Source organism: Triturus cristatus, chromosome 3_2 (genome assembly GCF_964204655.1).
Source record: "Triturus cristatus chromosome 3_2, aTriCri1.1, whole genome shotgun sequence".
In the NCBI taxonomy this organism is placed as follows: Eukaryota; Metazoa; Chordata; class Amphibia; order Caudata; family Salamandridae; genus Triturus; species Triturus cristatus.
In genome coordinates this window covers 572,321,562-572,393,650 of record NC_140584.1, presented here as the reverse complement: position 1 = coordinate 572,393,650, position 72,089 = coordinate 572,321,562, and the positions used below count along the sequence as shown (strand labels likewise).

The following is a 72,089-nucleotide window of genomic DNA, read 5'->3' as shown; positions in this document are numbered from 1 at the left end:
CGGGGATCCGGAGTGGACGGTGTTCATGATCTTGATGGTGTCGTCGTCGTTGATGTTGGTCCAGGAGATCAGGCGGTTGGTGCGGGTGGTGGTCGTGGGAGCGGGGGTCTCAGTCGTTGCCGGGGTGGTGGCGGCGTTGAAGCTGTCGTGGATGTCTGTGATCTTGCGATGGAAGAAGGTGGCCAGCGAGTCGCACAGGTCTTGTGAAGGTGGGATGTCATTGGTGTTGGAGCTGGGGTTGGAGAGTTCCTTCACGATGTTAAAGAGCTCTTTGATGTTGTGTGCGTTGTTATCTAGGCGGTCTTTGAAGGAGATCCTTTTGGCGGATCTGATGAGGTGGTTGTGTCTGCTGGTGGCGTTCTTGTGGGCGGTGTAGCTTTCCGGTGTTCGTTCACAGATCCAGGTTTTTTCGAGTTTTCGGCAGGTTCGTTTGGAAGGATGTAGAGCTCGAGTAAACCTTCGATCATTGCCTAAAACCATCCGTGGGTTATTGGTACAGATACCAGACCACTCAACATTTAGAATATTGTAGTTTGGGGCACCTGATATCACAAAGGAATTTAGTGTACTGGATAGTGTTTAATGATGGACCAAATAATTAATCATTGGGCTGAAACATTTCAGTAATAACTAACAACTGTTTTCACTGTTTGTGCCTTTCTGAAAGCAGCACTTAGAGCTAGTTACACCATGATGGGCTAGTCTGTTAGAATTTTATGTGCACTGTGGCTCAGTATATGGAGTTGACAGAAATGTTTAGTTTACTTTTGAGGGATAGTAGGAGTGCGTAGCGGACCCTATTTGAGGTTTTTGTTCTCTCTCTATTCCCTCCTCATGCTTTTTTTAACTACAGCTCCTGCCTACAACATTGTAATGGAGCTCTGAAACCTGACTTCGTCTTTTCTGCTAATTTAAAGCACAGTTATTTGATGTGCTGATCAACCCTAAAGTCTTTTATGCACTTATTTTAAAAAAATAGTTTTTAATGTATGCTCATTTAAAAACTTTTATGAGTGACTATAGCTATGTGCAATATTTCTATGTACTTTTATGGCCTATTTTTACTTAGACCGAATAAAGTTATATTGATTGATTGATGGAACTAACAACTCAACTATTTGCGTTCTGGTTTTCTAGTGGATAGGAAGATGAGCAGAGAGTGTATCACCTTCAAATGAAACTGCAAATGGACCATATCAATAGAACTCCTAGCCATCCAATAAGGCTAGAAAAAATATATATTGTATCATTGCGGTTTCCTGCAGAGTAAACAGTAACACAGCAAAATTGGCTCACTTAAGAGGTGGCACTGCAGCCTTTGTCTAATTTTTACATTCCAGATTGAATGACTTACTAGGCTTTGCATTGGTGTATAATTAGTATTGGTGAATAGAAATAATACGTTCCAATAAGTGACAGCTCTGGTCTTGTTACCTGGGGAGGAGTCAAAGTGGCTCAGTGGTTGTACAGTTTCACAACTCCGTCAAACTGCCAACATTTTGCTTGTCCAACCAAATTAGCAAACATAAGTTTACTTTTGATGTGAAATGTGCATCGACGGGCAGCTTCATCTCAATGGTCTGCTTCCAAGCCCAAGCACATACCAAGACAGGAAAATTAAATAAAGTCACTCGCTGGATAAAGCATGCCTCCATTTATATGACCGAGACTGCCTGGGTTCCAGCTGTGGTGAATACCTGTGTAGCACTGCCCCTCTTGAAATGTTACAGAAAGAGGCCACCATTCATAAGAGTGTGGGAAATTGCATAATTTTTCAATAAAATGTTGTGCAATGCCATAAAAATTCACGAAATTGTGCTGTAGAAGAAAATTTGGATGCGAGTATCTTGCGAGTGTCCACTTTGCATAAAATAGTCTCATGAGGTACCAATAGGAGTCTGTGTTTTGGCCAAAATGTCTCTTGGTTTGAGAGTGCTTTCTACATAACCGTCCCACTCATGTGCAAAAATGTACGTAAAATTGTGCAATCTGAAATGTAAAGAAATTTCATGAATGTTCTGAGGTTCAAAAGTAAAATATTTTGTGGATTCCACCATCATAATTACAATTTCACCTGAACCTAGTTTGCAATAATCGAGCTGGTTAGTGACCATGCCCCACTGACTCCGGTGAAAGGCCACTCCTTCCTCTTGTGCACCACTCGTGGGTATAGGATCCCATATGCGGATTGGGGGATTGACAGTACAGGTTAGGTGACTTCAGTGTGGCTGATGGTGGTGCAAACCACAGCAGCCATCTGTGAATCTCAATCTTCCTAAGTGCAAACATGAGCCAGGCAACTTCAGATGCTGGAAAAGCATAGAAAGAACTTGGTAGCGGTACCAACGTCACACAGTACCACGGAGGAGAGCTTCGCTAAAAGGGCACAAGAGCCCATGTAACATTAAGGGGCAGAAGAGATTGGTGAAATAGACCCACTAGCAGCATCTCTGTGAGACTGGGAAAAGAATATCAGAAAAGAAGATGGAGTGACACAGCAAAGAGGCCAATAGAAGAACTACACAAAGCAGTAACAAGACATGATAAGAAACTGGTTGATTCGGTGGAAACAGTGTGGAGAAACAACATGCACTCCATGGAGATATTCAAGAAAGCTTTCATTCCTACGCTGTTTCAGTAACAAGGGCTACTCAAAGATATACAGTTAACAGGGCGCACAGAACTCTGGCTGAAGGTACCCCATGATGAACAATGTTAGGATGCTGTATGACAGATAGACTTTATCAATGAAAAATGTATCCAACTAAGAGGGAAGGGGAGGTTAGTCTTTAACACAGTTATGCATACCACAGGTTGTTGGCAGTGTAGCCGTGATTTGGTTAGATATCTTCCTTTTCTGCTCCTTGCAATGCTCTTTCCATACAGAGTAAAAATATTCTTTTAATGGACAAGGCCTGTGCTCTTGACCACATGAGCTGAGTTCCAGCTTCACACATATTTCTGATTCTCATTTGCTTTTCAATTCCAACACATAGGTTTGCTGTTTATATCTGTAGTTTTGCTGTATTAGATCTAGTTCTTCTTTTGCTTCAGTTTGTTCGCTACCTTGCCTCCAACCCTCAGGTCAAGGGTAGGATTTCTGTGTCCATGGTGGTATCTCATGGTGTGACTACAATTGGACTCACTTGTATATTTAGGTTATGTTCATAATTGGTTGGAGGAGTCTAAACTCCAACACTCTTGGCAGAAATGTCTTAAACTTCACTGCACACGTGTATAATGAGAAAGTTCAATTGAGTCGGTGCTTAAACCCCAGAGGCAAACTGCTTTGCAAACACCTTGTTCTCATATAAAAAATCTCACAGAGTGGTAGCACTCCAAAGTTCAGTTCAAATAGACACAATTCCAAATGTCCATGATGCTGAAGCGATGTAGACAATCAAGTATTATCCAAAAAGGAGACTTGGATGTAGATGGTTAAGAAAATATAATCAATCTGTATTCCTCATTTCTTCTTTTAAAACAGACAATGACAGCCCAGCCTGAAGGCTGGTTAGAGGAGTCTGTTGGGCTTCTTGTACCCGCAAATTCAAAGAAGGGTATATTGTGTGAAAGGGGAATATTCTTTTGTTTCATTTGAATGAAACAGAGACTTTTCTAGGCTGTTTCACAATACATTGATTTATATCAACATCCTCAGGGGAAATGTAAGATGTGATGAAAAGACAGTGTATCTGGCCATATCTATGACGGTGGTGGGTTAAGACAGCAATTATTCAAGGAATACACTTGACTCCGGCTAAGTATGTGAAAGTGTACCACAAAGGCAGTGGCGGCTCCTCCGCTAAGGCGGGGAAGCGTTGCCCCACTGACTTCAATAGGAAAAATTAAATGATGCAGGAGTGCTGCTCTCAGCTTGCTCCCCGGAGTCCGATGTGGCAGGCACAACTTTCCTGAAAAAGGTTGTGGTTGGCTTACCAGTGATGGACATCTGCTTCTTCTTTGCCAGTTTCTTGGCAGCACTTTTCTTTGGGGCCATCTTGAAGCTGTCAGTTGGCAGTGGCACTGAGCTTCACAACAAGCTGAAGAGATGACCGTGTTGCATAGTCAGTCACACATCAAGTCGTGCACAGGCCTTCTGTCTGGCAGTACTTTGGGTGATGTCTCTTCTCTTGTGAACCTAATGAACAGTGCGAGCCTTGTGAGCGCGCCCGTAGGGCCCGGTCCCCCAGGCCCCAAGCCACACCAACCTCTCTTGGCCGGAGGAAGTACTTCCGGGTCAGGCAGTGACGTATGTCCGGTAGGGGCCTGGCCCGGAAGGGGTGGAGCCGGGGTGGGGGCTATTTAGGCCCCGAGCTCACCTTTGAGCCCTCTCTTGCACCTGCAACCTGTGGACCACGGACGTTATTATTATATGTGTTAGTTATTAAACATGGCCAATTTTTCTACCCACACTCATGGTCTGGCAATTTTGATTGTGGGAGTATGGGGGTTGGGGCGGGGGGCTACTTGGGGGGTCTGGGCTCTAAAGCAAACAAGCAAGAAAAACATCAGTGAAATGCGGCATTTTTGCAGTTCAAGTAGTAGTACAAAAAACAATATCATTTAGTGTGGTTACTTAAGTTATTATAAATAATTAACAGTGTTCATTCATAAAACGGAAAACAACACCAACATAAACTTTCATGGTGACTGTGCACTCAGTAAGGATTAGAAAAAGCAACAACCAACAAAACAATACAGCTGTAACTGTTTGCTTTATGTGCAATACATCACGTGGGATGTGGCACTCAAGGAGGTGCAGCTGACAAATGACAATCAAATAATCCTTACACAATGATTACTGTTGTGCACCTGTAGCAGACATGGGGTTGATCCATTGATGTCAGATGTTATGAAAATGGTAAAAATAAAATTCTAAAAATAAAATAAATAAATATATATATTTTTTGAATTACCACTAAAATTGAAAAAAATTAAAAATATATATATAAATAAGTGACATTATCCTCAAGCATATCATTTATTTCAATTTATTAAACTGCCATCTCATTGCTCAACCATCCATGCAAGCATATGGCAAAGGGCCACACTGGCTGGACACACATAATGGCTGCCTGCCATTGCCACATTGCCATCACAGAGAAAATAGGCATTGGGAATGGGAACAAAGAGAAGAAGACATCCAGGCCTATGGCAAAAGCACACTGGCTAACTACACAAAATAGCCACCGACTAACCACATGGAGAACCAGCGAGCAAGGAGGCATGACCGCAACATAATGATAGAAAGACAACACATGCAAGCCTATGGCAAAAGCACACTGGATGCCTACGTAAAATGGCCACCAGCCACATGGTCAAACAACAAGCAAGGAGGCATGGGGAACAAAGAGAAGTTATGCCGGCCTATGGGGAAAGCACACTGGCTGCCTATACAAAATGGCTTCCAGCCACATGGTCAGAACAACAACAACCAGCAAGGAGGCATGGCCACAAACAGAGAAGACATGCAGGCCTATGGGGAAAGCACACTGGCTGGCTATACAAAATCTCCACCAGCCACAAGATCAGAACAACAACAACCAGCAAGGAGTCATGGCCATACACAGAGAAGACATGCAAGCCTATTGCAAAATCACACTGGCTGCCTACACAAAGAGGCCGTCACCCACATAGTCAAACTTCAGACCAACAACAACCAGCAAAAAGGCATGGCCACAAACAGATACAACATGCAGGTCTATAGGGAAAGCATACTGGCTAGCTACATAACATTTCCGCCAGCCACATGGTCAGACAACAACAACCAGGAAGGAGGCATGGCCACAAACAGAGAAGACATGTAGGCCTATGGCAAAAGCACACGGGCTGGCTACACAAAATGGCCGCCAGCCACGTGGTCAGAACAACCAGCAAGGAGGCATAACCACAAACAAAGAAGAAATGTATGCCTATGGGGAAAGCATACTGGCTGGCTACACAAAATGGCTGCCAGCCACATGGTTAGAAGAAGAACAAGCAAGAGGCCTGGAAAACACAGGTCTAGGGTGGACCTGACTATACAAAATGGCCCCTGGCCACACGGCATAATGAACAAAAAAGGCAACTGGCGGCCTATGCCAAACACACATACACACGCACAGTGGCCAGACAAAAGAGGCATTGTAACACAGAAAACATAGCATTAATTCAGCAATGCCAAAAACAAAAATTAGCAAGTATAAAAATGTTCACAACAACACACATCCTCTAAAGGCATTAACCTACCTAAAGACTGTTTGCAGGGGGGGGAAATGTAAAAAACCACAAAAAACACTTTTTGTATCTTAATCCAATGCCACCCATGGCCTAAAGGAAGTTACAATTCTACTTACACCACAGAAACAGTTGTTTCATGCACCCATGAATAGTACTGGCAGGAAGGCCCTTTGACAGACTAGGACACACAGTGAATCAAATCAATCAATACTGCAAACTTATTAAAATATATTGGAGAAGAAAATGTACTGAACTGTGCAAAATTTTCCTTTACAAAAAAAGATACATTTCATGCACAAAAAAACTAGGCCCCTACTAAAACTACTGGCCACCCATCTCAATACATTTTAAAAATCAAATAAAAGTACAAATAAATTCAGGTTAATGCCCCCAGTCAAACAAACAACACCCTTAGACACCAGTTTTTCTACTTACTTGTGAGATCTCAAAAAACAAAATCATTAAATCCAATGGTATATATGCAGCAGAAAAGGAGAGTGAGCCTACCAGCTCCAAATCCCAATGAAAAGTGACGGACAAAGCACTGGGAGGAGCCTGGTGGACAGGAATGGGAAGTTGGAGTCTCTGCGGCACTTCCTTCTGGTTTGAAAAAAAAAGGTTTTCTTAAAAATGGCTTCTCGCATAAAAAATCCAATTGTCAGTTTGAGAGGAACATCAACACCAAATGCCTCTGCAGCTGCATTTTCAAGCAGAAAAATTGCTCTATCGCTCCATTTGCAATCAGGATCTGCTCTAAGAATGCTTGATTGGTGCTGTTGCACCAGAAGCCAGTGCGAGTGAGCGCGAAGTCTCACGGGAACTTGCTAGTGATGTGAGAAGACTCACGGGTGCTCGTTCAGCACCAAAAGAAAACTTGAGCATGTAAACGGAAAAAAAATTATTCTTCATTTCCCGAATGGCAGAATTCAGGATTTCCACATTCCTCCGTGGTGCGTGGAGTGAGCAAATTCCGCAAGCGGAGCAGAGTTTACCGCCCGGGCTTAGTCAAGCTCAAAACTTGTCGGACTGGAAACTGCCGTATGGTGTTTTAGAACCAAGGCCGTTTCTTTTTGGCAATAAAAGGCTTGGAGAGTGCACTTCTACTGAGGAACCCTTTTTGATTTAATTAATACGTTGTGAAGTTGCACCACCGTGGGAAAGCAGAGGGTCCATGTTTTTTTTATGTGGACAATGATATACTGAACCAGGTTAGCAGTAGATGGTGAAACTGACTTTGGCACTAAGGACACTGGCAGCAAAAATGTTTATTTTGGACATATGTTTCACTGCAACCCACTTGGGTCATATTAGGACTCCCTATCCCATAATGCATTTGTACCAGCATGCACTTCACACAAGATTGATGCATATCTTGGGGATGATTATGGAGGATAGAGGCAGTGTTACATGTATTGCCTTTGAAAAAGGACATCAAGTCCGAAACGTGCCAGTATGGAGACTGCCCTATGGTGTTTTAGAACTGAATGTGTGATTAACAATAAACTAGAGGAGCTAGTTGAATAAAACAGCGTGGGAAAATAAAAATATTTTATAAAAGAACCCTCACTCACCAACCTGGTTGGTGACGTGCTTCATCATCGGGTTCCCACCAAAGAGGCCGAGTGCCTCCCTGGTGTGCTACGACGCCTGAGTTACAGCGGAGCAGGTTTCTTGAGGGAGTGGTAGTGGAAAGTGTGAAAGAAATATTAAAAGGTGGCTGGTTTTAACCAATAATGATTTATTCTAGGTAAACCAACGACCATTAAAAGCCAAATGGGACGGACAAAAACTGGCTGGTAAGGGTAACCAGAGTGGTCCAGTTTTAAAATAAGTGAAAGGATATGGTCAACATGTTTCTGCTTGTATTGCAAGTTAGCTAAGCATTCTTCAGGACCAGTTGAAATTCCCCGGCGGTATGCGCACGCTAAGGCGCACCCTAACCTGTGGAATTGTGCTTGTGGTAAAACTTACGGTTCTACCGATTGGCCTCCTGGTATTTTCCTGAGCCACTAAATTCTGCAGAAAAACAGACAAAACACACATAAAAACATATACATGTGTGCCATTGACTGCTTACTGTATTCGCAATGATTAGGTGCATAATAAATTTGGTAATCCCGTGCTGTGGAGAGGGAGTGGGTATATTAACAATTGAGCCACTGATGCCCCTGGAACGGGCATTCGCGTATTGAGTTTTACGTCCACTCTCGATCTATGGTCGAGGGAACTGATTGCAGGTCACTGCCTGTATGGAGTTACAACATTTTATAATTGAAAATGACAAGCAATAATGTGGTTAAGTAGTGGCTGATGGCCGATATAATGCTCTTGATAGCAGACTCGTGATGGTGTTGAGCATACAACCGAAGCGCCAGCGATATCTATCAAGCGCTAAGGCATGGGTGCATGCGTAACAATGATAAAAATAAGAATAAAATAAAACAGTAGCATAGAAATAATGGTCCGCTTACTCGTAACCAGTGTGCGTTATATGTCATGGGTCCGAGAGGGGGGTAGTGAGCTATAGTATCTAAAAAAAGGGGGGATAACAAGCAAATGGATGCGTCAGATGATGAAGCACGTCACCAACCAGGTTGGTGAGTGAGGGTTCTTTTATAAAATATTTTTGTTTCCCACGCTGTTTTATTCAACTAGCTCCTCTAGTTTATTGTTAATCACTCTTTCATTGTTTATACAAGTATTTTAGGGGGAACAAGAGTGATTCTCTCCCTCTCCCTCTCTTTGTTGTTTTGGTTTTGTTGTTGTTTTAGAACTGAAGCCATTTCTTTTTAGCCATAAAAGACCCGGAGAGTGCACTTCGCCTGAGGACACCTGTTTGATTTCATTAATACGGCTGGCCAGGCCGTGAAGTTGCACCACCGTGGGAAAGCAGCAGGTCTGTGGTGTTTATGTGGACAACGATATACTGAACCAGGCTGGTAGTAGATGGTGAAACTGACTTTGGCACTATGGACACTGGTAGTGAAAAAGTTTATTTTGGACATATGTTTCACTGCAACCCACTTGGATCGTATTGGGACTCCCTAGCCCACAATGCATTTGTACAAGCAGGCACTTCACAAGAGATTGATGTATATCTCAGGGATGAATAGGGAGGAGTGAAGCAGTGTTATGTGTGTTGCCTTTGAAGAAGTACGTCAAGTCCGAAACACTTGGATGGAGACTCCCTTATGGTGTTTTAAAACCAAAAACGTTTATTTTGTGCAATAAAAGACCGCAAGAGTGCACTTCACCTGTGGGCACTTGTTTGATTTCATATATATATGTGTGTGTATATGTATAAATTATAAACAGTTAAGGACTCAAGTCGGTTCCTGCCCTAGGGGCAACTGAGCTTGAGATATATATATATATATATATATATATATATATATATATATATATATATATATATATATATATATATATATTCCATCAAATTCTTCATGCATTTATAGAAGATAACGAAGCCTTGTGCGATTCCTTAATTCTTTTATTCAGCCACTATTTGTCAAACGCGTTTCGAGTGCAACGCACCCTTGTTCACTGACAAAGCAAGTTGTAACGCGCGGCCATTTTACAATGTTTCCCTCATGGTTTCTAAAACTACAAATTGAGTGCGTGTGAGGAAAGACTTGTAGTTTTTCATTAAATCATAATTTTACGCATGTAACACGAGACAATGAGCAAATATTTCAGTTCATATTCGTATTGTATATAACGTACATTATACTGTATTAAATATACATTTAAAGAATTTGAATATCTCTATATAGGTCATCATTAAACCCTTGTAGATATTTTCATTTTTTTCTTTTTTTTCTTTTCCCTCGCTTGTTATTATTCGACAATCTGGCCCAAGTGGGCTTTCAACCGAACACAGACTTTTTTTGTTGCTCAAACCTCTTGCCCCAGTGGGCATGACACACTTATTAATGTAATTTATTTCATTATACAAGTCTAATATCTTCATAATTCCCCATTTGTTTAAAAACAGAAAAAATATATAATAACGTATCACCATATTCAAACTAGATGAGTATACAGAACTTCTTCTATGTTCAGACCATCTGGTTGTCTACAATTTAACTCGACTATATACCGTGATTCCAATTTCCTCAATCTTTTTTCTCGATTCCCACCTCTTAGATCTTTTTCAATGGCGTCAATCACAAAGTAGGTTAACCCTTTGACATCTTTGTTGTGAAATTTCTCAAAATGCCTGGCTACCGGGTATGCTCGATCGCCATTTTTTATAGCCCTAAGATGTTGAAGAATTCACTTCAACATCTAAATTGCATATGGGCTGGTGGGAGGAGCAGGTGGTCCGGTCGCTATACCACAAAGAATGGGAAGAAAATATCATGCACTGGAGCAGGTTCATAGATGACCTGTTCCTAATATGGAAGGGCACAGAAGATCAGGTAAAATCTTTTATTGACAAACTCTAAAAGAACAACCTCAATTTAAACTTTGCCAGTGAAATTAGTTGTACTAGTGTTAACTTTTTGGATGTAACAGTATTTATAGAAAATGGAAGAGTTGAAACCAAACTATACAGGAAACCCACCTCCAGTAATACACTACTACATGCAGAAAGTTTTCACCCAGTAAATTTAAAGAGAAGTATCCCCTTCGGGGAATGTTTGAGAACTAAACGCAATTGTAGTAGTGAGAATGAAATAGATAAAGAAATGAAGGTCTTGGAACAAAGGTTCAAAAACAGAGGTTATCCTGACAGTTGGGTCAAAGATGCTATGCGCAAAACCAAAGAAAGAAAAAGAGAAGACATTCTATTCAGTGGAAATACTACCAAAAAGGTAAAAGAGAATAACAATGATGGTAGATTCATAACATCTTATAGCATCCAACATGAGAAATGTAGAAATATCTCCAACAAACACTGGCATCTAATAAAGAATGATCCAATTCTAGGCAAAGCGATTCCCCGTAGACCTCAAATCACTTTTCGCAGGGTAAAATCCCTTAAACAATTCCTAGTGAGGAACACGTTGAGAAAGCCACAGCAGAAAACCACTTGGCTTACAAGGCGACAGGGGTTTGTGAAATGTCCTAAACGTAAGGCATGTATGCATGGCGTCAATACAGAAAGGTACAAGCCAGGCTTCAGTAAAAACTTGAAGAAAATCAGGGGTAAATTCACCTGCAAAACAGATTTTGCTGTCTACGTGCTCCAGTGTCCTTGCGGCCTGCAATACGTAGGCAGCACTATCTTGGAGGTGCATAAGTGAATTCTTCAACATCTTAGGGCTATAAAAAATGGCGATCGAGCATACCCGGTAGCCAGGCATTTTGAGAAATTTCACAACAAAGATGTCAAAGGGTTAACCTACTTTGTGATTGACGCCATTGAAAAAGATCTAAGAGGTGGGAATCGAGAAAAAAGATTGAGGAAATTGGAATCACGGTATATAGTCGAGTTAAATTGTAAACAACCAGGTGGTCTGAACATAGAAGATCTGTATACTTATCTAGTTTGAATAGGGTGATAGTTTATTATATATTTTTTCTGTTTTTAAACAAATGGGGAATTATGAAGATATTAGACTTGTATAATGAAATAAATTACATTAATAAGTGTGTCATGCCCACTGGGGCAAGAGGTTTGAGCAACAAAAAAAGTCTGTGTTCGGTTGAAAGCCTACTTGGGCCAGATTGTCGAATAATAACAAGTGAGGGAAAAGAAAAGAAAGAAAAAAATGTAAATATCTACAAGGGTTTAATAATGACCTATATAGAGATATTCAAAATCTTTAAATGTATATTTAATACAGTATAATGTACGTTATATACAATACGAATATGAACTGAAATGTTTGCTCATTGTCTCGTGTTACATGCGTAAAATTATGATTTAATGAAAAACTACAAGTCTTTCCTCACACGCACTCAATTTGTAGTTTTAGAAACCATGAGGGAAACATTGTAAAATGGCCGCGCGTTACAACTTGCTTTGTCAGTGAACAAGGGTGCGTTGCACTCGAAACGCGTTTGACGAATAGTAGCTGAAAAAAAGAATTAAGGAACCGCACAAGGCCTCGTTTTCTTCTATAAATGCATGAAGAATTTGATGGAATTTAACGGGACCCGCTTCTGTGGGGTCCTCTTGTAACGAAGCGACTTCCAATCTGGTGGAGTTAGTTTTGACACAGAAGACGCCTTTTGCATATATATATATATATATATATATATATATATATATTCACTGAAAAAACCATAGGTTTCACACATGTTATAGTTAGCGGAAATTTTACTGATAAAAAACCAGTGAAATTCCCCCGTTATAGTTAGTGCAGGCAACTATAACTCACGCGACCGCAATCCTCTGCTGATGCTAATACTGTATTTAGACACTTATTTGCCCATGTCTTCTTCCATACATTTTTAGCTATACATATATTACAAATATTTTTTTTTCATTAAGACACATATGTCATCAGCAGAAGATTGTGGTCGCGTGAGTTATAGTTGCCTGCACTAACTATAACGGGGGAATTTCACTGGTTTTTTATCAGTAAAATTTCCGCTAACTATAACATGTGTGAAACCTATGGTTTTTTCAGTGAATTTGCAAGGTTTTTTAAATGCTAATTCCTAACTATAACGTGTGTGAAACCTATGGTTTTTTCAGTGAATTTGTACGGTTTTTTAAATGCTAAGTTACTTTACGCCATTCGTGGCGTGCGCGCCCACTTAACGCAGTTCGTTCCGTGCGCGCACGGTGCGCTTCGCGCACCGTGCGCGCACAGTAAGCACGCGGTGCGCTTCGCGCACCGCGCGCCCACTTTACGCAGTTAGTGCCGTGCACGCACGGTGGGCACGCGGTGCGCTACGCGCACCGCGTGCCCACGTTACGCTAGATGGGCCATGTACGCACGATGCGCTTCGCGCACCGTGCGCACATGGAGGACATATGATGCACTTCGTTTTGAAAGGTAATATTTTAATTTTTCGTAATTTTTATAAGCCATGCACAAATGGTGCCCTTCGGGCACCATTTGCACACGGGGTGGAGAGAGTGTGGATAATTTTTTCTTTTATTATTTTTGTTTAAAATATTGTGGTTTTTCACACCTCTAATAAGCCATGCACATTCGGTGGCCTGCAGCCACCAAAAGCACAGGGGGTGGGGAGTGTGTGGATAGTGTTTTTTTATTACATTTTTTACCGTACGCGTACGGTAAGCGTAATCGGCAAAATTAGCGAAAAAAAAAAATTCAATTTTTTTGCCTTGGGGGGTCTTTGGGGACTCCCTCAACATGGCTATGTGTGTGGGAGCTGTCTAAACAGCCCCTTTACATGTTTATTGGTTTTATTTAACAACCTAACTCTCAGTGCGAGAGAGAAAATGGCGGCCGCCGCTTCCTGGTTTCGGCCGATTCGAATGTTTACTAAGATCTAAGAGCCAATCAGAATCGCGCTCGCGCACGCCACCGTACGCGTACGGTAAGCTTACGGTAAGCGTACCGTAAGCTGGCTCAGATATATATATTGATTTAAAGGCTATTTTCTCAAAATCTACTGAACAGATTTACACCAAACCTACAAAAGGCACTTCCTTGACCTGAGGACTACCTCTCTGCCAAATTTCTAGTAATTCTGTTCAGCCGTTCGGGCTGTAGCCCTGTCTAAAGGTCCTATGGAAAAATGCATGGGAAAAACGCGTTTTGGGACCCCCCTTTTATCTCAGCCCCCGCTTGACGAATCCCCCCGAGACTTTCAGGGTAGGAGCGGAGCGTAGCGCCCCACCTATTTTGAGAAATTCGCGAGGATTCGTCGACCGGCGCCAAAGTTATTCCAAATAGAATGTTGCGGTTTTCCTATGGAAAAGGGGTCCTAACTATAACTACCTACTGGCAACCGCCAGTAGGTAATATATATATATATATATATATATATATATATATATATATATATATATATATATATATATATATATATATATACATATATGTATATATATATATATATATTTATTTTTTTCCCTGAAAAAAACATAAGTTTCAGGGACATTCTAGTTAGAAATTATCATTTAAAAAACCTTTGAAATTCACTGAAAAAACATAGGTTTCAGGGACATTATAGTTAAAAATTAGCATTTAAAAATCAGTGATGTCATCAGTAATGTCACTGACCATGTCATGAGTGATGTAATATTTGATGTCATCAGCAGTGCATTGCGGGGGCGCAAGTTATACTTAGCTCAACTAACTATAATGGCCGAATTTCTCTGGTTTTGTATGAGTGAAATGTCCAACTAACTATAACGTCCCTGAAACCTCAGTTTTTTTCGTTAATTTCTATGGTTTTTAAATGCTAATTTCTAACTATAATGTCCCTGAAACCTATGTTTTTTTCAGTGAATTTCAAAGGTTTTTTAAATGATAATTTCTAACTCTAACGTCCCTGAAACCTTTTTGTTTTTTTAGTGTATCTTTAAGGTTTTTTAAAAGCTAATTTCTAGCTATAACGACCCTGAAACCTATTTTTTTTCAGTGAGTTTCAAAGGTATTTTAAATGCTAATTTCTAACTATAACGTCCCTGAAACCTATGGTTCTTTCAGTTAAATTCAAAGGTTTTTTAAATGCTAATTTCTAACTATAACATCCCTGAAACCTGTGGTTTTTTCATGGATTTTCAAAAGATTTTTTAAATGCTAATTTCAAACTATGCCTACAGAGGTAGGACATGTGCAGAAGGAGGAAGAAAGGCGCAGAAAGAGGCAACAGAAGACCAGAAAGGTGAAGAAAAGTGCTGAAAGAAGCAAGAGATATGCAGAAAGAACCAACAGAGGTGCAGAAAGAGGCCTTGTTGCAAAGTCATTCTGTGCCCCAAATGTTTTGCTGGCTGGTACTGGTGGTAGTTGCCTCTGACTAACCATGCCCAGAGTTACTGCTATGCTGAAAGACACTTAGAACACAGTGAAAACACCTATATACACTAGGGTACGCTATGGATTGGGGTACCCTGTGATTGGCATAACCTCCCCTGTAAGGCCCTAGTACATAATAGGGCAGGGGGATTTAATCTACCTCTAAATCAGAGGTGCAGAAAGAGACAACAGAAGTGCAGAAAGAAGCAACAGAGGTGACAAAAAAGGCAAGAGAGGTGCAGAAAGAAGGAAGACAGGTGCAGAAAGAGGCAAGAGATGTACAGAAAGAGGCAGGAGGGGTGCAGAAAGAAGGAAGAGAAGCGCAGAAAGATTCAAGAGAATTGCTGAAAGAAGCAACAGAGCTGTAGAAAGAAGCAAGAGAAGTGCAGACGGGGGCAAAAAGCTAGAGCAGCGCAGGAAGAACCAACAGAGGTGCAAAAAGAGGGGTACAGAAAAAGGTAGGAGAGGTGCACAAAGAGGCATGAGAGGTACAGAAAGAGGCAGGAGGGGTGCAGAAAGAAGGAAGAGAAGTGCAGAAAGAAGCAACAGAGGTGCTGAGAGAGGCACACACGGTGAAGAAAGAGCAAGAGAAGTGCAGAAAAAAGCAACAGTGGTACAGAAAGAGGCAAGAGAGATGCAGAAACAGGCAGGAAAGGTGCAGAAAGAGGGAGCAGGGGTGCAGAAAGAGGCAAGAGGGGTACAGAAAGAAGCAACAGAAGTGCAAAAAGAGGCAAGAGAACTGCAGAATGAATCACCAGAGGTGCAAAAAGAGACAAGAGAGGTACAGAAAGAGACAGGAGGGATGCAGAAAGAAGGAAGAGAAGTGCAGAAAGAAGCAACAGAGGTGCTGAAAGAGGCACGAACGGTGCAGAAAGAACAAGAGAAGTGCAGAAAAAAGCAACAGTGGTACATAAAGAGGCAAGAGAGGTGCCTAAACAGGCAGGAAAGGTGCAGAAAGAGGGAGCAGGGTTGCAGAAAGAGGCAAGAGGGTACAGAAAGAAGCAACAGAAGTGCAAAAAGTGGCAAGAGAACTGCAGAAAGAAACAACAGAAGTGCAAAAAGAGGCAAGAGAACTGCAGAATGAATCAACAGAGGTGCAAAAAGAGGCAAGAGGGGTGCAGAAAGAGGTAGGAGAGGTGCACAAAGAGGCAAGAGAGGTATAGAAAGAGGCAAGAGGGGTACAGAAAGAGGCAAGAGGATTGATGAAAGAAGCAACAGCGGTGTAGAAAGAAGCAAGAGAAGTACAGAACGAGGCAAGTGATGTGCAGAAAGAAGCAAGAGCAGTGCAGAAAGAACCAACAGAGGTGCTGAAAGAGGCGCAAAGGGTGCAGAAAGATTAAGAGAAGTGCAGAAAGAGGCAACAGATAAGAGAGATACACAAACGGGCAGAAAAGGTGCAGAAACCGGGAACAGGGGTGCAGAAAGAGGCAAGAGAGGTGTAAAAAGAGAAAAGAAGGGTTCAGAAAGAGGCAAAAGATCTGCAGAAAAAAGCAACAGAGGTGCTGAAAGAGGCAAGTGAGGTGCAGAAAGAGGCAAGAGATCTGCAGAAAAAAGCAACAGAGGTGCTGAAAGAGGCAAGAGGGGTGCAGAAAGAGGAGAGATAAGTGCAGAAAGAAGCAAAAGAGGTTCTCAAAGAGGCAAGAGGGATGCATAAAGATGCAAGAGCAGTACAGAAAGAACCAAGAGAAGTGCAGAAAGAAGCAACAAAGGTGCAGAAGGGGGCACAAGGGGTGCAGAAAGAAGGAAGAGAAGTGTAGAAAGAAGCAACAGAGGTGCTGAAAGAGGTACAAAGAGCGCAGAGAGAGGCAAGAGAAGTGCAGAAAGAAGCAACAGAGGTACAGAAAGAGGCAAGAGTGGTGATGAAAGAGGGAAGAGAGGTGTAGAAAGAGGCAAGAGAGTTGCACAAAGAGGGAATTGGGGTGCAGAAAGAGGTAGGAGGGGTGCAGAAAGAAGCAACAGAGGTGCCGAAAGAGGCAAGAGAGGTACAGAAAAAAGCAAGTGAAGTACAGAAAGAGGCAACAGAGGTTAAGAAAAACGCAAGAGAGGTACAGAAATAAGCAAGAGAAGTGCAAATAGAGGCAAGAGAATTGCTGAAAGAAGCAACAGAGGTGTAGAAAGAAGCAAGAGAAGTGCAGAAAGAGGCAAGTAAGGTGCAGAAAGAAGCAAGAGCAGTGCAGAAAGAACCAACAGAGGTACAAAAAGAGGCAAGAGCGGTGCAGAAAAGTATAGGAGGGGTGCACAAAGAGGCAAGAGAGGTACAGAAAGAGGCAGGAGGGATACAGAAAGAAGGAAGAGAAGTGCAGAAAGAAGTAACGAACGTGCTGAAAGAGGTGTGAAGGGTGCAGAAAGAGCAAGAGAAGTGCAGAAAGAGGCAACAGAGGTACAGAAAGAGGCAAGCGAGGTGCAGAAACAGGCAGGAAAGGTGCATCAAGAGGGAACAGGGTGCAGATAGGGGCAAGCAAGGTGCAGAAAGAGAAAAGAGGGGTGCAGAAAAAGGAAAGAGATCTGCAGAAAAAAGCAACAGAGTTGCTGAAAGAGGCAAGTGAGGTGCAGAAAGGGGCAAGTGATCTGCAGAAAAAGCAACAGAGGTGCTGAAAAAGGTAAATGAGGTGCAGAAAGAAGCAAGAGAGGTGCAGAAAGAGGCAAAATAGAAATTCAGAAAGAAGCAACAGAGGTGCAGAAAAAGGCAGAAGGGGTGGAGAAAGAGGCAAGAAAAGTGCAGAAAGAGGCAACAGAGGTACAGAAAGAGACAAGAGAGGTACAGAAACAGGCAGGAAAGGTGCAGAAAGCGGAAACAGGTGCAGAAATAGGCAAGAGAGGTGCAAAAAGAGAAGAGAGGGGTGCAGAAAGAGGGAAGAGGGGTGCAGAAAGAGGCAGGAGAGGTGCAGAAAAAGAAGAGAGGGGTGTAGAAAAAGGCAAGAGATCTGCAGAAAAAAGCAACAGAGGTGCTGAAAGAGGCAAGTGGGGTGCAGAAAGGGGCAAGTGATCTGCAGAAAAAGCAACAGAGGTGCTGAAAAAGGTAAATGAGGTGCAGAAAGAAGCAAGAGAGGTGCAGAAAGAGGCAAAATAGAAATTCAGAAAGAAGCAACAGAGGTGCAGAAAAAGGCAGAAGGGGTGGAGAAAGAGGCAAGAAAAGTGCAGAAAGAGGCAACAGAGGTACAGAAAGAGACAAGAGAGGTACAGAAACAGGCAGGAAAGGTGCAGAAAGCGGAAACAGGTGCAGAAAGAGGCAAGAGAGGTGCAAAAAGAGAAGAGAGGGGTGCAGAAAGAGGGAAGAGGGGTGCAGAAAGAGGCAGGAGAGGTGCAGAAAAAGAAGAGAGGGGTGTAGAAAAAGGCAAGAGATCTGCAGAAAAAAGCAACAGAGGTGCTGAAAGAGGCAAGTGAGGTGCAGAAAGGGACAAGTGATCTGCAAAAAAAAGCAACAGAGGTGCTGAAAGAGGCAAATGAGGTGAAGAAAGAAGCAAGAGAGGTGGAGAAAGAGGCAAAATAGAAATGCAGAAAGAAGCAACAGAGGTGCAAAAAAAAGGCAGAAGGGGTGGAGAAAGAGGCAAGAAAAGTGCAGAAAGAGGCAACAGAGGTACAGAAAGAGGCAAGACAGGTGCAAAACGAGAAGAGAGAGTTGTAGAAAGAAGGAAGAGAAGCGCAGAAAGATTCAAGAGAATTGCTCAAAGAAGCAACAGAGCTGTAGAAAGAAGCAGGAGAAGTGCAGACGGGGGCAAGAAGCTAGAGCAGCGCAGGAAGAACCAACAGAGGTGCAAAAAGAGGGGTACAGAAAAAGGTAGGAGAGGTGCACAAAGAGGCATGAGAGGTACAGAAAGAGGCAGGAGGGGTGCAGAAGGAAGGAAGAGAAGTGCAGAAAGAAGCAACAGAGGTGCTGAAAGAGGCACAAACGGTGAAGAAAGCGCGAGAGAAGTGCAGAAAAAAGCAACAGTGGTACAGAAAGAGGCAAGAGAGATGCAGAAACAGGCAGGAAAGGTACAGAAAGAGGGAGCAGGGTTGCAGAAAGAGGCAAGAGGGGTACAGAAAAAAGCAACAGAAGTGCAAAACGTGGCAAGAGAACTGCAGAAAGAAACAACAGAAGTGCAAAAAGAGGCAAGAAAACTGCTGAATGAATCAACAGAGGTGCAAAAAGAGGCAAGAGGGGTGCAGAAAGAGGTAGGAGAGGTGCACAAAGAGGCAAGAGAGGTATAGAAAGAGGCAAGAGTGGTACAGAAAGAGGCAAGAGAATTGATGAAAGAAGCAACAGCGGTGTAGAAAGAAGCAAGAGAAGTGCAGAACGAGGCAAGTGATGTGCAGAAAGAAGCAAGAGCAGTGCAGAAAGAACCAACAGAGGTGCTGAAAGAGGTACAAAGGGTGCAGAAAGATTAAGAGAAGTGCAGAAAGAGGCAACAGAGATAAGAGAGATACACAAACGGGCAGAAAAGGTGCAGAAACTGGGAACAGGGGTGCAGAAAGAGGTGTAAAAAGAGAAAAGAAGGGTTCAGAAAGAGGCAAAAGATCTGCAGAAAAAAGCAACAGAGGTGCTGAAAGAGGCAAGTGAGGTGCAGAAAGAGGCAAGAGATCTGCAGAAAAAAGCAACAGAGGTGCTGAAAGAGGCAAGAGGGGTGCAGAAAGAGGAGAGATAAGTGCAGAAAGAAGCAAAAGAGGTTCTCAAAGAGGCAAGATGGATGCATAAAGATGCAAGAGCAGTACAGAAAGAACCAAGAGAAGTGCAGAAAGAAGCAACAAAGGTGCAGAAGGAGGCACAAGGGGTGCAGAAAGAAGGAAGAGAAGTGTAGAAAGAAGCAACAGAGGTGCTGAAAGAGGTACGAAGAGCGCAGAGAGAGGCAATAGAAGTGCAGAAAGAAGCAACAGAGGTACAGAAAGAGGCAGGAGTGGTGATCAAAGAGGGAGGAGAGGTGTAGAAAGAGGCAAGAGAGTTGCACAAAGAGGGAATTGGGGTGCAGAAAGAGGTAGGAGAGGTGCAGAAAGAAGCAACAGAGGTGCCGAAAGAGGCAAGAGAGGTACAGAAAAAAGCAAGTGAAGTACAGAAAGAGGCAACAGAGGTTAAGAAAAACGCAAGAGAGGTAGAGAAATAAGCAAGAGAAGTGCAAATAGAGGCAAGAGAATTGCTTAAAGAAGCAACAGAGGTGTAGAAAGAAGCAAGAGAAGTGCAGAAAGAGGTCATTAAGGTGCAGAAAGAAGCAAGAGCAGTGCAGAAAGAACCAACAGAGGTACAAAAAGAGGCAAGAGCAGTGCAGAAATGTATAGGAGGGTGTAGTAATTGAGTCCAGACGTTTGGAGGATCTTAGGATGTTTATTGGTAGTTAGTTCCAGGTAATCCAGATCAATCCATAAATGATGACAAGACCAGTACATAGAACAATAGTAGGCCCATGGTAAACCCCACCAGGAGCAGCTTGTCTCTTGCTCAGCCCTTCCCAACTGACTCGCTGGCTCCCAACATTCTGTGATACCTCATAAACTGAACATTCCACTGGCTGAGTGGGAGATCACATGCATAAATACAAAGCCAGGATATAACATATCCCCTTTTCTTCCATATAAAACAAATATATTGCTTCAGGTGAAAAGATAAAGTAAAGAAGAAAAACAAAGAGTAAGTCGGAAATACTGTACACCAATGAAAAAAACAGAAAAACCACAAGAAGATGCAAAAGATAAATGAAAATGACAAAAGTGAGAAGACCATCCTCCCTTCTAGCACAATAACAGAAACAATAAGAGAAAACATCAATGACTACCCCAAGATATACCTGCTGGCCAGGCTTGTATAAAAAGAGACAATCGATATCAGACGCTAACAGATAGAAGGAGAAGAAAACTTCCAGTGAACGAAAGAATAAACACCAATAAAGAAAAACAGAGAAGAACACAGAACGAAAGAATCCAGAATCCACAAATGACATCAGTAAAAGAAATCAGAAGGAAAACTGGGGTATAACAGGAAATAGTGAGAAGATAAACAAATGAATCACTCACACTCCCCATTAAATAACAATTTCAAAAACAAGAATGTTGATGTTGAATACCAATTGAAAATTTGTAAACAAAGCACATTAAATTTGAGAAAAACAACAGATGGTATTCAGACCAGATACCCTGTGAAGGTAACATAACAAAATAGACAAGTGGTGAACAGGTGCAGACTGTGCACTATACAGATGAGCATAAAACCCAATAAACACACCACATAAAAATAATTGTGCACTGTTGAAGAGAAACAAAATTCTAATGCAACCCCCAATATCGGGTAAAACAATTAATGTAGTGCACTATTGAGAAAAACGACATACCTCATGTAGGGGTTAAATGTCGTAGACTGCAGTGATGGGACTGTAACCCAAACTACTCACCTCGAGTGGAGGTCAATTGTTGTGCACTAAACAGGAATGTAACCCATTTAAAAACACACCTCATGTAGAGGCAGACACGTTGTGCACCGTACAGATAGGACTGAGACTTATGCATAAAACTTACGAAAAAAACAGCAAACTACACATGAGAATTATGCAAACCGTGAGCAGATGGGACTTAAACCCATTGCTGGCAAATGGGACTAAAACCCATTGCGAAACTAGTGTTGGCAGACAAAAAGCATGCAAAGAGTGAATTATAGACCGATTATGGACTACCTATGGTCCATGAACAAAATTGAGACAAATGCCACCATGCAATAACATCTGAAACAAAACGTAACCATAGAGCAGCACAAGTACAGATATGGTAAACGATATAAACATAAAGGCATGAAGAAACTTGACATTGTGCACATGAAAACAAACAGGCAGTCTTAAACAAGGTGTGCCTGTCATCGGAGTGAAGAGAAACACAGGTTTGCAAAGAAACCATGAAACGACGATCATGTGCCAGACGACTCATAACTCGTGGACTTGTGGAACATCCTCCAACCTTCAACCTTTCCACCACGGAATAGTTTCTTGGAACAGTCACTTTCGACCGCATAGTACCAACACTACCTCAAGACTCGTTGAAAGTACTTACGGTTGCAGACCTCGAGACAGAATGACAATTAAAAGCTTTTCCAACGTAAGGTATTAGTCTTAGCTGAAAAAAAATAAAAGTGTCCCCAACCTTAATGCGAGAGTTCTCTGACCACGAGGGGATGACTCCAGACTACAAAACATAAGCCGGTGTCAAATGTGTGGTGAATTGAACGGGAGGACTGATAAATCGGAGGACGTCTTTCAAAGTTGACAGGAAGTACGAGATGGTTGTCTGTGAGCCAGCGTTCAACTCTAGTGACATGTACAATAAAGTTCATAAATAAAAAAAAAAAACGTGGTTGGCAATGTCCCACAAAGAAATGAAGAAACGAGATGCATTGAAAGTGGATCGAATGTTCACGCCAATTCAAAGATGGCGGCACGATTTTTCACGCAATCCCGGGTGGCTCAGGGCACGCTGGCGCACTTAGACGTGAATCAGCAGCAGAACTCCGACAAGCGTCACAGAGAGCAGAGGAAATGAAGACTCACTGCCAGCACGCGACACTCGTAGGTAAGGAACGCGCGCATATATTTTAAATTTGAAGGATGCGCTCGCGTTAAACTGTAGAGTAGCGAAGATCCACCTCAGGGCTTAAAAATATATAAAAAAAAAAATACGGACTCACAAAAACAAATAGTTTTTGCCCTGACATATGCGAATAAGCTTAATCAAAGATGTACCAGTACTCACGTTAAGAATAGCATGGCCAGATCCTCAGTGTGAAACTGCCCTTCGACAAACGCCGTCGATAAATGAAAGTGCAATGTCCCCTTGAAATCCAAAACACACAGAGACAAATAGCCGGGTGATCAGGCCGACTACGTCTAGGTGCTGTAATCGAGGCTCTAAGAAAAGATAAGGATGCACACTTGAATAACAACTGTAGGCAAATTGAATGAAAAATTGTTTTGAAACGCTGTAGATAGAGCTTGCAGGCTAGCTTGAAAAACGCATACAGTTCACGCATACAGTTCGCTTGTTTGTAGGAAGTGTTGGGCAGCAGTTGAACAGAGCAACTTCTGTGCTGGATGCTTTAAAAGAACAGAGCTTTTCACACGCACGCTGTTACTTGTAGAGACGTTGTTGGGCTGCAGTTGAAAGAGACAGACCATTTGAGATGCAGCTTGCGTTGGAAGACAGACCTTTTAACAGTAGAGGTAGGAACTTGAGATGCTACAAGTAGAGGCAGGAGCTTGAGATGCTTCAAGTAAAGGCAGTAACTGTTAACTGATTTGAACCGGCACAATGCGTTGAGGGCGACCGAATGGGGGTCACTGGTGGGGTTACGAATGTGAGTTGAGATAGGTGCCAGTTAGATGCTGTTGAATTTTGTTGAAGTGGTTACTTGAAGCTTGACAAGGTTGAAGATGTAGGTTCTTTAAGAAAATCGTCGCCAAAAATTGTAGTAATTGAGTCCAGACGTTTGGAGGATCTTAGGATGTTTATTGGTAGTTAGTTCCAGGTAATCTAGATCAATCCATAAATGATGACAAGACCAGCACATAGAACAATAGTAGGCCCATAGTAAACCCCACCAGGAGCAGCTTGTCTCTTGCTCAGCCCTTCCCAACTGACTCGCTGGCTCCCAACATTCTGTGATACCTCATAAACTGAACATTCCACTGGCTGAGTGGGAGATCACATGCATAAATACAAAGCCAGGATATAACATAGGGGTGCACAAAAGAGACAACAGAGGTACAGAAAGAGGCAGGAGGGATACAGAAAGAAGGAAGAGAAGTGCAGAAAGTAGTAATGAACGTGCTGAAAGAGGTGCGAAGGGTGCAGAAAGAGCAAGAGAAGTGCAGAAAGAGGCAACAGAGGTACAGAAAGAGGCAGGAGAGGTGCAGAAAAAGAAGAGAGGGGTGTAGAAAAAGGCAAGAGATCTGCAGAAAAAAGCAACAGAGGTGCTGAAAGAGGCAAGTGAGGTGCAGAAAGGGACAAGTGATCTGCAGAAAAAAGCAACAGAGGTGCTGAAAGAGGCAAATGAGGTGCAGAAAGAAGCACGAGAGGTGGAGAAAGAGGCAAAATAGAAATACAGAAAGAAGCAACAGAGGTGCAGAAAAAGGCAGAAGGGGTGGAGAAAGAGGCAAGAAAAGTGCAGAAAGAGGCAGGAAAGGTGCAGAAAGAGGAATCAGGTGCAGAAAGAGGCAAGAGAGGTGCAAAAAGAGAAGAGAGGGGTGCAGAAAGAGGGAAGAGAGGTGCAGAAAGAGGCAAGAGAGGTACAGAAAAAGAAGAGAGGGGTGTACAAAGAGGGAAGAGGGGTGCAGAAAGAGGCAGGAGAGGTGCAGAAAAAGAAGAGAGGGGTGTAGAAAAAGGCAAGAGATCTGCAGAAAAAGCAACAGAGGTGCTGAAAGAGGCAAGTGAGGTGCAGAAAGAAGCAAGAGAGGTGGAGAAAGAGGCACAATAGAAATGCAGAAAGAAGCAACAGAGGTGCAAAAAAAGGCAGAAGGGGTGGAGAAAGAGGCAAGAAAAGTGCAGAAAGAGGCAACAGAGGTACAGAAAGAGGCAAGAGAGGTGCAGAAACAGGCAGGAAAGGTTCAGAAAGAGGAAACGGGTGCAGAAAGAGGCAAGAGAGGTGCAAAACGAGGGATGCATAAAGATGCAAGAGCAGTACAGAAAGAACCAAGAGAAGTGCAGAAAGAAGCAACAAAGGTGCAGAAGGAGGCACGAGGGGTGCAGAAAGAAGGAAGAGAAGTGTAGAAAGAAGCAACAGAGGTGCTGAAAGAGGTACAAAGAGCGCAGAGAGAGGCAAGAGAAGTGCAGAAAGAAGCAACAGAGGTACAGAAAGAGGCAAGAGTGGTGATGAAAGAGGGAAGAGAGGTGTAGAAAGAGGCAAGAGAGTTGCACAAAGAGTGAATTGGGGTGCAGAAAGAGGTAGGAGAGGTGCAGAAAGAAGCAACAGAGGTGCCGAAAGAGGCAAGAGAGGTACAGAAAAAAGCAAGTGAAGTACAGAAAGAGGCAACAGAGGTGAAGAAAAACGCAAGAGAGGTAGAGAAAAAGCAAGAGAAGTGCAAATAGAGGCAAGAGAATTGCTGAAAGAAGCAACAGAGGTGTAGAAAGAAGCAAGAGAAGTGCAGAAAGAGGCAATTAAGGTGCAGAAAGAAGCAAGAGCAGTGCAGAAAGAACCAACAGAGGTACAAAAAGAGGCAAGAGCAGTGCAGAAAAGTATAGGAGGGGTCCACAAAGAGACAACAGAGGTAGAGAAATAGGCAGAAGGGATACAGAAAGAAGGAAGAGAAGTGCAGAAAGTAGTAACGAACGTGCTGAAAGAGGTGCGAAGGGTGCAGAAAGAGCAAGAGAAGTGCAGAAAGAGGCAACAGACGTACAGAAAGAGGCAAGAGAGGTGCAGAAACAGGCAGGAAAGGAGCATAAAGAGGGAACAGGGTGCAGATAGGGGCAAGCGAGGTGCAGAAAGAGAAAAGAGGAGTGCAGAAAAAGGAAAGAGATCTGCAGAAAAAAGCAACAGAGTTGCTGAAAGAGGCAAGTGAGGTGCAGAAAGGGGCAAGTGATTTGCAGAAAAAAGCAACAGAGGTGCTGAAAGAGGCAAATGAGGTGCAGAAAGAAGCACGAGAGGTGGAGAAAGAGGCAAAATAGAAATGCAGAAAGAAGCAACAGAGGTGCAGAAAAAGGCAGAAGGGGTGGAGAAAGAGGCAAGAAAAGTGCAGAAAGAGGCAGGAAAGGTGCAGAAAGAGGAATCAGGTGCAGAAAGAGGCAAGAGAGGTGCCCAAAGACGCAAGAGAGGTACAGAAACAAGCAAGAGAAGTACAGAAAGAGGCAAGAGAATGGCTGAAAGAAGCAAGAGATGTGTAAAAAGAAGCAAGAGAAGTGCAGAAAGAGGCAAGAGCAGTGCAGAAAGAAGCAAGAGCAGTGCAGAAAGAACCAACAGAGGTGCAAAAAGAGGCAAGAGGGGTGCAGAAAGAGGCAGGAGAGGTGCAGAAAAAGAAGAGAGGGGTGTAGAAAAAGGCAAGAGATCTGCAGAAAAAAGCAACAGAGGTGCTGAAAGAGGCAAGTGAGGTGCAGAAAGGGACAAGTGATCTGCAGAAAAAAGCAACAGAGGTGCTGAAAGAGGCAAATGAGGTGCAGAAAGAAGCACGAGAGGTGGAGAAAGAGGCAAAATAGAAATGCAGAAAGAAGCAACAGAGGTGCAGAAAAAGGCAGGAGGGGTGGAGAAAGAGGCAAGAAAAGTGCAGAAAGAGGCAGGAAAGGTGCAGAAAGGGGAATCAGGTGCAGAAAGAGGCAAGAGAGGTGCAAAAAGAGAAGAGAGGGGTGCAGAAAGAGGGAAGAGAGGTGCAGAAAGAGGCAAGAGAGGTGCAGAAAAAGAAGAGAGGGGTGTACAAAGAGGGAAGAGGGGTGCAGAAAGAGGCAGGAGAGGTGCAGAAAAAGAAGAGAGGGGTGTAGAAAAAGGCAAGAGATCTGCAGAAAAAGCAACAAAGGTGCTGAAAGAGGCAAGTGAGGTGCAGAAAGGGACAAGTGATCTGCAGAAAAAAGCAACAGAGGTGCTGAAAGAGGCAAATGAGGTGCAGAAAGAAGCACGAGAGGTGGAGAAAGAGGCAAAATAGAAATACAGAAAGAAGCAACAGAGGTGCAGAAAAAGGCAGAAGGGGTGGAGAAAGAGGCAAGAAAAGTGCAGAAAGAGGCAGGAAAGGTGCAGAAAGAGGAATCAGGTGCAGAAAGAGGCAAGAGAGGTGCAAAAAGAGAAGAGAGGGGTGCAGAAAGAGGGAAGAGAGGTGCAGAAAGAGGCAAGAGAGGTGCAGAAAAAGAAGCGAGGGGTGTACAAAGAGGGAAGAGGTGTGCAGAAAGAGGCAGGAGAGGTGCAGAAAAAGAAGAGAGGGGTGTAGAAAAAGGCAAGAGATCTGCAGAAAAAGCAACAGAGGTGCTGAAAGAGGCAAGTGAGGTGCAGAAAGGGACAAGTGATCTGCAGAAAAAAGCAACAGAGGTGCTGAAAGAGGCAAATGAGGTGCAGAAAGAAGCAAGAGAGGTGGAGAAAGAGGCACAATAGAAATGCAGAAAGAAGCAACAGAGGTGCAAAAAAAGGCAGAAGGGGTGGAGAAAGAGGCAAGAAAAGCACAGAAAGAGGCAACAGAGGTACAGAAAGAGGCAAGAGAGGTGCAGAAACAGGCAGGAAAGGTTCAGAAAGAGGAAACAGGTGCAGAAAGAGGCAAGAGAGGTGCAAAACGAGAAGAGAGAGTTGTAGAAAATGGGAAGAGAGGTGCAGAAAGAGGCAAGAGATGTACAGAAAAATAAGAGAGGGGTGCACAAAGAGGGAAGAGGGGGCAGAAAGAGGCAGGAGGGGTGTAGGAAGAATCAACAGAGGTGCTAAAAGAGGCACGAGAGGTGCAGAAAGAAGCAAGTGAAGTGCAGAAAGAGTCAACAGAGGTGCCCAAAGACGCAAGAGAGGTACAGAAACAAGCCAGAGAAGTGCAGAAAGAGGCAAGAGAATGGCTGAAAGAAGCAAGAGATGTGTAGAAAGAAGCAAGAGAAGTGCAGAAAGAGGCAAGAGCAGTGCAGAAAGAAGCAAGAGCAGTGCAGAAAGAACCAACAGAGGTGCAAAAAGAGGCAAGAGGGGTGCAGAAAGAGGCAGGAGAGGTGCAGAAAAAGAAGAGAGGGGTGTAGAAAAAGGCAAGAGATCTGCAGAAAAAAGCAACAGAGGTGCTGAAAGAGGCAAGTGAGGTGCAGAAAGGGACAAGTGATCTGCAGAAAAAAGCAACAGAGGTGCTGAAAGAGGCAAATGAGGTGCAGAAAGAAGCACGAGAGGTGGAGAAAGAGGCAAAATAGAAATGCAGAAAGAAGCAACAGAGGTGCAGAAAAAGGCAGAAGGGGTGGAGAAAGAGGCAAGAAAAGTGCAGAAAGAGGCAGGAAAGGTGCAGAAAGAGGAATCAGGTGCAGAAAGAGGCAAGAGAGGTGCAAAAAGAGAAGAGAGGGGTGCAGAAAGAGGGAAGAGAGGTGCAGAAAGAGGCAAGAGAGGTGCAGAAAAAGAAGAGAGGGGTGTACAAAGAGGGAAGAGGGGTGCAGAAAGAGGCAGGAGAGGTGCAGAAAAAGAAGAGAGGGGTGTAGAAAAAGGCAAGAGATCTGCAGAAAAAGCGACAGAGGTGCTGAAAGAGGCAAGTGAGGTGCAGAAAGGGACAAGTGATCTGCAGAAAAACGCGACAGAGGTGCTGAAAGAGGCAAATGAGGTGCAGAAAGAAGCAAGAGAGGTGGAGAAAGAGGCACAATAGAAATGCAGAAAGAAGCAACAGAGGTGCAAAAAAGGCAGAAGGGGTGGAGAAAGAGGCAAGAAAAGTGCAGAAAGAGGCAACAGAGGTACAGAAAGAGGCAAGAGAGGTGCAAAAACAGGCAGGAGAGGTTCAGAAAGAGGAAACGGGTGCAGAAAGAGGCAAGAGAGGTGCAAAACGAGAAGAGAGAGTTGTAGAAAATGGGAAGAGAGGTGCAGAAAGAAGCAAGAGATGTACAGAAAAAGAAGAGAGGGGTGCACAAAGAGGGAAGAGGGGGCAGAAAGAGGCAGGAGGGGTGTAGGAAGAATCAACAGAGGTGCTAAAAGAGGCTCGAGAGGTGCAGAAAGAAGCAAGTGAAGTGCAGAAAGAGTCAACAGAGGTGCCCAAAGATGCAAGAGAGGTACAGAAACAAGCAAGAGAAGTGCAGAAAGAGGCAAGAGAATGGCTGAAAGAAGCAAGAGATGTGTAGAAAGAAGCAAGAGAAGTGCATAAAGAGGCAAGAGCAGTGCAGAAAGAAGCAAGAGCAGTGCAGAAAGAACCAACAGAGGTGCAAAAAGAGGCAAGAGGGGAGCAGAAAAAGCTAGGAGAGGTGCTGATTGAGGCAAGAGTGGTGCAGGAAAAGGGCAGATGTAGAAAGAGTCAAGAGAGTTACACAAAGAGGGAAGAAGGGTGCCGAAAAAGGCAGGTTGGGTGCAGAAAGAAGCAACAGAAGTGCCAAAAGAGGCAGGAGGGGGGCAGAAAAAGGAAGAGAAGTGCAGAAAGAGGCAAGAGAATTGCTGAAAGAGGCAACAGAGGTAGAGAAGCACGAGAAGTGCAGAAAGAGGCAAGTAAGGTGCAGAAAGAAGCAGGAGGAGTGCAGAAAGAACCAACAGAGGTGCAAAAAGAGTCAAGAGGGGTGCAATAAAAGATAGGGGGTGCAGAAAGAGGCAAGAGAGGTACAGAAAGAGGCAAGAGGGGTGCAGAAAGAAGGAAGAGAAGTGCAGAAAGAAGTAACAGAGGTGCTGAAAGAGGCACAAAAGGTACAGAAAGAGCAAGAGAAGTGCAGAAAGAGGCAAGAGAGCTGCAAAAACAGGCAGAAAAGGTGCTAAAAGAGGGAACAGGGGTGCAGATAGAGGCAAGAGATCGGCACAAAAAGCAACAGAGGTTTTGAAAGAGACAAGTGAGGTGTAGAAAGGGAAAAGAGATCAGCAGAAATAGGCAACAGGGGTGCTGAAAGAGACAAGTGAGGTGCAGAGAGAATCAAGAGAGGTGCAGAAAAAGGCAATAGAAGTATTGTAAGAAGCTACAGAGGTGCAGAAAGAGGCAAGAGGGGTGCGTAAAGATGCAAGAGCAGTACAGAAATAACCAAGAGAAGTGTAGAAAGAAGCAACAGATGTGCAGAAGAAGGTACAAGGGGTGCAGAAAGAAGCAACAGAGGTACTGAAAGAGGAACAAAGGGTGCAGAAAGAGGCAAGAGAAGTGCAGAAAGAAGCAACAGAAGTACAGAAAGAGGCAGTAGTGTTGCAGAAAGAGGGAAGAGAGGTGTAGAAAGAAGCAACAGAGGTGCCGAAAGAGGCAAGAGAGATCCAGAAAGAAGCAAGTGAAGTACAGAAAGAGGCAACAGAGGTGCAGAAAGAAGCAAGAGAGGTAGATTGTTTCTGAAACAATCCTCCAACTTGACTACTGCCCCTGACCCTGGTCCGTCACGGCGTGTGCCGATTGTACGGAGGGTCGCTTTGGGGTCATCACAGCTTCCGGTTCTTAGCGGAAGTTTAGGTTTGCACTCTAGTCTTCCTCCCGCCTTTCCCTATTTTAGCAGGGCGCGGACGCGCGCAGCATTGCTTTGTTATGAATCGGTAACGGCTGCTGTTTTGCTTCATATCCTTGATTTTGATAGTGCCATGATTCAGCACAATTGCGTATTTGCGTGTTGTATTGCGTATTTTGCACACTCATTCTCAGCCTGTTTTAAATGTTTTAAAAGTCTTTTTTAATCATTTTTATAAATGTACTAAACCCTTACCTTGCTTTCCGAAACAATCCTCCAACTTGACTACTGCCCCTGACCCCGGTCCGTCACAGCGTGTGCCGATTGTACGGAGGGTCGCTTTGGGGTCATCACAGCTTCCGGTTCTTAGCGGAAGTTTAGGTTCGCACTCTAGTCTTCCTCTTGCCTTTCCCTATTTTAGCAGGCCGCGGACGTGCGCAAAGGTGCGCCGGCGGCGTGTCAAAGGCAAGCCCGTCTGCGCCTGTCCGCGCCGGGCTGCAGCCAGAAGCCAGGAACCCTTGATTGTCCGAGGTTTTGCTCCTGACACAGGCATTTTCCTGTCTTACATAGCATTCTGGGGTCATTCCCTTTTGTCTGCTTGGAGATAATGGGTCTTATCCAATATTCAAGCAACCAACTAAAAGATTTAAATGTCTCTTCTACGAAATGCTCCGGCATATGTGAAATGGACCTGCTTCGGTTTCCAGAAATTAGGCGCTCTTCTGTCTTAATTAACCCCAAGGCACCGATTAGCTCCCGGGATTTAAAGCAACACAAAGCTTCCTCTACATCACTGAGAGCTATTTATTTTAATGCCCGCTCCATCTCTCAACATCCGTTAGAGATATGGAGCTTATTGGATCAAACTGACCCAGATTTATGTTTTATTACGGAAACCAGGCTACAGGAACATGCCTGTCTGGACTTGCATATGGCCCTCCCCCCCCCCAATATAAAATTATTCGCATCGACAGAAATGAGAAAAGGCCTATTAGTTGCCTACAAATGTGTTTTAACAATTAGTGCCTTGGAAAATGTGTTATGCAGTCAGATAGAAATATGTACTTTTAAGATCACTGGTCTCTCAAATGGGTCTTGGAGAGGGGCCTTGGTCTATCGGCCCCCGGGTATAAAGGGTGACTTCTCTGACCAGTTATTAGAAATTATTGCTCCGCATGTTTTAGCTTCCGACAATTTTCTCCTGATTGGAGATTTTAATCACCATGCAGAAATGCTTTCAAATTCCGACACTGATAAATTACTTTCTAATATGAGCACTCTTGGTCTTGCTCAGATGGTGGTTGGGTCCACCTATTGCGCTGGCCATACACTTGATCTTCTTTTCACAAATGTATCGGAAATGATCGTTGAAGCCCCTGAACCACTATTATGAACCGATCATTTTCTATTGAAATTTGCTATTCCGACCATTCTAAAAAAAGAAACCTAACTCAGATAGCGAATTCGTATTGCGCAGGCCGTGGGGCAAAGTAACTTCGCCTCTATTTAAAGATAATTTCTGTCTTGATTCTATAGACCCTGAAGCAAATATTAACCATGTAGCTCTACAATTAAATAAAGCTATTTTAACTACATTGGACCAATTGCCCCTGTACAGAATATTAAGTCCAAGTGCAGAACCACTCCCTGGTTCACTGATCAACTAAAAATTACCAAAAGTCTGTGTCGAACAGCCGAAAAACTGTGGCGGAAAACTAAAAATTCTGCAGACCGCGAAAACTATAAGAAGCGGCACCATGGCTATATGAACGAAATAAAATTTGCCAAAAAATCCTATTTATTTAATCGGATAAAAAAGGCAGAAAATTCATCAAGGGAATTACATCATATCCTCAAAGAATTCACCATTCCTATAAATGAACCTACTGTTTCCGTCTCTCAAGATTGGACGGACTCCTTATCTGAATTCTTTGAGGAAAAAATTATGAACATTCATCGGACCTTCCCTTCTACTCCTGACCGCACCTGCATTGAATGACTCTTTTGCCCCTTACCCGACCCTCCCCGTTTTTTAAATGAATTTAAGGAATGTGACTATAAGTCTGTCACCAAGGCCATGACAAAAATAAAATCTGGCTCTCCTGCTGATCAATTCCCTTCCAAATGTTTTCCTACTATGGCACCCACAGTCTTAGATGGACTGATTGACCTATTCAACAAGTCCTTGGCAGAATCTGACTTTCCCTCATGTTGGAAGGTCACCAGAATCAGGCCAATTTTAATGAAGCCATCAGCCGACCCTAAGGTACTCTTAAACTACAGACCCATCTCCTTACTGCCCTATTTTGGGAAAATGCTGGAGTCCCTTGTGAACAAACAGCTGGTGAACCGTCTCGAAAGCCATGGACTTTTGGATCCTTCTCAATCCGGCTTCAGAGCAGCGCATAGCACGGAAACTGCGCTGATTGAGGTTACTGACAATATCAAACTAGCTCTAGATAAACATCAGTCAGCTATCCTCATTCTGCTCGATCTGTCGGCCGCTTTTGACACCATCTCCCATCATATTCTTGAACAACAACTTTGGGAGGTTGGTGTCAGGGGGAAGGCTCTGAAATGGTTCAGTAGCTTCCTGACAGAGCACAGAACCATTGTCCAGATGGGAAAGATCACCTCCTGTGAGCGACCAGTAAAGATGGGTGTCCCTCAGGGCTCTATCTTGAGCCCCACCATTTTTAACCTTTACATGACCCCTTTAGCTGCAGTGATCAGACTATATGGCTTTGATGTCATATCCTATTCAGACGATACGCAGATTCTGGTCACTTTAGGTCCTGACTCCAGCGAAACTAAGCAACGTCTTAAAGACTGCCTGATCCATGTTGATAAATGGATGATATCTAACCATCTCCAGCTAAACGGGGGCAAGTCTGAGATCATGCTCTTCGGCAAAGCAATTGACCACTGGACACAGGACTGCTGGCCGTCCAGGCTCGGCCCGTGTCCTCCCCATAAAAACGTGGTTCGGAACCTAGGATTTTATATGGACAACTGTCTATCCATGAGAGGGCATGTCAATCATGTTATTGGCACCTGTTTCGGTGTCATGCGGAGCCTTCGTAAGGTTTTTAAATGGCTTCCCTTAGAGGCTCGCAGACCTTTAATACAAGGACTGATCATTATTAGAATGGACTATGGCAATGCCTTATTGCTGTCAATAAATGTAGATCTCATAAACAGACTTCAGACTCTTCAGAACACGTCCGCCAGATTAGTCCTTGATCGCCCATACAGATTCCCGTCGGCAATATGTTTAAATACTCTTCACTGGCTCCCAGTGAAAAAACAAACCTGCTTAAAAACTTTATGTCTAACTCATAAACATATGTACGGAATCGGCCCAAAATACTGGCTGCCAAAGCTACGATGGTATCAACCATCCAGGACGCTGCCCTCTAGTGATTCAGCTCTGCTCACCCCCCTTAAAATACATACTGCTAGGCAAGGGGGCCGTGCGTTTTCCTTCTTGGCCCCAGCATCTTGAAACAAAATGCCTTACTATCTCCGCAGTATGTCAGACCACAGCAGTTTCCGCATAAAGCTGAAGACCTGGCTTTTTGGAAATTAAGTTTCTAGTCTGTTTCCTTTCAGAGCTGTCTGCAAGCGCCATGAGACTTGTAAGAGTGATTTGTGCGCGATACAAATGCCCTTGACTTGACTTGACTTGACTTGACTTGAGAAACAAACAAGAGAAGTGCAGAAAGAGGCAAGAGAATTGCTGAAAGAAGCTACAGAGGTGTAGAAAGAAGCAAGAGAAGTGCAGAAATAGGCAAGTATGGTGCTGAAAGAAGCAAGAGCAGTGCACAAAGAACCAACAGATGTGCTAAAAGAGGCATGGGGTGCAGAAAATGATAGGAGGGGTGCACAAAGAAGCAAGAGAGGCACAGAAAGAGGCAGGAGGGGTACAGAAAGAAGGAAGAGAAGTGAAGAAAGAAGTAACAGAGGTGCTGAAAGAGGTGTGAAGGGTGCAGAAAGAGCAAGAGAAGTGCAGAAAGAGGCAAGAGAAGTACAGAAAGAGGGAAGAGAGGTGCAGAAACAGGCAGGAAATGTGCATAAAGAGGGAACAGGGGTGCAGATAGAGGCAAGAGAGGTACAGAACGAAAAAAGAAGGGTGCAGAAAAAGTTAAGAGATCTGCAGAAAAAAGCAAGAGAGGTGCTGAAAGAGGCAAGTGAGGTGCAGAAAGAAGCAAGAGAGGTACAGAAAGAGGCAAAAGAAAAGCAGAAAGAAGCAACAGAGGTGCAGAAAGAGGCAAAAGAGGTGTAGAAAGAGGCAAGAAATGTGCAGAAAGAGGCAACAGAGGTACAGAAAGAGGCAAGAGGGGTGCAGAAAAAGGTAGGAGAGGTGCTGAAAGAGGCAAAAGTGGTGCAGAAAGAGGGCAGAGAGGTTTAGAAAGAGGCAAGAGAGTTGCACAAAGAGGGAGGAGGGGTGCAGAAAGAAGCAACAGAATTGCCGAAAGAGGCAGGAGGGTGCAGGAAAAGGAAGAGAAGTGCAGAAAGAGGCAAGAGAATTTCTGAAAGAAGCAACAGATGTGTAGAAAGAAGCTAGGGAAGTGCAGAAAGAGGCAAGAGCAGTGCAGAAAGAAGCAAGAGCAGTGCAGAAAGAACCAACAGAGGTGCAAAAAGAGGCAAGAGGGGTACAGAAAAAGGTAATAGGGGTGCTCAAAGAGGCAAGAGAGGTACAGAAAGAGGCAAGAGGGATGCAGAAAGAAGAGAAGTGTAGAAAGAAGTAGCAGAGGTGCTGAAAGAGGCGTAAAAGGTGCAGAAAGAGCAAGAGAAGTGCAGAAAGAGGCAAGAGCGGTGCAAAAACAGGCAGGAAAGGTGCTAAAAGAGGGAACAGGGGTACAGATAGAGGCAAGAGAGGTACAGAAAGAGAAAAGAGGGGTGCGGAAAGAGGCAAGAGATCGGCAGAAAAAAGCAACAGAGGTTTTGAAAGAGGCAAGTGAGGTGCAGAAAGGGGCAAGAGAGGGGCAGAAAGAGGCAAGAGATCGGCAGAAAAAAAGCTATTTTAACTACATTGGACCAATTGAAGCTGCACAGAATATTAAGTCCAAGTGCAGAACCACTCCCTGGTTCACTGACCAACTAAAAATTACCAAAAGTCTGTGTCTAACCGCAAAAAAACTGTGACGGAAAACTAAAAATTCCGCAGACCGCGAAAACTATAAGAAGCGGCACCATGGCTATATGAACGAAATAAAATTTGCCAAAAAATCCTATTTAATTAATCGGATAAAAAAGGCAGAAAATTCATCAAGGGAATTACATCATATCCTCAAAGAATTCACCATTCGTATAAATGAACCTACTGTGTCCATCTCTCAAGATTGGATGGACTCCTTATCTGAATTCTTTGAGGAAAAAATTATGAACATTCATCGGACCTTCCCTTCTACTCTTGACCGCACCTGCATTGAATAACTCTTTTGCCTCTTACCCGACCCTCCCAGTTTTTTAAATGAATTTAAGGAATATGACTATAAGTCTGTCACCGAGGCCATGACAAAAATAAAATCTGGCTCTCCTGCTGATCCATTCCCTTCCAAATGTTTTCCTACTATGGCACCCACAGTCTTAGATTGATTGACCTATTCAACAAGTCCTTGGCAGAATCTGACTTTCCCTCATTTTGGAAGGTCGCCAGAATCAGGCCAATTTTAAAGAAGCCATCGGCTGACCCTAAGGTACTCTTAAACTACAGACCCATCTCCTTACTGCCCTATTTTGGGAAAATGCTGGAGTCCCTTGTGAACAAACAGCTGGTGAACCGTCTCGAAAGCCATGGACTTTTAGATCTTTCTCAATCCGGCTTCAGGGCAGCGCATAGCACGGAAACTGCGCTGATTGAGGTTACTGACAATATCAAACTAGCTCTAGATAAACATCAGTCAGCTATCCTCATTCTGCTCGATCTGTCGGCCGCTTTTGACACCATCTCCCATCATATTCTTGAACAACAACTTTGGGATGTTGGTGTCAGGGGGAAGGCTCTGAAATGGTTCAGTAGCTTCCTGACAGAGCACAGAACCATTGTCCAGATGGGAAAGATCACCTCCTGTGAGCGACCAGTAAAGATGGGTGTCCCTCAGGGCTCTATCTTGAGCCCCACCATTTTTAACCTTTACATGACCCCTTTAGCTGCAGTGATCAGACTATATGGTTTTGATATCATATCCTATTCAGACGATATGCAGATTCTGGTCACTTTAGGTCCTGACCCCAGCGAAACTAAGCAACGTCTTAAAGACTGCCTGATCCATGTTGATAAATGGATGATATCTAACCATCTCCAGCTAAACGGGGGCAAGTCTGAGATCATGCTCTTCGGCAAAGCAATTGACCACTGGACACAGGACTGCTGGCCGTCCAGGCTCGGCCCGTGTCCTCCCCATAAAAACGTGGTTCGGAACCTAGGATTTTATATGGACAACTGTCTATCCATGAGAGGGCATGTCAATCATGTTATTGGCACCTGTTTCGGTGTCATGCGGAGCCTTCGTAAGGTTTTTAAATGGCTTCCCTTAGAGGCTCGCAGACCTTTAATACAAGGACTGATCATTATTAGAATGGACTATGGCAATGCCTTATTGCTGTCAATAAATGTAGATCTCATAAACAGACTTCAGACTCTTCCGAACACGTCCGCCAGATTAGTCCTTGATCGCCCATACAGATTCCCGTCGGCAATATGTTTAAATACTCTTCACTGGCTCCCAGTGAAAAAACGAACCCGCTTAAAAACTTTATGTCTAACTCATAAACATATGTACGGAATCGGCCCAAAATACTGGCTGCCAAAGCTACGATGGTATCAACCATCCAGGACGCTGCCCTCTAGTGATTCAGCTCTGCTCACCCCCCTTAAAATACATACTGCTAGGCAAGGGGGCCGTGCGTTTTCCTTCTTGGCCCCAGCATCTTGAAACAAAATGCCTTACTATCTCCGCAGTATGTCAGACCACAGCAGTTTCCGCATAAAGCTGAAGACCTGGCTTTTTGGAAATTAAGTTTCTAGTCTGTTTCCTTTCAGAGCTGTCTGCAAGCGCCATGAGACTTGTAAGAGTGATTTGTGCACGATACAAATGCCCTTGACTTGACTTGACTTGACTTGAGAAACAAACAAGAGAAGTGCAGAAAGAGGCAAGAGAATTGCTGAAAGAAGCAACAGCGGTGTAGAAAGAAGCAAGAGAAGTGCATAAATAGGCAAGTAGGGTGCTGAAAGAAGCAAGAGCAGTGCACAAAGAACCAACAGATGTGCTAAAAGAGGCATGGGGTGCAGAAAATGATAGGAGGGGTGCACAAAGAAGCAAGAGGGGCACAGAAAGAGGCAGTAGGGGTTCAGAAAGAAAGAAGAGAAGTGAAGAAAGAAGTAACAGAGGTGCTGAAAGAGGTGTGAAGGGTGCAGAAAGAGCAAGAGAAGTGCAGAAAGAGGCAAGAGAGGTACAGAAAGAGGGAAGAGAGGTGCAGAAACAGGCAGGAAATGTGCATAAAGAGGGAACAGGGGTGCAGATAGAGGCAAGAGAGGTACAGAACGAAAAAAGAAGGGTGCAGAAAAAGTTAAGAGATCTGCAGAAAAAAGCAACAGAGGTGCTGAAAGAGGCAAGTGAGGTGCAGAAAGAAGCAAGAGAGGTACAGAAAGAGGCAAAAGAAAAGCAGAAAGAAGCAACAGAGGTGCAGAAAGAGGCAAAAGAGGTGTAGAAAGAGGCAAGAAATGTGCAGAAAGAGGCAACAGAGGTACAGAAAGAGGCAAGAGGGGTGCATAAAAAGGTAGGAGAGGTGCTGAAAGAAGCAACAGAATTGCCGAAAGAGGCAGGAGGGTGCAGAAAAAGGAAGAGAAGTGCAGAAAGAGGCAAGAGAATTTCTGAAAGAAGCAACAGATATGTAGAAAGAAGCTAGCGAAGTGCAGAAAAAGGCAAGAGCAGTGCAGAAAGAAGCAAGAGCAGTGCAGAAAGAACCAACAGAGGTGCAAAAAGAGGCAAGAGGGGTGCAGAAAAAGGTAATAGGGGTGCTCAAAGAGGCAAGAGAGGTAAGAAAGAGGCAAGAGGGATGCAGAAAGAAGAGAAGTGTAGAAAGAAGTAGCAGAGGTGCTGAAAGAGGCGTAAAGGGTGCAGAAAGAGCAAGAGAAGTGCAGAAAGAGGCAAGAGCGGTGCAAAAACAGGCAGGAAAGGTGCTAAAAGAGGGAACAGGGGTACAGATAGAGGCAAGAGAGGTACAGAAAGAGAAAAGAGGGGTGCAGAAAGAGGCAAGAGATCGGCAGAAAAAAGCAACAGAGGTTTTGAAAGAGGCAAGTGAGGTGCAGAAAGGGGCAAGAGAGGGGCAGAAAGAGGCAAGAGATCGGCAGAAAAAAGCAACAGAGGTTTTGAAAGAGGCAAGTGAGGTGCAGAAAGGGGCAAGAGATCAGCAGAAGAAAGCAACAGAGGTGCTGAAAGAGGCAAGTGAGGTGCAGAGAGAATCAAGAGAGGTGCAGAAAGAGGCAAGAGGGGTGCAGAAAGAGGAGAGAGAAGTGCAGAAAGAAGCAAAGGAGGTGCTCAAAGATGCAAGAGGGATGCATAAAGATGCAAGAGCAGTACAGAAAGAACCAAGAGAAGTGCAGAAAGAAGCAACAGAGGTGCAGAAGGAAGCACAAGGGATGCAGAAAGAAGCAACAGAGGTACTGAAAGAGGCACGAAGGGTGCAGAAAGAGGCAAGAGAAGTACAGAAAGAAGCAACAGAGGTACAGTGAGAGGCAAGAGTGGTATAGAAAGAGGGAAGGGAGGTGTAGAAAGTAGCAAGCGAGTTGCACAAAGAGGGAAGAGGGGTGCAGAAAGAGGTAGGAGGGGTGCAGAAAAAAGCAACAGTGGTGCCGAAAGAAGCAAGAGAGGTCCAGAAAGAGGCAAGTGAAGCACAGAAAGAGGCAACAGAAATGCAGAAAGACACAAGAGAGGTAGAGAAACAAGCAAGAGAAGTGCAGAAAGAGGCTAGAGAATTGCTGAAAGAAGCAACAGAAGTGTAGAAAGAAGCAATAGAAGTGCAGAAAGAGGCAAGTAGGGTGACGAAAGAAGGAAGAGCAGTCAGAAAGAACCGACAGATGTGCAAAAAGAGGCAAGAGGTGTGCAGAAAAGGATAGGAGGGGTGCAGAAAGAGGTAAGAGAGGTACAGAAAGAGGCAGGAGGGGTATGGAAAGAAAGGAGAGAAGTGCAGTAAGAAGTAACAGAGGTACTGAAAGAGGTGTGAAGGGTGCAGAAAGACCAAGAGAAGTGCAGAAAGAGCCAAGAGAGGTACAGAAAGAGGCAAGAGAGGTACAGAAACAGGCAGGAAAGGTGCATAAAGAGGGAACAGGTGGGCAGATAGAGGCAAGAGAGGTGCAGAACGAGAAAAGAGGGGTGCAGAAAAAGGCAAGAGATCTGCAGAAAAAAGCAAGTGAGGTGCAGAAAGGGGCAAGTGATCGTCATAAAGAAACAACAGAGGTGCTGAAAGAGGCAAGTGAGGTGCAGAAAAAAGCAAGAAAAGTGCAGAAAGAGGCAATAGAAATGCAGAAAGACGCAACAGAGGGGCAGAAAGAGGCAAAAGAGGTGCAGAAAGAGGCAAGAAAAGTGCAGGAAGACGCAACAGAGGTACAAAAAGAGGCAAGAGAGGTGCAGAAACAGGCAGGAAAGGTGCAGTAAGAGGGGACAGGATACCAAAAGAGGCAAGAGAGAAACAAGAGCAGTGCAGAAAGAACCAACAGAGGTGCAAAAAGAGGCAAGAGGGGTGCAGAAAAAGGTAGGAGAGGTAGACAAAGAAGCAAGAGAGGTACAGAAAGAGGCAAGATGGGTGCAGAAAGAAGGAAGAGAAGTGCAGAAAGAAGTAACAGAGGTGCTGAAAGAGGCGCGAAAGGTGCAGAAAGAGCAAGAGAAGTGCAGAAAGATGCAAAAGAGGTACAGGAAGAGGAAACAGCGCTGCAGAAACCGGCAGGAAAGGTGCTGAAAGAAGGAACAGGGTGCAGATAGAGGCAAGAGAGGTGCAGAAAGAGAAAAGAGGGGTACAGAAAGAGGCAAGAGATCTGCAGAAAAAGCAACAAAGGTGTTGAAAGAGGCAAGTGAGGTTCAGAAAGTGGCAAGAGATCAGCAGAAAAAAGCAACAGAGGTGCTGAAAGAGGCAAGTGATGTGCAGAGAGAAGCAAGAGAGGTGCAGAAAGAGGCAATAGAAGTACAGAAAGCAGCAACAGAGGTGCAGAGAGAGGCAAAAGGGGTGCAGAAAGAGGCAAAAAAAAGTGCAGAAAGAGGCAAAAGAGGTACAGAAAGAGGCAAGAGAGGTACAGAAAGAGTGAACAGGGGTACAGAAAGAGGCAAGAGATGTGCAGAAAAAATAGGAAAGGTGCAGAAAGAGGGAAACGGGGTGCAGAAAGAGGCAAGATGGGTGCAGAGAGAGTCAAGATATCTTTAGAATAAAGCAAACGAGGTGCTGAAAGAGACAAGTGAGGTTCAGAAAGAAGCAAGAGATCTGCAGAAAAAAGCAACAGAGGTGCTGAAAGAGGCAAGTGAGGTGCAGAAAGAAATAAGTGGGGTGCAGAAAGAAGGAAGAGAAGTGCAGAAAGAAGTAACAGAGGTGCTGAAAGAGGCGCAAAGGGTGCAGAAAGAGCAAAAAAAGTGCAGAAAGAGGCAAAAGAGGTACAGAAAGAGGCAAGAGAGGTACAGAAAGGGTGAACAGGGGTACAGAAAGAGGCAAGAGAGGTGCAGAAAGAGAAAAGAGGGGTGCAGAAAGAGGCAAGAGATCTGCATAAAGAAGCAACAGAGTTGCTGAAACAGGCAAGTAAGGTGCAGAAAGAGGCAAGAGATCAGCAGAAAAAAGAAACAGAGGTTCTGAAAGAGGCAAGTCAGCTGCAGAAAGAAGCAAGAGAGGTGCAGAAAGAAGCATCAGAGGAGCAGAAAGAGGAAAGAGGGTACAGAAGGAGTAGAGAGAAGTGCAGAAAGAAGCAAAAGAGGTGCTTAAAGAGGCAAGAGGGATAAAGAAAGAAGCAAGAGCAGTGCAGAAAGAACCAAGAGAATTGCAGAAAGACGCAACAGAGGTGCAAACGGAGGCACGAGGAGTGCAGAAAGAAGGAAAAGAAGTGCAGAAAAAAGCAACAGAGGTACAAAAAGAGGCAAGAGTTGTACAGAAAGAGGTAAGAGAAGACGGGTGCAGAAAGAGGCAAGAGGGGTACAGAAACAGGCAAAAGAAGTGCAGAAAGAGGCAGGAGAATTACTGAAAGAAGCAACAGAGATGTAGAAAGAAGCAAAAAAAGTGCAGAAAGAGGGAAGACAAGTGCAGAATGAAGCAGCAGGGGTGCATACAGAGGCAAGAGAAGTGCAGAAACAGGCAAAAGAGGTACATAAAGAGACAACAGGGGTGCAGAAAGTGAGTGAGATGCATAAACAGACAAGAAAGGTACAGAAAGAGGGAAGACAAGTGCTGAAAGAGACAACAGGTGTGCAGAAAAAAACAAGACAGATGCAGAAAGAAGCATGAAAAGTGCAGAATGAAGCAACAGGGGTGCAAAAAGAGGCAAGACAAGTGCAGTAAGAAGCAACAGAGGTGTATAAGGAGGCAAGAGAACTGCAGAAAGAGGCAAGAGAGATGCATAAACAGGCAAAAGAGGTACATAAAGGGACACCAGGGTTGAAGAAAGAAGCAAGACAGGTTGAGAAAGAAGCATGGGAAGTGCAGAATGAAGCAACAGGGGTGCAGAAAGAGGCAAGAGAAGTGCAGACAGAAGCAACTGAGGTGCAGAAAGAGGCAAGCGAGGTGCAGAAAGAGGCCATAGGGTTGCAGAAAGATTCACGAAAGTGCAGAAAGAGGAAAGAGAATTGCTGAAAGAAGCAACAGAGGTGTAGAAAGAAGCCAGAAAAGTGGAGAAAGAGGCACATGAGATGCAGAAACATGCAAGAAAGGTACTGAAAGAGGGAAGACGAGTGCAGAAAGAGACAACAGGGGTGCAGAAAGAAGCAAGACAGGTGCAGAAAGAAGCATGGAAAGTGCAGAATAATGCAACAGGGGTGCAGGAAGAGGCAACAGAGGTGCAGAAGGAGGCAAGAGAACTGCAGAAAGAGGCAAGAGAGTTGCAGAAACAGGCAAAAGAGGTACATAACGAGGTAACAGACCAAGAGCTACCTTTTTGCCAAATTTGGTGTAATTCTGTTCAGCAGTTTGGGCTGTAGCCGTGTCTGTGGAAATTAACATAGGGAAAACGTGAATATATGTGCAAGTACCATCATGCAGTTCACCTGGAGTCCAACAGCGTAACAATATCCACATATATTAAGTAGGAGGACCCGAGAGACTGCTTTTAAGGAGTGGTCTCTGAGTCAAAGGTGAATCTACCAGCCTGTGAGACCGGCACTGATGACGGCCATTCTGGCTAGAATTGCGTCTGCCAAAGCGTTTCACGGACTGTTATGCTAGCGCTGGTAATATGCTCAATAAATCCCTATGTCTGTATCCGGAGCTATGTCCCGCTTGCTTTTATTTAAGGTGAGCATAGGTTGTGGATATATAGCCGGTTTTGCTGATACCGGCTTTGGACACGCCCTCTCGGTCAGGAGCATCGCGTCTTTCAGCAAATCATGTGGTGGAGTACGAGGAGTACAACGCTGTGCTCCCCGAGTGAAAGTTACTGCCATTAGGCTGGTATGTTTGCGAGGGGAGAGAGGAGGTAGCGAGTGGCTGCCTGTTAAGGATACAGACAAGGGTGTGAGCCGGACAAACATATCCAAGAGAACTGTGGCAGTATGCAGTCCAGCACCAAGAACTTTGGGGCATTACTGGATATTTGGAAGTCCCCATCACTGTATGAGGTACCACGTTGGACTGCAAGTACCATCATGCAGTTTCCCTGGAGTCCAACAGCGTAACGATATCCACATGTATTAAGTAGGAGGAGCCGAGAGACTGCTTTTAAGGAGTGCTCTGTGAGTAAAAGGTGAATCTACCAGCCTATGAGACCGGCACTGATGACGGCCATTCCGGCTAGAAACGCGTCTGCCAAAGCGTTTCACGGACTGTTATGCTAGCGCTGGGAATATGCTCAATAATTCCCTATGTCTGTATCCGGAGCTGTGTCCAGCGTGCTTTTATTTAAGGTGAGCATTGGTTGTGGATATATATAGTCGGTTTCGCTGATACCGGCTTTGGACATGCCCTCTCGGTAAGGAGCACGGCGTCTTTCAGCAAATCTTGTGGTGGAGTATGAGGAGTACAACGTGGTGGCCCCCCGAGTGAAGATTACTGCCATTAGGCTGTTATGTTTGTGAGGGGAGAGAGTAGGTAGCGAATGGCTGCCTGTTAAGGATACAGACAAGGGTGTGAGCCGGACAAACATATCCAAGAGAACTGTGGCAGTATACAGTCCAGCGCCAAGAACTTTGGGGCATCACTGGATGTTTGGAAGTCCCATCACTGTATGAGGTACCACGTTGGACTGCAAGTACCACCATGCAGTTCACCTGGAGTCCAACATCATAACGATATCCACCTGTATTAAGTAGGAGGAGCCGAGAGACTGCTTTTAAGGAGTGGTCTCCGAGTCAAAGGTGAATCTACCAGCCTGTGAGACCGGCACTGATGACGGCCATTCCGGCTAGAAACGCGTCTGCCAAAGCGTTTCACGGACTGTTATGCTAGCGCTGAGAATATGCTCAATAAATCCCTATGTCTGTATCCGGAGCTGTGTCTCGCTTGCTTTTATTTAAGGTGAGCATTGTTTGTGGATATATATATATATATTACCTGCTGGCGGTATATATATCGCCAGTAGGTAGTTATAGTTAGGACCTTGTTTCTATTTAAAAAGCGTTTTTTGTTTTGGCAATAACTTTTGCGCCGTTTGACGAATTTTCACGTAATGTTCAAAACGAATTATTCATTAGGCCTGGGTGGTAAATTCCGTTCCGCTCGTGGAATTTGGGTAATTTCGCTTTCCGCGAAGAACGCGGCATTGCCCAAAATTCTCCGTTCCACGGCTTCGCGGAATTTTTTGCTTGTTCGCGTTCTCAAAATGCATCTTCGCAAGATATTTCCCCCCGAGCGCGCAAAAGCGATCGCAAACAGGAAAAAAGCATTGCGAACAAGCAATTCTGCGTGTTCGCAGAATTTCTGCATGTTCGAGGAGATTTTTTACCGTTTTGCGGAGCTTTGCGTAGCGTGACTACGCAAATCCCGCCCACCCCTATTATTCATTCAGGTCAGCTCCTGTCTGGAAAGTTTGGGGGTTATTCGTGAAGGGGGGTGAGAAAAAAGGGGGTCCCAAAACGCATTTTCTCCATGTTAATTTCCATAGGAACACGGCTACAGCCCGAACTGTTGAACGAAATTGCACCAAATTTGGCAAACAGGTAGCTCTTGGTTCAGAAAGCACGCTTTTTTTTAATGGTGTAAATCCGTTCAGTAGTTTTTGAGATATTTGTAAATTTAGAGATATCGATATTTGAGAATTCAGAGATCTGATTGGCTGATTGTCTGAAGCGTTCTGAGCACAAGCGTGCCTGGGATTGGCTGCCAACACTTCAAACTAGGAAGCCTTGAGAGCCATTTTGGGACTCTGTTAAGTAGAAGAGGGTAGGGTAGGAACAGTGTGACCTTCCTAGGTTGGTCAGGGGTGTCACAGGGGGCCGGAAGGTAAAAATACATTTTTATATGTTTTCGGCAGGATTCGCTTAGGGCCTGGAAATCACAGCGTTAAAGAAAAACGGAGCGCTGTGTGGAGTGTTCAGTTTAATTAAGCCCTCTGGTGGGCTAGTTCCCGGGAGCAATGTTTAATTATAGTGCGGGGTTAATTTCTGTGACAGGGAGCAACACTTTGTTGGAGTAAATATAATGATATGGGGGGTTGCATCTTCCGTCCCCCTCCGCTTCGAGGAGCAGTACGTCTTTGGAGGTATACGTAAAATTTAAGTGTGGAGGGTGGAAGCTTCCCAAGACTGCGGCAAAAAGAGAAACGGAGCGGTGTGTGGAGGGCTTCATTTAATTAAGTTCCCGGGTGGGCTAGTTCCCGGGAGCAATGTTTAGTTATGATGCGGGGTTTACTTCTGTCATGTGGACTGCCATTTCCTTGGAGAAAATATAATGATATGGGGGGGGTCTCATCTTTCCTCCCCCTCCGCTCCGAGGAGCAGCATGTATTTGGAGGTATACGTATTTAAGCGTGGAGGGGTGAAGCTTCCCCATACTGTCCCGGGGGCACTACTTCTTTGGGCATTCATGAATTAAAATGCGGGAGTCTGTTGCGGATTGCTGGCCTCAGAGAGTACGATGTTTGCAGGCTTTAGATTGGATGGAGGCGCAACGTTCAAGTTTTGTTAAAGAGCTCTCCATGGCCCTGGGTATTGTTATGTCCGAGGGCCGGTTTCAATAATGAGCCGTGGTGCCTACGCCATGGACATTGTAGTTTGCTATGGCGAGACGGGATCTATTCTGAGTTGCAGTTCTGTCATAGTAGACTTTTGCTTCGCTTGATGGAAGCGAAAGGAGGAAATTTGCTCTCACTTTCATGAGGCAAAGCAGATTTGCCTTTCGGCAAAGTGAGCTTGCAGTGAGCTGCTGGCTTTGTTGAAAAGGAATAGTGGGTACCGTTAACGAAAGGGTGCATGTCACAAGTTCACCAAATTTTATCCCAAGAGTTTCTGCAACATTGAATGCCACATACAGGTCATAAGTTCACCATAGTTCATTCTAACAGTTTCTGGAACATTCAACAGTACGTGCAGGTCAGAAGTTGACTATTTTTTTAAGTTAGAACAGTACCTTCCAAATGCAAATAGTAGGTGTGGTTGCGCTCCGCACGTGTGAGCTTAGCCTATGTAGTGTACGTTTGAAAACATTTTTTATTAACCAATCAGGCTCTGCACGTGTGATCTTATCCTATGTAGTGTACGTTTGAAACATTTTTTTATTAACCAATCAGAAACATAGTTTTTCACAAAAGTAATATGCACATTAGTTTACAGTACATAATGTTGGTTATCACCTAATCAGTTATCAATTTCTGATCAAAATCTTGTTTTCCACGTTTGTAATGTTGCAATGGTTACATGGTCTTGTGTGTAACGTATAGGGATGAATTAGGTTGTAATATCAGCTGGGGTAATGTACAAGAAATGTCCTTTTGCAGATTGAAGCTTGTGGGAAAATACTGTGGGGAGGGGGCTTTAACACGGACATACTTCTTCAGTGAGATGAAAAAAATGAAATGTTGTTTTCACCCTTCGTGCATTGGTTTGTGCACACTTGTGAAGCACACGTTAAGGTATTTAGACGCAACCAGCTCGTGCTGTACCTTGGTATATCACTGGGGCGACAGATCGAGAGACTGGGAATAACACATTCCTTGAGCCCCCTACCCTCTTCCTCCAGGTCTCTAACAGTTTTTCTCCCATGGTTTGTAAAAGGAAGGTAACAGTGGCTCTTGTGCGTTGATTGTCACTGGGCTGCTGGGGGCATGTGACGGGCAGACAGAAAGTTACAATCGATTTCTGCGCTATATAAAAAAGTCGCACACAGGGGCATATTATTAAGGAAGTGGCGGAGAGAGGCGTTAGCGTTCTTGGCTTAATGTGTCTTTCCACCACTTCGGAAATGTGAGGCTGCACTATATTAACAAGGATATGGTGGAGCCTTGCGTTTGTCACTACAATGATGCAAAATTTTACAACTAAGCACTAACGCTGGCACCCTTGCACCAGAGTGTAAGGGTGTCTGCGAGCAGGGAGGCTTGTTTATGCATAGGAAGGTGTCCCTTCCACCACATAAACAAACCTAAAATGCTAGTTTGTAATTTATGTGTGTGCTGCTTCATGCAGCACAGACGTAAGTTACAAAACGGCGTTTTGAAAAAATGTTTATATGTACAGGAAGGGACACTTCTTGTACATAATGAAACTATGGCATTTTGCTTTTTTCATGTGTGTTGCACAAGGGAGTACATAATGAAAAAACGAGTAGAAATAAAGCATTTCTCCTCGTTTCGCTAAATTAAGACCAGGGTTTTTCAGGTCTTAACTTTGGCATTGCCTTTTTTTAACACTGCCCTTATTAATAGGATGCTGCATCAAAATCAATGGGTGTTGAGGTGGAATGCCCCTCACAATACCCACTGGACGCCCCTTTTACGGTTAACATAGCATGAAAGGGGGCTTTTTTAACAAGGCAGTGTTAAGCTACGTTAAGTGGCTTAACGCTGCCTTGTTAATAGGGCGAGGCTTCAATCGTCACCCCAACATCAGTGAAAGTGACGTTGAGGTGGCGATAGGGGCTTGTAAATATGCTTCACAGTTGTAACTTACATATCACTCCAATTTACATTGCTCGACTAAAGGTGTTAACATTTAATTTTGCTAAGGTATGTCTATGCGTGAACATGTATTTTCACACACGTTATATATTGGAAGATGAGATAGCTATAAAACACAGGTATACATGTAGGTGTATGTTTCTTTTAAGTATGCTGCCACTACGAAAAGGCACAGGAGATGTATACATTGTAATAGTAATATGGTGACTCTGTCTACTGTAACTTGAAAAGAGATTCTGGTTCGCATTTGCTTAGGTTGAAGATTGTTAGTAGTTGGTGGTTAGTGAACATGGGGCAGGCAAATAACGTTAAAAACATGGTGGGAAAGGAATTAACTGTATGTAATGTATTTGTAACATATGACACAGACATGGTACATTTAAAAAAATTTATTTTAAAGTAGATGGCGTAATGTGCAGTATATGTGCCATAACAAAAAAAGAAAGTGTATGATACAATTATAATCAGAATAGTAGTAAATCAATATCTGATAAAGTGTAAGGATTCTCCTATAACCGCTCAGACAGCTTCTGTTGCCCAGTACTTACATCACACTGTGACTCAGAACATGTGTGATGCGACCAGAATACGTAAAGAGATTGTGCCACCCTGTGAGGTAACAAGTGGTGGTCTGTGACACTGCAGTGAACATTGAAAAGACTTGCATTTGCCGCGTGCGTTACATAGACATCGAGGGATCAGTCACTTATATGCCAGTCAGTGTTGTTTTGTCTTTTAGGGTCTTTTCACGAGAGAAGGACGTCGGCCGCCGCGATCTATAAAAACGGCCACGCCCTTCTCTCAGCTGTGGATTATTCTCGGCGTCTTCTGTGTCTGAGCTTCGTGTTCAGCTGTGGAGCGCATTGGAGTCTTCTGCGCGTTCTGCACAGCTGATGAGGTAAGGATTGTGGCGGAAAGGCAGCAGGACTGTTGCGTAGCAGATCGGAGCAGACAATCAGCTGGTGAGTTGCAGAGGTGAGCAGAAAAGCAGCAGGACTGTTGCGGAGCAGATCGGAGCAGACAATCAGCTGGTGAGTTGCAGAGGTGAGCGGAAAAGCAGCAGGACTGTTGCAGAGCAGATCGGAGCAGACAATCAGCTGGTGAGTGGCAGAGCTGAGCGCAAGATATCAGCAGTGTCCAAAGGCAGGAATATACCGTTAGAGAACAGCGTGAGAAGGTAGGACACAAATTATTTTATTATGTTAACAGTACAGATGAATATTGCTGGAGTAAGGCTGATTAAAGCTACGGGACAAATCTAAGGCCAGTAATTACCCATACAAGAGAAAAGAGGTCTAGAAAACATTCGGCCTGTTAAAGAACATAAATGCAACAGTTGATGAACAATTGTACGAATTAAAAGTGGAATATATAACTGAAACTTAGAGCAGCTGATAAAAACATTACACAAAATTATGTGCATATGAATAGCAAATTTGCATATTTTGTGAGAACCAACAAATACATTGGTCATTCTTTGTGGATTTAATGGAACTACTTTAGAGACTCTTGAAGATAGAAAGAGAGACTTTGTGAGAACCAACAAATACATTGGTAATTCTTTGTGGATTTATTGAAACTACTTTAGAGACTCTTGGATATAGAAAGAGAGACTACTTTTTTTTGACCAAGTGTGAGAGTATGACTTCTTTGAATATTGCATTCTTTTACAGGTAACCGATAGTACAGAATTTTATAAAGTGAACTGAACTAATAGTGACAATTGATGTTTTGAACCCGAAGAGTTCTTCTTTTCTTTAGGGTCTCCCTCCCCCAGTACCCTCCCTAATTCCCTTCCCCTCATCTGGCCATTCTGATCCTCTGTGAATATTCTATCAGAGTCGGAACTGCCAGAAGGTGGGCCTCTTGAGGGTACTGCTCCTGAGGAACATTGGGAATCGCGACAGAGAATAATCCGCCGCCACGAATTGTGTTAATCCCGGCAGTACCGCCAAGATGGCTACCAATGGATGATCTTTGTAGGATGCTCAGTGACATGCAAAAAGAGTCAGCAGCCACCCAATTAGAAACAGCAGCTCTATCAAACAAGGTGGCACAATTACAGAACGCAGGACCGAGCGCAATACCCATGGTAGCACAGGCAGTGACTCCAACAGTTGCCGTCACTGTACCTCAAGTAGTACCATTAGCGTCTCCAGAGCGATTCACAGGTGATCCGAGTAAATTCCAAACGTTCTTAACGCAAATACAGCTGCATTTCATGGTTAGACCCATTTCATTTCCTGATCCTCAATCATGCATAGCATTTTGGATTTCTTATTTAAGCGGTGATGCAGCAATGTGGGCAGTCCCCTTGGTAAATTCAGATGACCCATTATTGTATAATTGGAGAAACTTTAGAAGAGAATTTGAACGAGTGTTCGATAGACGTACTATAACAGGTTCTGCAGATAGAGAACTACTAAACTACATCAAGGAAATAAAGACTTGGTCCATTATTTGACGCACTTTAATAGACTCATAGCTGAGACAAATTGGCCTGAGAAAAAGAGGGCATCGTTATTTTACCAAGGCTTAAAAGATGATTTGAAAGATGCTTTAGCCGCTACTGACCCCCAACCGCAGGGTTGTGAAGAACTTATTGCCCTCACTTTACAGTTAGATCATCGATTAACTGAGCAGCGCGGTGACTAAAGGAGACCAGAGTTTCGCACTTTCAGTAAAAGCCGAGATCGGAATTCTGTGGTACCACAAGACCAATCAGAACCTATGGAAACAGGTGGAGTACGAAAACCCTTAACACTAGAGAAAAAATAAACCATACGAAAAAATGGGTTATGTCTCTACTGTGGCAAGAAATGCCACTTTGTAAGAGACTGTTTGGCTAAGCTAAAAACGTTTACCAATACGAATGCGATGGAATTAAATAAAAAACAGGGAAACTAAGTAACTCGATGAATAAGCAAGAGACTTCCTCGAGTATGACCTCCTTTACTCCTGAACAGTCAATATCTAACACTCTCCAGACCGCTGTTCCTCATTTATCGTTACATGTTCTCTTTTGGATCTCCAATGTAAAGGAGCGAGTGGTTGTTATGGTTGGCTCAGGTGTGATTTTATAGATGCTGCATTCTGTACGTATTTAAAAATTCCAACTAAGATTAAAGAAAGGGCAGAGACAGTAAGAGTTGTAGCTGGCACTTTATTAACCTCCAGACCAATAACTTGTATGACTGTACCAATCCAAATTACATATCAAGATCTTGAGTAAACAAATATAGAGTCTTTATGTTTTGACTTAATAGATGCTCCACAATTTGGAGTAATTCTGGGTATGCCCTGGTTAACTACTCATAACCCAACTATAGATTGGTATAATAGAAGTATCTCGTTTAACTCTGATAAATGCAAACAGGAATGTATAGCACAGAAGCATGTGAATAAGAAAACATTTTATTGCTAAAGTAAGAACAGAACCAGAAATAAATTGTCAGCATCAGGGCAGTTTTCATTCAATCGCTACAGCAGCATAACAAGATACAGTTTGGCCGCATGAGTATGAAGCGTTTCAGGATGTGTTCAGCGCGACCAGTGCAGAGCAGTTACCACCACATCGCTCATATGATTGTGTAATAGAACTGGTTCCGGGAGCAAAAATTCCTTGTGGCAGAATTTATGCCCTGACCGAACAAGAAAACATCCATCTTCGCGATTACTTAGACAAATACCCGCGTCGCAACTTTTCTTCATCCCTAAGGCAAATGGTGACTTGCGTACCTGTATTGATTATAGAGCTCTAAATGCCATTACAATAAAAAATCGGTACCCTTTCCCATTAATACCAGTACTCCTTGATCAGGTCCGTTCAGCCACCATTTACACCAAATTGGACTTAAGAGGCGCTTATCATCTGGTGCTCATCCATTCAGGGGATGAATGTAAAACGGCTTTCAGGACTCGATATGGTCTTTTTGAATATTTTATGATGCCGTTTGGCCTTTGTAATGCCCCAGCAGCATTTCAATTTTTTGTTAATGATGTCCTACACAAATGTTTGGATAGATTCGTCATTGTCTATGTAGACGATTTTTTTATATATTCATCCTCTAATGAGGAGCATGAACAACATGTAAAAGCAGTTTTAAATACCTTGCAACAACATGGTTTGTATTGTAAACTATCCAAGTGTGAATTCCATGTGCCAACAGTGGAATTTCTCAATTTTATTTCATCACCCCACGGAATAACTATGGCATCCCGCAAAGTACAAGCTATTTAGGACTGGCCAACACTGACCTCAGTCAAAGACATTCAGCGGTTTTTGTGGTTCGCTAATTTTTACAGACGTTCTATTCATCACTTTTCCCTAAAAGCAGCCCCTCTTTCATTTTTGTTACAAAAAGGAGTAAAATTTCTTTGGGATAAAAACGCTGAGCATGCCTTTTAAACATTAAAGGAATCATTCATGTCAGCACCAATATTAAAACATTCGGATATTACTCAACCCTTTATTGTGGAAGCTGATGCTTCAGAGTCAGCAATAGGTGCAGTATTATCACAAAGAGATCTAGAGACAAGATCGTTACATCCTGTAGCATAAAAGTCCAAAAAACTGTTACCTGCGGAAAGTAACTATACGGTAGCAGAAAAAGAACTTTTAGCTATCCGTTTAGCTTTCAAGGAATGGCGTCACTATCTGTTAAATGCAAAATTCCCAGTCACTGTCTACACAGACCATTGGAACCTGCAATTCCTACAATGTGCCAGGGCCTTAACACTGCGCCAATTAAGGTGGACGTTATTTTTTGCAGAATTTGACTTCACTATAACATATCGGCCAGGTAGTGATAACATCAAAGCAGACATATTGTCACGATATCAGGAAGACACCTCCTCCTTGATTAAAACATCTACTCCACCTATAATCCCAACATCACAGAATGTAGGAGCAACCATTTCCACTCAGTTTTTGAACGACATTAGAGAACAAATGCCGATGAAACAACTTGTGTTATGGCAGCACCAAGAGAAGCAATGATCCATACTGGAAGCACTACCTTTTCAAGGTAATTTATTGTATGTCCCTACAAAGAACTTACAAAAACAGGTACTGAAATGGTGTCATGAGCACCCTTTGGCAGGACATCCGGGACGCCTAAAAACATTGGAGCTCGTGAGTAGAAACTTCTGGTGGCCTAAATGGAAACAAGATGTAATCAAATTCGTTCTGGAATGCGAGATATGTGCTAGAACCAAGTCTGATCGTTCCAAAAAGAAGGGTCAATTGGTTCCTTTACCAACTCCACAAAAACTCTGGGAAGATATTTCACTTGATTTTATTACAGATCTACCAAAAGACCATGGGAAGAATACCATTTTAGTGGTAGTAGATAAACGCTCTAAAATGGCACATTTTATTGCGTGCCCTTCTTTACCAACTAGTCTAGAATTAGTACATCTACTCTTTCAACATATAATCTGGCTTCATGGACTACCCAGATCCATCATATCTGTCAGAGGGTCACAATTCATCTCAAAAGTATGGAAAGCATGGTGCAATGTGTTGAAAATACGAAGAAATGTATCCACCAGTTTCCATCCAGAATCAGATGGACAAACTGAAAGAGTGAATCAGCAACTCAAACAATATCTATGCTGTTATTTGGCTCTCTATCATGGTTCTTAGGTAGATATGTTATGGGAGGCCGAATTTGCGTACAACAACCATATTCATTCATCAATTAAAATGTCTCAGTTTTATGCAAATTATGGTTCTCATCCTCATTTCACACCATTATTGACAGCACAAGTTGATTCTCCGCTTCCACAAATACAGACTCAAGTACAAAAAATGACAACGTTATTACAACAATTATGTTCCAATGTGATAAAAGCCAAGATTGCGTATAAACGATTTGCAGATAAAAAAAAGAATACCAGGCCCTACGTACCAACCAGGAGATAAAGTATGGTTGTCTACATGACATATTCATTTTAAAAGAAAATGGAAATTTCATCCAAAGCTCATTGGACCATTTGAGATAGTATCGCAAGTTAATCCTGTTTCCTTTAAATTAAAGTTGCCAAAAACCATGAGAATTCACCATGTGTTCCATACCTCCTTGTTGAAACCGTCTAGAAGTAGTACAAAAAAGGCACCACTTCCATGTATCATTAATGATCAACAAGAATACGAGATAGAAAAAAAATCCTGGATAGTAAAAAAAGAAAAGGCAACCTCTGGTATTTATTGTCATGGAAAGGTTACGGTCCAGAAGAAGATTCATGGGAACCCAAAGAAGCAATCTATGCTCCTCGTTTACTGAGAACATTTCACTGCACTCACCCCTTGGCACCAAAATAGGAGTGAATTCGTCTTTGAAGGGGAGGACTGTCAGGATTCTCCTCAGGATTCTCCTATAACCGCTCAGACAACTTCTGTTGCCCAGTACTTACATCACACTGTGACTGAGAACATGTGTGATGCAACCAGAATACGTAAAGAGATTGTGCCACCCTGTGAGGTAACAAGTGGTGGTCTGTGACACTGCAGTGAACATTGAAAAGACTTGCATTTGCCGCGAGCGTTACATAGACATCGAGGGATCATTCACTTATATGTCAGCCAGTGTTGTTTTGTCTTTTAGGGTCTTTTCACGAGAGAAGGACGTCGGCCGCCGTGATCTATAAAAATGGTCGTGCCTGTAGAGTCTTGGGTGACTGGGCCTGGTGGACACTGATTGCACATGGGCACACAGGTATATTGTAAGTGGTCAGCCACAAAACTGCCACGCCCAGTGCTCTGGGCCTTTTATTCTTTTACCTCATGTGGTCTCGACCTCTGTCGAGCCCACTGTATTATTCGTCGATCGAGGGGGGTGGCTTATCTAAGTTGCCTCCCCTGATATCGTGAGAGACGTGGACTGTTCCACCGTCTCTCGCGATATTACATTCCTCCTATGCCAGGAGATGAAAACAGAATGAAACACAAACTTAAACATAAATATACACTGTCAGTCCTGGCCGTTGGCTGCTGGCCACAATACAACAAAATGAAACAGTCTTACTTGGGACTTTGTGGCACCTGCTCACCCTGGCTGCGACCCGATCCCCGATCGCCGATTAGCCACTGGTCACATAGTCTTTATACTTCTGGGATGGCTTGGGGCAGGGTCGGAGGTGATACCTCCCTTGACTGTTCCGCATCTGCGAGTCCGGAGACTGGTCCACCGAATCGAAGGTGTGTGTTGGGCCTTGGTCTCCACCGGATTCTTGATCTGGTGGCGGTGGAGACTGTGGGTTGGTGGGGCAGTCCAGGGAGCCTGAACGTCCTCGTCCTGTCAGCCTTCTGCTAGGATCTGCAGGTCTACTCCAGGGCATCTCATCCTGTTCGGGAGATTCGGGGCCGACGCTTCCATCAGCGGGTGGGACTCTCTTGAAGAACGACACGTTGCGGGTGACTGTCTCGGATCCTCGCTTGGCAGTAATCATGGTGCCTTTTATGGTGGTGACAATCCAGGGGTGCAGCTCGAAGGGTGTACGGAACTTCCCTCCTGGGTATCGATCTTGCACGAGCACTCGGTCACCAACGGCGATAGGGCTTTCTTTGGCATGTCTTTTCTGGGAGGCTGTTTCGTTGGTTCTTTGTCACCTGAGGTCTGATAGATTTGGGGGACTAGCTGCTTCCACCCAAGTGGAGTGATGGAGGATGGTGTCTGTAATCGCTCGGCCAAAACACAGTCGGCTCGGAGATATGCCAGTGGTGCAATGGGGGGTGAGCCGGTATTCTCAGAGAAATTGGTACACAGCCTGCTCTAAGTTGAGTCCTTCTGCCAGCGCAATCTGGATAGTCTTATTCAGAGTTCGCATCAACCTCTCAACTTCACCATTGGACTGGGGCCACTGTGGCGTTATCTTCCGGTGCTTTATCCGGTGGGAGGCCAGGTACTCGGCTACTTCGGCGCTGGTGAATGGTGGCTCGCTGTCAGTCCGGAGCTCACCAAAGAGCCCATGAGTGGCTATTACTTTTTCTAGCTTGGGAATGACTTTGGTTGCCGACGTTGACGAGACCAGCTCTACTTCTGGGTACCTGGAAAAGTCATCAACAATCACTAACATGTATCTTCCTCCTGGGAGGCTGCCGAAATCAGCACTGACTCTGTCCCATGGGCCACGAGGGCCCGCTTCGGTGATTATGGGTGCTGGTTTACTTGGTAGGCTCGTGGCGAGGCACACAGGGCAGTGTTGTATCACGGATTCCACTTGGTGGTCCAGGCCGGGAAACCAGACCTTACTCCGAAGCCAGTTCTTGGACTTGACGATTCCTTGATGTGCTCCATGGGCAAGGAGAGCGGCTTGTCTGGTAAGGCTTACCGGTAAGACCAGGCCCGTGCCACGCAGAAGACAACCGTCTGCTGACACTGACAGCTCTTGGCGGACGTGGTGGAGTGATTTCAGCGTTGCTTGGGCCGCCGCAGTTCGCACAGGTGATGGATTTTGTAGGGGCCGCCAGTCTCCGGAAGAAACTGCTTGTATTGCCATTTGGAGGCAATCGTCGTCTCGAGTGGCAGCAATGACCTCTTGCAGCGATATCGGGAGGGGTCGGGACCGCTCGACTATCATCCGCACGTAATCCTCTGTAGCGGCTGCCTCCGCCGCTTCGGGAGGGGTGGCTGGCCAGGCATGCCGTGACAAGAAGTCGGCCGGGTTCCAGGTGCCTGGTCTATACTCCACTTGCAGCTGGAACTCTTGTAGCTGCAGTATCCACTTCTCGATCCGTGGGGGAGGGCGAGACGAAGAGCTGTGGAAAAGTGGAATTAGTGGTTTGTGGTCGGTAATAACAGTGAATGGATGGCTGTACAGATAGATGTGGAAATGTCGGCATCTCCAGAGGATGGCTATGGCCTCACACTCGATTTGCGAGTAATGCTGTTCGGTAGGTGTAAGTGTTCTGCTCACATAGGCAACGGGTGCCCACTCTCCACAGCTCTGACGCTGTGCTAGGACGGCACCGAGACCGGTGGGGCTGGCGTCTACCACTAGTTGGGAGTCGTGGCGTGGATCGAAGTATACGAGGGTAGTATCCGCCGACATGGCAGCATTCGTCCGCTGGAACGCCTGCTCTTGTGCTGGGCCCCAGGTCCAGTGGGCAGTGGTTTTCGTGAGCTCCCGCAGTGGGCCTGTCAGATCCGACAGGTTTTTGATGAATCGGCCGCAATATGTAACCATTCCCAAGAAACTGCGGACTCCAGTTACTGACGTAGGGGCTGGCACCTCCTGGACGTCTTTCACTTTGGAGGGGTCGGGCCCGATGCCTCTGTCCGAGAAACAATACCCAAAAAAACTGATGTCTCAGCGTAGGGATTTGCATTTCTCTCTGTGGAGAGTCAAACTGCAGTCTTTGAGGCGTGTGAACACTGCGTTGAGACGGAGGATGTGTTCCCCTAGAGAGTGGGCATGAACTAAAATGTCATCGCTCACATTGAGCACGCCTTCTAACCCCTGCAAGACGATCTTGATGATATTTTGGAACACCTATGCTGCGCTGGAGATTCCAAAGTTGAGGCGCTTGTACCGCCAGAGACCTGCGTGTGTGGAGAAGGTCGTGATCTGGCGGGAATCCGGGTGTAGAGGGATTTGATGGTACCCTGAGCGGAGGTCCATTTTTGAAAACCACTTTGACCCTGCAAGCTCGCCTATGATGTCTTCAACGGCGGGTGTCAGGTGGCGCTCCCGTTTGATGGCGAGGTTTGGGATCCGCATGTCGATACATATGCGGACAGCGTCTGGCTGCTTCGGCTTCTTCGCTACGATGATGGGAAACACCCACGGGTTGGGACCTGTTACTCGTTCAATGATGCCGGCCGCTTCCAGCATGCGGAGCTCAGTTTCCACTTTTGGGCGGAGGTGGAAGGCAATCTTCCAGTGCCTGAGGGCCACGGGGGCTACCGACTTGTCGATGTGTAGCTGGACGGCCGGGCCCTTAAGGCAACCGATCCCATCAAAGAGAGGTGCGAACTCCAATATTAAACGGTCCAGATCGTGTGCTCGTACTGCAAAGGCAAAGTGGATGAGGCGTAGTTCCTGTGCGGTGTGGCAGCCGAGTAGGAACCCGGATCCTTCACGGGAGACATAGACTTTGGCCGACTGACAGACATCGTTGTGCGAGATTTCCGCTTGAAACACCCCGCACATTTGGAGTGGGGTGTGAGTCCCAAAGGCGAACACCTGAACGTTGGTGCTGCGGAGCGCAGGTGGATTGGGTAGCCGCCTGTAAGCACTGACGGCCATGAGGTTGATTGATGCTCCTGTGTCAATAAGCGTCGCCACCGGATGGCCTTGCACGTTGACGGTGCACATGGGAGCCGCTTGCGGGGACGCGGACAGGGCGTGTAGCATGTGCACCATGTGCACCGTAGCGGCTTCATCTTCGTCCATGTCGCCACTCGAGGAGTCACCTGGGACAGGCTCAAGGGCCCTCACTTGACGAGTTGGGCCTTGTGATTGCCATGAAGATCTTGAGCGACAGACTTTCGAGAAGTGATTAACTTTACCCGCATGCGCTGCACGTTTTCCCTTGGGCTGGGCATGTGCCGTCGTGAGGGAGCGGGCCGCCACACCACCCGCAGAGGCGGACCTTGGGGGTTTGTCCAGATCCTTGGGCTGACGGCTTTCTGGGTCTTTGCCGCGGGCCTCGCGAGGTGGGGCGAATAGTGCAGACCGGCTCTTCTTTGATAGGTGTCGTAGCTTTGAGCTTCATGTGGGCCGCCCTGGCCTTGGACAATTCTTTGGATCGCTCTAAGGTTAATATGTCTTTCATTGCCATGTTGTGTTCCTCGAGGACACGCTCGCGGAGCTTTGAGGAAGCGCACCCTTGAATGAAATGTGCTCGCACCTCTTCATCTTCATCGTGCACGTGCTTGCTAGTTCTTTGAGGAGAGCGTAGAACACGTCGACAGATTCCTCCGGGAGTTGTTTCGCCTGGCGGAGGAGGAACCATTCGTAGTCTGGGTTAGCATATGGCTCAAAATGCGCAGTGATGGCGTCGCGCAGCGTGGCATAGGTCTTTGGGGGCCCAGCTTCATGGACAGTTTTTGCGATTTTGTGGATGTCGGCACCGCCTAGGTGGAGGAGCATAGACCGTTGTCGTGGGTCTGCGATTTCAGCCGCTTCGAAGAACGTCTCCAGCCGCTCTACTCACTCCTTCCACCGTGCGGCTTGGGAAGGTGGTGGACCGGTCACAGCGAAGGGTTCCAGGGGCGGGACGGTGGTCATGATGGCACTGCGCCGGGCGATCACTGGGTCACCTGACGGCTATTCCGCTGCGTGGACGGGGTGCCGGAGCGCTGACAGCAGGAGGCGCTAGCGTTGTGGGGCTGTGTGGTGGCGCGTCGACTGGTAGCAGAAACGCAGGAGATGGCTGCTGGGGGGCCCGGATGGGGCGTGTGCACGACTGTCACAGGGGACCCTTCCACAGCCGGGGTCACACAGTTATGGCTCAGTGCGGGGAGTGACACCCTGACGTGATGTAGCAGGGCGCTGTGGGGTACTGTGTATGCAGTTGCTTGGTCCTTTTTTTTTTTTTTTGAGGGGCAGGTTCCCCTGATTCAGCAGTTATTTACCCCTTTCATACACTGTCCTGCACTCCTGTGCACTCTCACTTCAGGCTGGTGGGTTGAGGCATGTAGGATGATGGCACTGGCCCTGCAGCGGCAGCGCGCAGCTCTGGGGGCTGGATCATGCACCGTTTCCACTGATAGACAAACAGCTGCAGGTGCGGTTGCTTCGAGCGGCCAGAGGGAGCAGCGAGCGCTTACCGCATAGATGCGCTCCCAGCGGTCAACCAGTCCACGCGCTCCAGCCCTCCTGTGCTCAACGTGCTCCCGGCGAGCACCGACGCCTGGCAGATTTTCAGCGAGGCCGCTGACGCCAGCAGGGACACAGACGATGCCCGCGCCGAGCAAGGCACAACGACGGGGAAGGCAGCGCAGCTACAGGCGAGTGCACAATGACGGCGGGCACCAGCACGGCAGGTCGCAGGTAGGACAGCGGCTTGCTGACACCACCTTGTCGCCAGTGTAGAGTCTTGGGTAACTGGGCCTGGTGGACACTGATTGCACACGGGCACACAGGTATATCGTTAGTGGTCAGCCATAAAACTGCCACGCCCAGTGCTCTGGGCCTTTTATTCTTTTACATCACGTGGTCTCGACCTCCGTCGAGCCCACTGTATTATTCGTCGATCGAGGGGGTGGCTTATCTAAGTTGCCTCCCCTGATATTGTGAGAGACGTGGACTGTTCCACCGTCTCTCACGATATTACACCGCCCTTCTCTCAGCTGCGGATTATTCTCGGCGTCTTCTGTGTCTGAGCTTCGTGTTCAGCTGTGGAGCGAATTGGAGTCTTCTGCACATTCTGCACAGCTGATGAGGTAAGGATTGTGATGGAAAAGCAGCAGGACTGTTGCGGAGCAGATCGGAGCAGACAATCAGCTGGTGAGTGGCAGAGCTGAGCGGAAAAGCAGCAAGACTGTTGCGGAGCAGATCGGAGCAGACAATCAGCTGGTAAGTGGCAGAGCTGAGCGCAAGATATCAGCAGTGTCCAAAGGCAGGAATCTACCGCTTGAGAGCAGCGTGAGAAGGTAGGACACAAATTATTTTTTTAAGTTAACAGTACAGTTGAATATCGCTGGAGTAAGGCTGATTAAAGCTATGGGACAAATCTAAGGCCAGTAATTGCCCATACAAGAGAAAATAGCTCTATAAATCATTCTGCCTGTTAAAGAACATAAGTGCAACATCCGATAAACAATTGTACGAATTAAAAGCGGAATATATAACTGAAACTTCCAGCAGCTGATAAAAACATTACATAATATGATGTGCATATGTATAGCAAATTTGCATATTTTCTATCATTTTCTCAGTCTTTGTTTGTGAGAACCAACAAATACATTGGTCATTCTTTGTTGATTTATTGGAACTACTTTAGAGACTCTTGGAGATAGAAAGAGAGACTTTGTGAGAACCAACAAATGCATTGGTCATTCTTTGTGGATTTATTGAAACTACTTTAGAGACTCTTGGATATAGAAAGAGAGACTTCTTGTTTTTGACCAAGTGTGAGAGTACGACTTCTTTGAATATTGCATTCTATTACAGGTAACTGATAGTACAGAATCTTTTATAAAGTGAACTGAACTAATAGTGACAATTGATGTTTTGAACTTGAAGAGTTCTTCTTTTCTTTTAGGTCTCCCTCCCCGCAGTACCCTCCCTAACTCCCTTCCCCTCATCTGACCATTCTGTTCCTCCGTGAATATTCTATCAGAGTCGGAACTGCCAGAAGGTGGGCCTCTTGACGGTACTGCTCCTGAGGAACATTGAGAATCGTGACATAAAGTTAGATGTTATCAGAAAAAGAGAATAGAGAAAGGACCATTTTGAGTTACGTTTCTCTCTCAGCTAAAAAAGAACTGTTATTATAAAATAGAACATGTCAGAGGTTTGTCTGCAAACTAAATAACGTTTAATATAGAGTCCCCAACTGCCATGTTGCCCGTTTCTTCCAGTAGCTCTGTAACAACCAGGCAAACAGAGTAGAAACATCAAAAGAGCGTAATCAAGTCTGTAAAGGGGATTCGTAAAGAAAGTAATTGTCTGAAAATCCAAAAATGAAGTAAAAGCAAAAAGAGAAAAAGAAACAGTGGTCTTGAACTGAAGAAATAAGAGCTCGTCAAATCGGATTACCATGCACACGCATAGAGATTCATTGAAGCTCAAGAACTCAGAAGCACCGTGATATGCAATCAGTTCCAAAAGGTCATCTGCACCTCTCCTCACAAAGAGGGTGATCATCCAATTTAGCAAGTCGAAAGAACACACATGGTCATCGTAATCTTCTGCAAGCAGGAGCATGTCAGGGCAACGTGCATGATATTCAGTGATAGTCTGCTGCAAGAGGCTCTCCGTATGAGCGCATGTACTCCATCTTCCCCTTATTGCATTACAGGCATCCATCAAGCGTGTGTCTTCGGAACAAAGTTGGTCATGAGCCACTAATGGATGCAGCAACACCTCATAATCCAGGCGATCGTGTGAAGTAGTAGAGAGGCAGACTTGGAGGTCGCATTCATAGTGGCACCGGAGACAATAGAAAACAGGTTGAAAACAGGTGAAGTACACGTAGTGGAAATTCAGGCGATATCTGATGCCAAATATCGCCAATGGCAAGCATTTAAAAAGTTGTAGCATTCGTCCACGGTATAGCTCCATTTGCAGAGGATGGGGTTGAAGCAGAGGACGGGCAGCCATTTCGTAGTAGGAGCTATAGAACGACTTTTACGGAAACATGGAAGGAGCACTAAGGGACCCGCCAAATGCGCTTGCTAAGTTAGAATGAATTAAATCCTGAATTACTATGAAAATAGTCTGACAAGAGATAACAAGGTGGGAGTGGGATAGTTTAGAAAAATGTGGTAGGCCTTGAGTTTCAGACTTATTAAATATTTGGTGTATAAATTGTGCAAATGTAGTGGGAGATTTCCATAGAAGACTGAGTCAATGTCAGTTGGTGGTTTAGCCACCTCTTATTTCAAGGTCGCACGAGGTTATATGAGACCCACTTGATGTTGACCCAATAGCGTTTTCTGTTAGTCTTTGCTATTAATATATGTTTTCAAAGTAGGAATGGAAGTCCAGATCAAACTATCTTCAAGCGCATGTGGGGGAGGAGAAAAGAGAGTGGCTGAACATGTTACACTTTGTGAAAGAGTTCCGCTGTACGGGGCGCCTGCTTGTAGGTCAGAGCAGTTACGATTATTTGGAATAGGATAATTTATTCATAAAAGCACACTGAGCGTGGGATTAACAGCAGCTACTGGAGTTTGTTTAACCCCTTCGCCACGGCAGGAGTTCCGCCGCGGCACTGGGGGGGTTTGGGGGCAGCGCGGTGGCGCTGTTCTCGTGACGGAACCGCTCCGTCACGAGCCACGGTTGAGCTGTGCTCATGACGGAGTGGTTCCGTCACGTCTCCGCCCACTGTGCTAATCACCCGCACAGGCGGGGAATTAGCGCCGCGTGGCCAACGGCCGCAGCATGACGGAACCACTCCGTCATGAGCACAGCGCAACCGTGGCTCATGACGGAGTGGTTCCGTCATGAGCAGGGAAGGGGTTAAAAAACATTTTAAAATAGGAGCAGAAAGTTAGAATTGCCGTTTAATTTAACTTGTGTGTAAACTAAAGAATATTGAACAAAGCAAAGTGTGGTTGTCTGTTACTAAAACTTACTTATCTTCATTTTGACAGCAAAATGTAAAAACAAGGAATGCAATTCATGAATAAAAGTAGTTTCAAGGTAGTTAAATGTATAAATTGGGTAAAGTTTTATGCAATCATGGAGACTGTGGTATACAGAGATCAATTAATCAGACATTAGCAACAGAATTATGTAATACCCCGTTTGTATTTTTGCACTAAATTAATTATTGAGGCAGTATGGAAGCACTGATGGATTCCCTCAGGTACTACTCATGCACTCCCACAATGACCGAGAAATTACTGTCAAAGTCATTATTTTACTTAGGCGGTTTCCGTGCAGTATTGTAAACAGGAAGGTATAATCTTTTTAATGATATAGTTACTTAGGCAGAAGCGATGCAGTTATACAATCAAGTAGGCACTACTACCACACAAATGGAATGAATCATGGATTACTTATGCAGTTATGCAATGAGCGAGGGAGGGAGTACTTTTGCACTGAAGCATTCATAGAGGGACTATGCAGTTTTGAATTTCTAAAAGTAGTATTCTCAACATATCCATTCAGTGATGTACAAGGGAAGTATTTCTTTAATTATTGTGGGAGTACACTGTGACTCATAGAAACTGTGTCCCACCACCCCGCAGCAAGCCCTATGCGAGCCGCCAGTGCTTAAGGGACACTCATGTGTATTCCAGATTCTTCAGACCTGGCGCCGACAGGCCACCAAGCCCTTTGAGGTAACATAGGGTGACAGTAGTAGAATATACACGGTGACACTACATTAGCTCATGGGAGAAGGAAAATAAGGACGAAAAGACAGAAAAAGATAAATGATGACATGTTATCAAGCGTCTTACTCTTTTCAAGTTTCTGTTCTGTGGAACTCTGGAATGTTCAGTCCTGGCACCGACGGGCCTCCAACACCTCCGAGGTGGAATAGAATGATAGTAGTAGAATATACACGGTCACAATATAACATCTCAGAAGAGAAGAAGAATAGGAATTAGAGAATAGAGAACAAGACATGATGAAATGTCGCTCGGAAATGTAGGGATTCTCAAGGCATTCAGTTAGGAAATATAGGGCATATTAGCAGGTAAGTGGCAGAGAGAGGCGTTAGCCTTCTTGTCTTAATGCCTCTCTCCGCCACTTCAGAAACGCGAGGCTGCACCATATTATCAAGGATATGGTGCAGCCTCACATTTCCCCCTGCGATGGCACTAAGTTCTACAACTTAGCGCCAACGTAGGCACCCTTGCACCAGAGTGCAAGGGTGTCTGCGTGCAGGGAGGTTTGTTTATGTACAGGAAGGGAAACATTGCTGTACATAAACAAACCTGGGCATTTTGCTTTTCCCATATGTGCTGCACAAGGCTTATTTGCTTAGTTGGCCCTAAGTTGGCAGGGTATGCCCAGACGTGGGTCCCTTGCTCACTTTGCCACTGGATTCAAGCTAGCCTGGCTGATGACGGCTGATTAGCCAGAAACTGGTCCCAGGATGCTTGTTTCTGGTCCAGGGAAGACATGGCTTGGCAGTTAGGGGTGGACTGTTCCCATGAGGCACAGGGTCTGACTGATTTGCATATGGCCATGTCTTCAACTGGGTGATGTTACTGACCATGTCATGAATGATGTAATATGTGACGTCATCAGCAGTGCATTGCGGAGGCACGAGTTATAGTTAGCTCAACTATAAAGTCCGAATTTCTCTGGTTTTGTACAAGTAAAAAGTCCAACAAACCATAACATATCTGAAACCTGTGTTTTTTTTCAGTGAATTTCTATGGTTTTTAAAATGCTAATTTCTATCTATAATGTCCCCGAAACCTATAGTTTTTTCAGTGAATATTTATATATATATCTTATGATCCCAACATACCTCCCTCCCGTTGGGGTGGGGGGGTGCAGCACCTGCCAACACAGCACATCAGCCACCATCCACCATAAAACAGTTCCAAACAAAACAAATGAAATTGCTAATGCAAGGCACAAGCAGTGCAATACAAAAACTGTCTGTTTATTTGCAGCAGCATAAACTCATGATGCGTTTAGACATCAACATAGCCTTCATCAATATGACCAGCAGTGACTATCCCCCACCTCATAAACAACTGTGGACATAAATGACAAATTAAAATACTCAAAAATTAGTGCCATCATATAGTATCTCCAGTCCACTGAAAAAAGAACCGCAAATCCTGTTGCTTCAAAACAAAGTGCAGATACAATCCAAAAATCGCTCAAAGCTCTATGTAAATTGAAACAGGTTGAGAATAGCACATTACAGAAATGTAAAAGTTGAATCTACTAACAGGCAGGATATCCAACGATACGAAAGTCAGTAAATATGAAGTACTTATGAATACAAAATCTTAGAGTCTTACAGGCACATGCATCAAACCTTTTTGCGATCGCAAACGGTGCGAATCGCAAAAATTGGCCGTTTGCGATCGCAAAATACCGTGTAGAAATGCATCAACTGGATATTTGCGAAAACCCAACTTTTCGCAAAAATAAGGAATCGCAAAAAAATCTGCGATTAAAATTGCGAGTCGGTAGTAGCGTCTTCCAAATTGCGATTCGCAAACAAAGAATCGCAAAATGAATGCATAAAAAATCGCAAATTGCGATTTCCATGAAAATCGCAATTTTGCGAGAGCTAAATAAGAAGGATCCCAACCAGGTGGTAATCATGAGTGCTAATCAGAGACAGCTGAAAACCAAATAAAACCCATTTAAACACAGCCAGAATGAGCTAGCACTTTTCACAATGGCAGGGATTTACCTGATGGCGAGGAGGATGAGGCTGCAGGCTGCCGGACAGAGAGGGAGGCGAATAAATGAGCGCATTTTCAGAGTCCGCATAACTTTGCTAGAGCAAGAGGATGAGATATACGATAAGTATAGGCTCAATGCAGCAATGATCCATGATCTAATCAATGAATTGGACCCCATTCTGCAACGACAGACATGTAGGACCAATGCTATCCCAACGCATGTGCAGGTCCTATGTTGCCTACACCTACTGGCATCAGGCAGTTTTCAGGGGGTCATTGCTGTAGCGGGAGGTGTGTCACAAAGCGCACTTTCAAGAATATTCAAAGCATTCCTTGATGCCATGATGGCCTTGATCGGGTCTCACATCAAGTTCCCTACCACCGCGCTTGACCTTGCAAAAACAAAACAGGAGTTCTACCAGATAGCTCGCTTCTCACATGTTTTGGGTTGTATTGATTGCACCCACGTGGCAATATGTCCCCTGCAGCACAGGAATTTTTATATAGAAATAGGAAATGTTACCATTCCTTCAATATTCAGGTTGTTTGCAATGCCAAAAACATCATCACTGACATAGTTGCGCAATTTCCCGGGAGTGCACATGATTCTTATATTTTCAGGCAAAGTGGCATACACACCCGTCTTGTCAGGGGAGAATTTGGAGAGGGACATCTGCTTGGTAAATATGTGTAATTGTTTCTCACTGTCATTGTACGTATGGCAATGTCAAACTGCCACTGACCCTTTCCTTCCTTACATATAGGTGACAGCGCATACGCCTTGCGCAATTACCTCATGACGCCTTACCTCAATCCCACAACTGCCAATCAACAGAGGTACAATGCAGCACATATTTCAACAAGGAACATCATAGAGCGCACATTTGGCCTGCTGAAGAGCCGATTCAGATGTCTACATAAGACCGGTAGAGCACTGCAGTACAACCCTGAACAATGCTGCAAGATAGTAGCAGCATATGCCATGCTGCACAATATTGTGACAAAGGGAGGAATGGAAATCGAGGTGTCTGACAGCGATTCGGAGGAAGGGAACCAGCAAGTGCCACACCACCATGCAGCACAAGGGGCAAACGCAGCAGAAGGGCGTAGGAGAAGATTGGACATCACACAAAATTATTTCTGAGGTGAGTACTGATGACACAGAAACGTTATATTGAAATCAAAGTAATCTTTAATTAAATAAAAATGTCATGAGTGTTGAAGCACACTTTTAATCTGACCAGTGTAATGGACATAAGTGGTTTGCAAAAGAAAATGTACTTGTAAGTCAGTAAAAAGTCAGATCCCAACAATGGTTACGTCACCATGGTGGAATGTACTTGTACATGCCAGTCTAGCGCTCTCTACCACGAACACCCAGACGCCTGTCAGAGCCAGCATGGTCATCCCCAATGTTGGAAGCGGCTGTGGTACTGCTGCATGTGTTGCGTCTTCCTGCAGTGCCGACTGGATTAGGCTTGAGGCAGCCTCACTACCCTCTTACGGCGTGGAAATGTTTGCCGCAATTGTGGAAGCATTAAGCAATTCTACTGCATTGGTCACCTGGTCCAGTGCTTTAGCCACATCCCTGCTCCAATGGCACATTTCAGTTTGCATGGTCACAGACCTACGTGCCAGCAGTGCAGTTGTTGTGGCCAGCCTATTGTTTGATTTCGCAAACAGTTTGAGGTGCTGCATCAGTTCACGATGCTGTCTCTTCTGGGATACATTTCCCTCCTGCATCACCTTGCTCAGTTGCTGCACACTTTCAGTTAGTACTGCTATGTTGCTTGCCATCTTGCCTATTTGGAATTGCACTGCACGTGTGTTTTTTGTCTGCAGGCGCTGCATACGGAGCATCTGTCCCTCAAGACCACCCCAGACATCAATTGGTTGCTCCTCCTGCTGTGTCCTGAGTGCTCTCCCTTTTCTACGCCGGACTCTGATATTGGTTCTGGGGACCTGTGGTTGTGGTTGGTGGATGGAAGTGGGCTGTCCATGGCTGGCACCTGGTGTTGCATCAGGCTCATCATCACACTCCATGGTGACTAGGGATGGGACAGTTGCCCTGCGTGAGTTTGTGGCACGTGATGGATTTATTTGCACCACGGGTGTGTCCATATGTTCACCTGCGCTGGTGTCCTGCATGTCTGGGGAATCGCTATCCACAGCTTCTACACGTTGAGCATCTGTGAGGTGAAACAGTGCAAAACTGCATTATTTAATGTCTGTGATCAAAATGTCACAGTAATACATTTTTGACTTTGTTAATGAATTTATAATCTATTAAACTATTTTGGGTTGTTCCTCTGAGATTTGTCATTGTAACTGCTTGACCTGACTACATCTCCCATAATGCACCTCCCCTAATGAATACATAGTGTACTGGATTTTCAAAGTGTGCACTTGGGTTGTACTGTGGTCATGTTATACCTTTAAATTTTGGGATAATGGTAACATGCATTCATCTTACCTTCAGATGTGTTTGCTGCTCTGGACGTGTCAAGCTGGGTCACACCTACAACAGCTTTTGGCTGGATGGTGGATTCCACCAACTCCTCCATGGGAGTGTTCCCAGTGTCTGTTGGTGTTCCCCCTCCTGTCTTTTTAGCCTCCTTGAGCCGGTCAGCAATGCGCACCTTAGCCCGACTGCGCAAGTCGTACCATCGTTTTTTCAGCTCTTCAATGGTGCGGTGTGTCACCCCAATGGCATTGACCCTGTTTTGGATCCGGAGCCAGAATTTCCTTTTCTCCTGATCTGCCACTTTTAATGATGCCTTTCCAAACAGCTTATCATGGCTGTGGACTACTCCCTCAATGAGGGTGTCAATTTCTTTTTCTGCAAACTTTATTTTGCGCTTCCTGCCTGTTTGGCTCTCCTCTGCTGTTTGTGAGGCTTCCATTTGGTTGAGGTAGTTTTTCTAATGTCTCTGTCCCACTCCTGTTCAGCTCCCAGAGCCAGCTCCCTCCTCTCCCTGAGACTGTACACTGGAAATGAGGCTGGAGCTGCTAACTTCCTGGTTGTGATGTCATCAGGATGCATCAAAATGCGACTTCGGTAATTGCGATTTCGCAAATAGCGAAATCGCTATTAGCGAGTTCGCAATTACCGGACTCGCTATTATATTTGCGATTTTTAGCGAATCTTTATTTTCTCACAATTTTTTAGGTGCATCGCGTTTTGCGAGTCTTTATTTGCGATTCCTTAAAAATCGCAATTAGGAACTCGCAATTTTTCTATTTGATGCATGTGCCTGTTAGAGTATCACATGGAGGGAACTTTGTACGCAGTTAACACGTGCCTATGTTTAGAGTAATCTATCCAAGTGGGCAAATGTACGTCACATAGAATAACATTATAACTAGCACCAAAATATCCTAAATCGGCTTCCAAGTGGGCTCAAATAATCTTGTTACAATCTGACCCTCCCCAGCCTCAAATAAGCACAGGAGAATCATGTGTAGGCCACAACCACATAACAGCTCAATTAAAAAGTAAAGAGTTGCATTCTATAACAAAACAAAATCAAATATTACCAACAATAATACTTTAATCAGTGTCCAAGACAAAATAAACCTATCTTTATATCTGAACAAAGTTCTCCAAGCAACCAGGTGCACAGTGGAAGAAAATGGTGGGAGAATCCCGCTCAAACAGACAACACCCCATTTCAGAGGAGATTCCCTTCCTTTCCTCTTGAAAGAAAAGAAAAAAACATGTTAACATCTTTTAAAAACACTTGGACTAATGCGGACCTAAGGCAATACAGTAAAAAGCAATTGTACAATTATCTCTCAGATGTACTTGGAGGCCAGGCCCTGTGGCCAACTACATTGTGCATGGCTAAAGGTGGTGCATTGCAGGTTTTGGCCAGCCACAGAGTATTGAGGACATAGCAGACACTAACATAACCCCATCTGCGCAATGTCAAGCACTAAGCACTACGGGCCCGATTCACAGATGTAAACTGAGACGAAAGTCTAACTTTACGAGCTTCGGTATTCACAAAGGGCATTTATGAGTAGTAATAGACTTTTGTCTCAGTTTAACTTAAGTTTTGGTCTTAAGTTTAACTGAGACTAGACTTTTGGTCTCCGTTAAACTTAAGACCAAAACTTAAGTTAAACTGAGACAAAAGTCTAACTTTACTACTAGTAAATGTCCTTTATCCTGTGAATACTGAAAGTCAAAAAGTTAGACTTTCGTCTCAATTTGCCTTGGTGAATCGGGCCCTGTGTGTGTTGGCCACCCACAGAGAGTTGGGCGGAGGGCCTGGTTGTATTCCAGGCCCTGCTCTCAACCTGCTGCCCCACAGAAGCTGGCTGCCTTCCGAGGGCTTGGTGCAGGGACTGGAGGACAGGCCCTACAGCCAACCCAACCACATATGACCTAAGATGTGCACAACTGAGGTTGGCTGCCCGCGGAGGGGCAGGTGCATAGAACTCTTGGATATCGTATAAGATAAAAAAAACTCAAAACATATTTGGAAAAAGAAATAGGCAAAGTGAAGTTCTCATTAAGATTTGGTTATCACGCCTCAACGTATAATTTAAAAATACTTAAACATTCACCTAAAAGAAGGCAGTTCAGGTACAGTTATGGTTAAAAGAATTATAATAAAAAAACACAGGGTGTATTTGATTCCGCAGATGAAGAGCAAAATATTCCAGAAATTTGAGAACTATGGGGCAAATGCATCAAGCATTTTTGTCTTCGCAAATGGACCGATTCTGCGAATCGGCCCGTTTGTGAATGCAAAAAGTGCTTTCCAGATGCAGCAAACCCTATTTTGCAAATTGGTAACCTGTTACCAAATCGCAAAATGGGCTTGCGATTCGCTATTAGGAAGGGGCGTGCTTAGGGTGTATCGGCATGTAGGAATGTTTTGTGACCAAAATGCGGTCGCAAAACATTCGCATTTCACCACCTAGCTGGTAACCCATTTGCAAATAGGAAAGGGGTCCCCAAGGGACCCCTTCCCCTTTGTGAATGTTTGTTACATCGTTTTTTAAGAGCAGGCAGTGGTCCCACAGACCACTGCCTACTCTTAAAAAATATAAAGTAAACTTTTTATTTTTGTTTTAGAAATGCATCCCGTTTTCCTTTAAGGAAAACGGGATGCATTTACCCCAAAAAATTGCTTTATTTAAAAGCAATCACAAACATGGTAGTCTGCTGACCCCAGCAGGCTACCATCCGATTCCTAGGGGGTCGCAAATTGCGATCTACCTCATTAATATTCATGAGGTAGGTCATCCCCTAGGATTCGCAAAAAGTGTTTAACACACTTTCATGCATGCTGTTTTGTGATTTCCTAATTGCGAATCGCAAGGATTCGCAATTAGGAAATCGCAAAACGGTTTCTTCATGCATCTGGCCCTATGTTCTCATGCTCTCTTGAAGTAGGTACAGTAGGCATTTTTCCGCAATAATATTATTTGTGCTTTGCTAACAACGTGCATCATCTGGATCTACACTCAAAATTAAAAATGAGTATATTTATCTGACTTGTGCATATGTGGTGGATGAGCATGGAGCTAAATAAATTCTAGAAGGCGGTGAAATGCGTGTAAAAAATATCAGGTTGTAATTTAAGCCCATTGTCCTGTTCCAACATGACAGCTCATGGTGATAGTGATAACCATAGAGATATTTCTGTCAAAAATGTTTTTAATAATAATGTTTTGGAAAAACTCTTGGGAACTAAATTGCGATTAAGGACACCTGATTTGCTGAAATAGGTAATTGCAGAAGGCAAAACAAAAAAACTGAGACCTAGAAGACAGGAAAATATATTAACTACATTGGGTGCCACTGGGCCTATCGCAATCCCCCTCAAATCTCTGAACACATTGATTGAATGATATGAAACTGAAACATCCAGTCAGACGAAACTGGGATACATTGTGATGAAGGCAATAGAATTGTTGAGTGATCAATATGAATGAAAGAACCAAAATAAATAGTAGATGACTAGGAAGCAATCACTGACGCGTAAAACTATTGATTACATAGATGGGATGGTATAGGCACCTGAATGCAGGGACTAGACCATACACTCCACCAGCTGTTAAGTGGTTCATAATTGTACTGTTTGTTCAGAAAATCAATGAAAAGCTTTAAAATCGATATCCGAGGACAGAGAGTAACACCAATCTTCTTTTTCGGAAAAGGGGACAGCTGCGGTATGTGGATTTAACTTTTCTACTCAGTCACTTACTGGGATTGGGAAAGGCTCTCAGCTGGAAGGGGATTTAAATAGACATGTTTGGGACTTCTTTCAGCTTTTCCAACCATGAAACATAGGATGCAACCTGGCTTCTTCGACTTAAAACAGATATTTTTGGGAATGCTCCAAAACTGATACACAGTCTAAGCTTTTAGTTAGCGGAGATGCAATAGTCTGGAAGACGGTAAGGAGGCCTTTGGGTAAAAAAATGCCTAACGAAAAGAACCCTGAGTTTTGCGAGGCATGTTGCCTGAGAGTTTCTCTTCTGTAATTTTGTTTATGACTCTAGAAATACTTGTTCATGGTTCAGTGATGGGTGAAAACTTGGTTCAATGGTGGGTGAGTAATAGCAACTTATTTTATTTTATTTTATTAAGGGGCACAGCACTGACCATTCAAAAGTGACTGACAAGCAACATATACTGGGATTAAGGTTACATTAGAAACAGTGTATGACCTTTATGTAAAA

General features: G+C 44.4%; 1 long non-coding RNA gene across 2 annotated transcripts; it reads left to right on the top strand.

Moving 5' to 3' along the window:
* The first annotated feature begins 48,208 nt into the window (after nt 1–48,208).
* LOC146857712 (uncharacterized) lies at nt 48,209–67,701 on the top strand. 2 transcript variants are annotated; one of them, XR_014979607.1, is made up of 3 exons: nt 48,209–48,286; nt 66,155–66,535; nt 67,233–67,701. It is a non-coding gene; the product is annotated as an uncharacterized LOC146857712 (long non-coding RNA). The 2 variants fall into 2 exon arrangements; XR_014979608.1 differs by lacking the exon at nt 48,209–48,286 and adding an exon at nt 48,355–48,488.
* Nucleotides 67,702–72,089: the final 4,388 nt, after the last annotated feature.